The following is a 72,089-nucleotide window of genomic DNA, read 5'->3' as shown; positions in this document are numbered from 1 at the left end:
CGGAGCCCTCATCAAAGCAGGGGAGATGTCTGATGATGGACTGTGTCCGTCATTGGACATTAAGGGGTTAAGCTTGTGTTTACAAAGAATGTCAGATGAGATTATGGCCCTCTTATTGCACAATACAAAAGAATTCATCAGTTTTTGCAATCTCTGTAACGTTTGGAAAGGGATGTTGATGGGAAGTGTCCTAAAGACAAACAGCAATTTAGGTAAGATAAATGTTTTGATCGTCATCACTCTGCCAAACAGAGATAAATCAAATTTGGAGAAATAAGCAAGATCTGATTCTATTGTTTTTGAAATTTTGTCCAGATTAGTTCTGACGATTTTGTGTAGATATGGTTCAATGATTATACCAAGGTATTCAATACAGTTGTCTTCAAAACTAAATTTGGATATTTGCTTCAATTTGGAGATTTCTGTCTCATTCATATTAATTGCCATGAATTTTAATTTTTCAGGGTTTATTTTGAAATAGGATATTTCGTAGAATCTGTCTAATTCTCCTATTAATGTTTTGAATGAATTTTGGGGATCGGTTAGAGTAAATATCAGATCATCCGCATATAGGCCTACTTTATGTTCAGCACTTTGAGATGCTATACCTCTAATTTCTACATTTTTCCTGATACTTTCTGCAAAAGGCTCCATAGCCAAAACAAAGAGTATAGGGGACAGGGGGCACCCCTGTCTGGTACCATTGGTAATGCCGAAGGTGTCCAACAGAGTGTTGTTAGCTAAAATTCTTGCGGTGGGATTTGAGTAGAGTGTGAAAATGGAAGAGATGGATTTTTTGTCGAAACCAAATTTAGTCAGAGTGGCCTGTAGGTAAGGCCAACTGACTCTGTCAAAGGCCTTTTCGGCATCCAATGTTAAAAAAGTTGTTTGAAGTTTCATTTTTTGGCTTAAATGAATTAAATTTAGCACCCTCCTCGTGCCATCGGATGCCTGTCGGCCTTCGGTGAATCCTATCTGATCAGTTGATAAAAGATTGGGAATAATTTTTTTGATTCGATCTGCCAATATTTTGGCATAGATTTTGGTATCGCTATTAATTAGGAAAATGTGGCGATAATTATGGGTTTTCCCTGGGTCTCCTTTAGCTTTGGGAATCATTGTGATAACCGCTTCTTGCATTTCTTTGGGGAAGGAATTTAGTTGGGCGGCCGAATTGAATACAGAAACTAGATGAGGTGACAGGACCTTGGAAAATTGTTTGTAGTAATCATTGGATAGTCCATCAGGGCCAGGGGCTTAATGATTTTTTAATTTGTCAATGGTACTAGTTACTTCCAATTCAGACAATGGCGTATTTATTAATTCTAAGTCTGATGAATTAACCTTGGGGAGATTGATTTTGTCCATGAACGTGTTTATCATTGAAATGTCAATTTTGGGAGAATCAGATCTTTCATTTAGGTTGTACAAATTACACTAAAATTCTGCAAAGGTCTTGACAATGTCTTTGGGGTGAACGACTTTTTGACCAGAGTGGGATATGAGATAATTTTCTTTTTTATGCGCTCTTTTTTTTTAGCTTTAGCATCATGTATTTGGTGGGTTTGTTGATGGATGTATACATTTTAGCCCTAGAGGCTCTGATTATTGCATCTTCCTCCTGTAGAATTTCCGCACCCAGCCTGCGTCTAAGGTCCAAGATTTCCGAATGAATATCATTCGAGGGAACTCGTAATTCATTTTGTTCTTTCTCCTTTAAATATGTTTGTTTTTGTAAATTCTGAATTTGCTCTCTATTTTTCCTCCTGAACCTAGACGCAAGCTGAATGAGGACTCCCCTAACAACCGCCTTGTGGGCACTCCAAAGAGTAAAATTGTTTACCTCTTCCTTTGTGTTTTCAGCAAAGTAATTATTTAGGGTTTTATCTAATTCTTTTTTATGCTCTTGGAATTTAAATAACGTGGGGTTACATTTCCAGAGTGGATTGGAGTTAATTGGAGAATTCAGTGCTATCTCAACCAGGACTGGACAGTGATCAGAGACAGATTTATGTAGGATTTCAATTTTTTTTGCTTTACTCAAAGTAAAGATATTGGAGAGTCTGAGATCTATTCTTGACGAAGTCAAATGTGCGTTAGAATAGTGTGAGTATTCGATTGAGGAGGTGTTGAGACACCTGAAGATATCGAAGTATTCATTGTTTATTAGCCAGTTTTTTAGGTTTTATGGCGGACCGAAGATGACGACTCCATCTGAGGGTCTGGCACTATGTTGAAGTCTCCTGCCAAAATCAAATCACCAGACCCAATTTTTTTGTTCAGTTTATTTAGAAACGCGATAGGATTCTTATTGGGTGCGTAAAGATTGACCAGGGTAAACACTCTATTATTTATGCTACCTTTGAGGATATGGAATCTGCCCAATTCATCTGCAACCTCCTCCGTGAGTTTAAATGGGATGTCGCCACTCACCATTGTTAGTACTCCTGCCTTCCTAGAGGAGTGGAGGGATTTGAATACGTGTGGATATTTATTGTGTTGAAACACTGGATGCTTCTCCTTAGCCAATTTCACCTCCTGCAAACAAACTATATCATGTTTTAGACGGTTTATCTCTCTCCAAATATATGATCTCTTGTTTGGACTATTCAGTCCATTTACATTATAAGTAAGAACGCTCATGAGTATCCTATAAAACAGTCAAAACAAAGGTTAACAGAAAACAATACAAATAGAAACCAGTCAAACTTATACTTTTTTAGTTATAAATAAACTACCAGTTTTGTTGGAGGACTTTGTGCAAGGCAAAGTCTCACCTAGGTCAGGGTACCAAATAAGTTTATGGCATAGGACCAGAGAAAAGGCTTCAGGGTTTTTGAGACCAAAGGTTGTTGTCTCATCAGTCTTGGTCTTGAAATTCTGGTTCATTATCCAGAAATCTTTGGAATCTGAGACCCTCCTGCGGGGTGCAGATTAGATTGTCTTTACCTTTGAATCTGACGATTAGTTTGGTTGGAAATTCCCATTTATAGATTATGCGTCGTTCTCTTAATTTAGATGTAACGTCCTTAAATTCTTTCCTGGAGTCCATCGTGGCCCTTGAAAAATCTGCAAAGATTTTTACATTTCCATATTGATCAGGCAAGGAGCTCTTCTCTCTAGCTGCTCTGAGGACTTTCTCCTTTGTTCCGAAGAAATGGACCTTCATTATTGTGTCCCTAGGTTTCTCTGGGGCCACTCCTTTTGGTTTATGAAGTCTGTGAATTCTATCTAATTTAAGGTCCATCAAATCTTGAACCAGTTTCTTGAATAAATCTTTTGTGAATTTAGGGAGTTCTTCCTGTGTCACAGATTCAGGAATTCCTCTAATTTTGAGGTTACTTCTTCTGCTTCTGTCATCCAGGTCAGTGATTTTATTTTTCAACATCAGTATCTTGGCCTGGAGACAAGAGCTCTGCTTGGAGGAGAAAGAGTTGTCTTTTTCAACCTTATAAAGCCTGTCTTCTATTTTTCCCATTCTTTGGTTTATAGCCGCACAGGTTTCTTACAGAGTTCTATCATGTTTTTCGAATCCAATTCTTAACGACTCTTTGAAAGTCAAAAACAAGCTAGCAAGGAAACCTTCAGTGATCACTGTATTAGATGTGAGGTGGGATTTCAAGTCTGGGGATGAAAAAGAGCCAAAATTTTCTTGAGTTGGCTCTCCATGGTGTTTTTTTGCTGCCTGTTTCTTGGGGGTTTGATTAGGAGAGTAATCTTCCGAGAACTCATCAGAGTCACTAATATGAGGGGTTTGTGCATCTTTCTCTTTTCCTTTTTCCATTTCGGATCTTTTGAGAGACTTTGTAGTATCCATGTCATCTCCATTGGTTGGTTTTTGTATTTCTCTATTATTTCCCTTTAGGGTGGGTGCAAAGGTCAGAATTTTTGAGGGTGAAACAGTTTTCTTAGGCCCCTCTTTACCCCCTTTATTGTATTGTGGGCATTGGTTGGTCCACTTACGTTCTTGTTCGTCTGGTCTCAGTGGTGACCTACATCTAACTGGACTCTGCAAATTAGAAAGGTCTTCTATGGATTTTGAATGTCTGTATTGGTAGGACTTAGTATTAGTTTTCCTGTTAGGTGTGCTCATTTTGTTATTGTGCAGGTTATCTTAGCTTAGGCAATTTCAACAACGTCTCATTTGCGGTGTGAAACACTCCTGAGATCCAACAGCGTCTTAGTTGCGTTTGGATTATGCCGGGAAGTCACAGAACCCTCCCAGAGGCAAATAAAGGGGTTGCTATACCTTATAATCAGCAACTACTTTGTCTTGCTCCTCTTGATAGGTCGAAAGGGTTGTGAAGATTGATTTTAGGTTCCTCTTGGGGCTAGTTTCTTTATGCGGAATCCCACTTCCTGTATGTACTTTCACTTTCACTAGGCCCAGATTCTGATGTGAGGAAACTTCAGATTTCTTCTGTTTATAAGTCCTAAAATCGACTGAAAAGGTGCCCAAAGTGGTCACAAAGCATTCCTGTGGTCATCAGGAGCAAAAGATTGGCCTCTTGTAGCTTTAAAGTTGCTTTTGGTGAAGTCCTCACTGGAGCTATAAACTCCTGCTGCTTACATGGCAGAAGTTCAGGCCACGCCCCCTGGCATAGTGGTTACTTGTGACCCCGTATCCACCAGGCATCGGACGGCTCGGCCCTCCACTTCTGCCCAAACCACCGGACATTTTGCTACCAAATCTTCGGGACTTCCACCACCCCTAGTTGTGGTTATCGGCTCCGAGCGGCGTCCCCCCAGCCCGGAGCCCTTTAGCTTAATGGCCGCCGGGGTGGGTATCTCTTACGCCACGGACACTCTCGGGCGAAGTGACCTGGTTCTCCACACTCATAACACTGGGCCTGTGCAGACTGACCACCCCACGGGGAGCGTGATCCCCAGGGGCCAGGGTTAAAGCTAGGTCTTCCAGTCCCGGTCTCGGTTCTTCTCTTTACTTCGGCCAACTCACCCTTAATATTCTTCAACTCTTGTTTCATCTCCTCCACCCACTGAGGCTCCTCAACTGCGTTCCTTGAGACCTCCACACCTCTGACCTTCCCCACGGGGACCGCCATCCCCTGCTCTTGCTCTCGAGCCCAGGCCTGACTTCCCACCTCTGAAAAGTCTATTCAGGGATTCATTCTGATCTGCTCCCGTAATGCCTGTTTTATTAATGGATCTCGCAGACCAGTCACCAGTAGGTCGCGTAAGGTAACGTCAACAGGTCCTACCCCTACCCCGTCCTTTCTTTCAGTGGCTGTATGCAATTCTTGGAGGACATTCATATACTGAGTGATTGTCTCCCCCTCTCCCTGCATCCGACTAAACAAATGGGTCCTTAGCTCCCCCACATTAGTTGGGTCCCCATGGGTCTGTTCTACTATCTGTAAAACTTTTTCAAAAGTGTTGCGGTGCCCCGGGGGTTTCAACATCACTGACCTCCGCACCTCCCCGTCTAGTGCCATGAGAGCCACTTCGGCTTCCAGCTCAGGGGTCATTGGGTGCATTCGAAAGAGACCCTGCATCTGCTCTGTCCAGCTCCATAGCATAGTATTGGAGCCGGAAAATCAAGGTAGGTTGTTCAGCATAGCCCCCAATGAAATGCTGGAACGGGGACCCTCATTATGTGTGGAGTTCACAGCCCTGTCCTGGTCTGGGGCACCACTGTCCGTGCTCGGAGACTGCATCCTGCCGACTACGCCAAGTGTAGGGTACAGCAGGTTCTGAGGATGCAGTGACGAGACACGAGACAGAGTATGATTTGTGGAATCAACGTTTATAAACTGGAGCCGCTGGGGCTGTGCTGAGCAAACAAAGGGGATTACAGGAATCTGTCCACGCAGGGACTCAAAAACATTAACAAGACTTTTCTTATCGTAAATGCGACTAATCCGGCTAGTCCGGGTGTCATAGGCCACGTACGGCCAAACTATGGGTCCTTATTTCCTATAGTCAACTTATCCTTCCAGGCGTCTTTCAGGATCACAGGCGTGGCCGCTTATGGATCGCTGGTGCGGCTGCTCTGGCGCCCTGATATCCAGGGACAATTGGACTCGACAGGCCCTGAAGGATCTGTGCCGTTGGGGCGCAACAGGCCCTGAAGGATCTGTGCTGTTGGGGCTCAACAGGCCCTGAAGGATCTGTGCCGCTGGGGCTCAACAGGCCCTGAAGGATCTGTGCTGTTGGGGCTCAACAAGCCCTGAAGGATCTGTCTTGGCTCCCGCCCCCGGAGCGCAGATATGACGCAGTTCCTAATGTCATGGTTGGCCGGTCTAGGCCCAGGGTCCCTCTGCAGACGAGAAGCAGGCCTCTTCTGCCACTTTTGGCGAGTTGGCGTCCACTGAAGTTGGTGATGGAAGGCCGCAGCCGCGGGCGGAGGCGGGGGGCAGTGTACAGGTCGTTGTAGCGTGTCGGAACACAGCGACAGCAGCCGCTGGGGGTGGCGGACCAGCCGCGAGGGAGCGCGGAACAGTGGGCACGGCTGTGGCTGTACGTGGATGGCTGGCGGTTCCCGGTAGGGGCCGAGCACATGTAAATTCACGGTAAGTACGTTGCTTACCCCTCACAGACCCCTGTATGTCTCTCAACTCCTCCACGCCTGCTATCTCGTCTCTCCCTAGATCACACGGACTCTCCTCTCCTGTCAGCCTCTCTGCTAACTGACTCCTGAGCGCGCCCCCTGCTCCTTTTATCCTTGCCCCGCCCCCAGTTGCCCGGCAACCTTCAGTAGTCTCCTTCCCTTCGTTGCCCCCCCGGTGTTGTTCCTTCAGGAACCCTGATGGCGGTCCCCTTGGTTCCAGCCCAGTCACTCTATGGGAGTCCTCCTCCCCACACTGTAATCTCGCCAGTCCTCGGGCGAGGGTCTCAGTCTATTGGGTTTGGTCTGTGGGGTATCAATGTTCGTTGCCATACGAACTAGTCCTGTTCATATCGTTCGGAGGGTTTGCCGGCTGTTGACCGCTCAGAGCGTCTCAGTTCGACTGGGGTGGGGTCTTTTGGGGTGGTGGACGGTGGTGGGCTGATTGGTGCAGGCGGGCCAATTGTGTCAGCTGGCTCATTACAGAATGGAGGGCCTGGGGGTTCTGGAGGAAAATCTTAGTCGTCGTCCGGGTCCCAAAACATGGGCGACGGTTCAGAGGTTGAAGGAGCAGGCTCCGGTTGTTTCGGGTATGTGGAAATACATGGGAGTAACATATTACGATGCACAATGCGAGTGTGCAGTGTTTCATCCTCTTCGGACCGTATTTCATACACAGTTTCTTCCGGGTCGATACGGCGTAGAACCCGATAAGAAAGAGCTTTTTGATAAAGAACACAGTGTGGGTGTTCGAAAAGGCGTAATAGAGACATTCATGTGAACTCTGTCTTACTTTTCACTCAATAAATGGATCTTTTAGCAGCTGGGATTTTTTTCTTCATTCTGGACTCTCCTCTCCTGTCAGCCTTTCTGCTAACTGACTCCTGAGCGCGCCCCCTGCTCCTTTTATCCTTGCCCCACCCCCAGTTGCCCGGCAACCTTCAGTAGTCTCCTTCCCTTCGTTGCCCCCCTGGTGTTGTTCCTTCAGGAACCCTGATGGTGGTCCCCTTGTTTCCGGCCCAGTCACTCTATGGGAGTCCTCCTCCCCACATCCACCGCATAGAAGAGTATGGAAAGAGTGGGACTCTGGGCTGTCACAAAATGTCAGGGGAGCCCCCGCATTGCTGAACACATCGTTGTACCAGCCTAGAGCCTGCATCCATCAACCGACTCCTGCCTCTGCTGCTGTCAGAAGCAGCGACCCTGGGACCCCGCTCCACCGCAGCTACAATTTGGATTATAAGACACACCACCATTTTCCGGAGAAAAAAAAGTGAGTGTTATAATCCGAAAAAAATGGTAGGTATTTGACACACTGGCAATTTTGCAGCTCTCTCACCTACAAAGAATGAAGAAGTCTGTATTTTTTATTACTGAGAAAATCTTTAAAAAAAACAATACACCAAACAAAAAACATCACATTCTATATTTCATGCATTAAAATGCAAATTAATTAGTATTTGTTTCAATAGAAAAACAGAACTTAATACTTGGTACAGAAATCTTTGCAATTACAGAGGTCAGACGTTTCCTGTAGTTCTTGACCAAGTTTGCACACACATTGCAGCAGGGATTTTGGCCCACTCCTCCATACAGATCTTCTACAGATCTTTCAGGTCTCAGGGCTGTCAATAAGCAACATTGAATTACAGCTCCCTCCAAAGATTTTCTATTGGGTTAAGGTCTGGAGAATGGCTAGGCCACTCCAGGATCTTGAAATGCTACTTAGGTCTCATACTCACTTGCGAGAGACTCAAGCGATTCTCGTGCGAGTCTCTCGCATGAAAACCTGGCACTACCGCCGGCACTCGGACGGGAGCGTGTGGCTGCATGTATTTCTATGCAGCTGCACGCTCTGGTCCGAGTGCCGGCGGCAGTGCCAGGTTTTCATGCGAGAGACTCGCACGAGAATCGTGTGAGTCTCTCGCAAGGGAGTATGAGCTCTTATGGAGACACTCCTTAGTTACCCTGGCTGTGTGCTTTGGGTCATTGTCATGCTGAAAGACCAAGCCACGACCCATATTCAATGCTCTTACTGAGGGAAGGAGGTTGTTGGCTAAAATCTTGTGATACATGACCCCATCCATCCTCCTTTCAATACAGTGCAGTCGTCCAGTCTACTTTTAAGAAAAGTACCCCTAAAGCATGTTCCCCCCACCATGCTTCACGGCTGGGACTGTGTTCTTGGGGTTGTATTCATCCTTCTTCCTCCAAACACAGTGAGTGCAGTGGACACCAAAAAGTTCTATTTTTGTCTCATCTGACCACTTCTTCCATGCCTCCTCTGGATCATCCAGATGGTCATTGGCAAACTTCAAACGGGTCTGGACATGTGCTGGTGTGAGCAGGGGTACCTTGCCCGCCCTGCAAGATGTTAATCCATTACCGTTAGTAACACATTACGCCGTCATGTTTGAGACTGTGGTGCAAGCTCTCTTCTGGTCATTGACCAGGTCCTCCCGTGTACTTCTGGGGTGATTCCTGACCTTTTTCAGAATCATCCTTACCCCATGAGGCGAGATATTGCATGGAGCCCCAGACTGAGGAAGATTGCCTGCACTTGCCTGTTGTCCTCTAGCCTAACCCAGCCTTGCGCAGGTATACAATTTTGTCCCTGGTGTCCTTGGACAGCTCTTTAGTCTTGGCCATGGTGGAGAGAATGGAGTGCAAGTGTGTGGACAAAGTAATTTTTGAGTTCAAACAGGTGCAAGTAAAAGGTAATGAGTGCAGAGTAGGAAATGAACAGGTCTGTGAGAGCCAGTATTCTTGTAGGTTGGTAGGTGATCAAATACTGTATATATTCATGTATAAGCCGAGATTTTCAGCCCATTTTTTTGGGCTGAAAGTCCCCCTCTCGGCTTATACACGGGTCATATACCTGGGGGGGTCGGTGGAGCGGGGGTGTCAGAGATCATACCTGTCCTGCCGCGATATCTGCAGCATCGCTTCTCCACTGTCTCCCTTCCTGTCTTCAGCGGTCTTGTGGTACCGCTCATTACTCTCATGAATATGCGCATATTCATGAGTGTAATGAGCGGTACCACGTGACTGCTGAAGACAGGAAGGGAGACAGTGGAGAAGCGAGGCTGCAGAGACCGCGGCAGGATGGGTGAGTATAGCGATATTCACCTGTCCCCTGGTCCATCGCTGCTCACCGCTGTCTCTACTGCATCCTATGTCAGTGAGGTTTAGGCAGCAGGGGGCCGTGACGTGATTAGTGCGCGCCGCCCCCCCTGCTGGCTGAACAGTCACTGACACAAGAAGCGGCAGACAGCGGCGATGGACCCAGGAGAGGGGAGTATGGCTTTTTTTGCAGCCTATGGGGGCATATTCTATGGAGCAGCATATGGGGGCATAGTCTATGGAGCAGCATATGGGGCATATTCTATGGGGCAGTATATGGGGGCATAGTCTATGGGGCAGCATATGGGGGCATAGTCTATGGGGCAGCATATGGGGGAATAGTCTATTGAGCAGCATATGGGGGCATATTCTATGGAGCAGCATATGGGGGCATAAACTATGGAGCAGCATATGGGGGGCATAGTCTATGGATTACACCCTCGGCTTATACATAAGTCAATAAGTTTTCCCAGTTTTTTTGTGACAAAATTAGGGCGGTCGGCTTATACACGAGGACAAGGCAACTGTTAGGTGGATTCATAACTGGCTTAGTGATCGGACCCAAAGAGTGGTCGTAAATGGCTGCACATCCAGTTGGAAGAATGTCTCAAGTGGGGTACCACAGGGCTCTGTCCTGGGCCCTGTATTGTTCAACATCTTTATCAACGATTTAGATGAAGGAATTGAGGGTAAACTGATTAAATTTGCTGATGACACGAAGCTAGGAGGGATAGCTAATACTAGAGAAGAGAGAGAGGATTCAAAAAGATATAAATAAACTGGAGCAGTGGGCAGCAACTAACAGAATGTTTTTTAACAGGGAAAAATGCAAAGTCCTACATCTGGGCAATAAAAATTAAAAAAGCATATACAGAATGGGAGGAATAGGGCTAAGCAACAGCACATGTGAAAAAGACTAGGGTATACTAATAGATCACAGACTGAATATGAGTCAACAGTGTGATGCAGCAGCAAAAAAGGCAAATGCAATTCTAGGATGTATTAACAGAAGCATACAGTCTAGATCACGTGAAGTCATTATTTCCCTCTACTCCTCTTTGGTCAGACCTCATCTGGAATATTGTGTTCAGTTTTGGGTACCACATTTCAAAAAAATAACATCAACAAACTGGAGCAAGTTCAGAAAAGAGCGACCAGAATGGTGACCTGTCTGCAAACCCTGTCTTATGAGGAAAGGTTGCAGAATTTGGGAATGTTTAGTTTGCAAAAGAGAAGACTGAGAGGAGACTTAATAGCTGTCTACAAATATCTAAAGGGCTGTCACATTGTAGAAGGATCAACTTTATTCTCATTTGCACAAGGAAAGACTAGAAGCAATGGGATGAAACTGAATGGGAGGAGACACAGATTAGATATTAGAAAAAACTTTTTGACAGTTAGAGTGATCAATGAGTGGAACAGGCTGCCACGAGAAGTGGTGAGTTTTCCTTCAATGGAAGTCTTCAAACAGAGGCAGGACAGACATCTGACTGGGATAATTTAGCGAATCCTGCTTTGAGCAGGGGGTTGGACCAGATGGCCCAGGAGGTCCCTTCCAACTCTACGATTCTATGATTCTATGACTTTACGGTACTTATTTCACACAATATAATTATTTAAAAATCATATAATTTGATTTTCTGGGTTTTTTTAGATTTGAAGTGAAGTTGAAGTGTACTTACGATAAAAAATTACATACCACTCCATTCCTTGTAGGTGGGAAAACGTACACTCCCAATTTAGCATCAAATACTTATTTTCTCCACTGTGTGTGAAAACTTCAGGAACCGCAGACTGCATTATCCGGGCAGTTTTTATTGTGGGGGAGAAAACTGCCATGTTTAACAATTCTTTTAATTACATATCACTGCTGCAGCTTATTCCCACAAATTGCACAAAACACAAAGATCGCAAATATTGTAAATCAATGTATTTATTACAATAAAAAGGCACAGAATTTGTTCATCTTAAAAAAATACAAAAAATAAAATACAAAATGAATATAAAGCTTTAAAAAGTTTACATCGTTTGTGTACAATACTGTTCGAAAAGGAGGCACTTGATACAAAAACAAGAAAACTCAGCGCATGCTATAGATAAACTATGTGTAAGAATATATTTTTGCAATTTTTTTTTTCCAAGCATAGTTCATTCATTTTGACACTACAAGATTGATAAAGCCCCAAACGTTCATTCTAAGTTTATAAGGCTACATGTGAAAATAAATGGAATTTTTTTTTGCCTGGGATACAAAGTGAAATGGCACTTATATTTGGTGGTAAACATTTTCCATTAAAGAGCAGTTACTAGTGATGAGCGAGCGTGCTTGGATATAGAGCTATCCGAGCTTTCCCCGATGTTATCCGAGTATCGTGGGTGCTCACAAAATATGTTCAAGTCCCAGCGGCTGCTAGACATGACAACGCATGTGAGGATTGCCTAACAGTCAACAGTCGCGAATCATGCAGCTGCAGGGACTCAAACACATTACTCGAGCACCCACAATACTCAGGTAACACCCGAGCATGCTTGGTCACTCATTACTAGGAGCTTCTGATTGATATCAAGGCTTGACGTTTCAAACCAACAACAAATCAAGCCAGGATTAGGATGGACACATGAAGGGTTAAAAATTAACCCTGAACACCACATAAAAGATTAAATACATAAGTATCATGGAGGTGGAATTAGTGGTGTTAGATGCTTCATAGTTCTACAAAATATCTGATTAATAAGGCAAAATAATCTGACTTTTGTCAAGACTTTTCACTTCTCTACAATCGATTGTCATTTTGGACTTGAGTTGAAGGACAAATAGCCTGAGATAGTAACCAATCTAAGGATGAGCTGCCCGACCATCCCATACTAATGGCTGTAACTTTGGCAACAGTCAAGCCATGAGATTTACTTTCTCAGCCTGCTTTATTAATCAGATTTCTCTAAAATTACATTTAGTTGATGACCTCTTGAGAAAATAAAATGCAGTTCAAAGTTGCATTGTCAGATTTTTCTTTACTTTGATACCTCTTTTGTTCATGTTTTTCATGGCTAGAGCACAAATACACCCATTCTAATCTACGGGATGTTCAAATGTCCATCTCAGGCCGGTTTCACATTTGCGCTTTATAGCACAGCGACGGCCTGCGCACGGCCGCCGCTAAGCCCCGCCCCCTCCCGACTCCCTGCCCGCCCCATCCGGTCATCGCTGCCTTCTAGCGCAAATAGACGCTTGCGATCTGTGCACCCTATCTTTAGCATAGGGTGCGCAGATCGTGCGCTGGCCGTGCGCTAGCAGGATTTTGCCGTGCGCTGTGCAGTTTTGAAGGTGCGCCGTGCGCACCGAAATGCAACATGCTGCGTTCGGCGCATACGGGCGCACCTTCAAAAGTGCGCAGCGCACGGCAAAATCCTGATAGCGCACGGCCAGCGCACGATCTGCACACCCTATGCTAAAGATAGGGTGCGCAGATCGCAAGCGTCCATGTGCGCTAGTAGGCGGCAATGACCGGATGGGGTGGGCAGAGAGCCGGGAGGGGGCGGGGCTTAGCGGTGCCCGTGTGCAGGCCGTCGCTGCGCTATAAAGCGCAAATGTGAAACTGGCCTCATTTAACAGATTGCAACAACATAAAACAGATACAAGTTCATTTTTGTTCTGCATCACGTTTCGAAGCTCACCAATGCAAGTCTCTGTGTCCAAGAAAAACTTGAACAGTAAACTGATGACATTCTGGAAACCCCCGATTTTTTGTCATACCAGGAAAGCTGATGAAACTCTGATGGTAAAAACTCAAAGTCTGACCCAAAACACTGATGGAAAACTGCGAAACTGATCTTGCACAAATAAAAAGTTAGATCATTTTTCATCAGTGTGAAGGATCTTTGTCTCACCTTTTTGGTCCGTGTCTGCTTGGACCAGCAGTGTGGCATCCGCTTTTCTTGTATTTGGGTAACTGACAGTATGAGTGATGGAATGGAAGTACTAGAAAAAAAAAAGTACAAGACAAACTCGTATGTAAATTATGATGTAAATCGGATACTTATACCTAAGAAGCTCCGAGAAGACGTAAATTAGTTATGACTCAAAAACAAAAATGAAACTATTTTGTCTGTCAAACAGAAGTAGGAACTCTTGTGATCGCTAATATTTCAGTGAATGTCTTACTAAATCTTACTATTCTCTAATAATTATCTTCATTGACATACGTATATAAATGTATCATACATCTGATTGTTCCCAGAAAACAGATCCATCTCAAGTTGTAATGCAAAGCTTCCAAAACCACATTTCCTTTGGTTAAGATATGAAAATCCAATATGAAATACAAATGCGTAAAACAACATTTAGCATGGGTGATCATGACACCAGTGCACAAGGGCATTGATGGCGTTGTTGACCCACGGCACAGAGTATAAGAAAACATCTCATAATTTTGGATTAAATGGACCTAGGTTCACTTGGACTAAAGGCATGCTTATCCCATGTTCATATTAAAAGTTCCCATTGACACATTTCCCATTAATGTCTCTCCAATTGTCTCGGGTGGTATTGGAAATAATGGCGTCCCTTTCATTAGTCTCATTACCGCTGCAGTCAATGACTGGCCATGGCTGTCATAAGCCTGTGTGGAGGACTGATGGATCGGACATCACCACTTTGAGATACCAGAGGAGACGGCTGGGAGCGCTGGAAATAAAGGTGGTCGTCAAAGTCCTTTTTTTTACTTTTTGACATTCCCTACTCTATAACATAAATGTCACACAAACTCTTTCCAATGTGTTATTTACTTAAAAATAAAAGGCAGGGCCTAAATTTGTGTCACTAACAGAGGTCTACATTAAACTGACACCAAATTAATCCCGAAGGGCCAAAACCTAGGCAAGGAAATGAGTGCAGTACATTGGAGATTGTGGGGAAAAAAGCCAGGGTGGATAATCAAGGATGACATCCGCCTGAAATTACGTAACACTTCCACAATTTCAGTTCATTTAAAAAGAAAAAAACATGAAACCTTCATATTAAAATGTGATATAGTGAAGGAATGAAGCTGATCTTTGGCCTAAAACCATTTTTCAGTGGACTAGTTACAGCCTGTATGCATAGAGCTACCTGAAGACGTGGTCTTCTAATAAACTGTGATGAAAATAAAGTCTTACCGAATGCACAAGATCACCAACATAAAATATAAGATTGCAGGAGGTCAGATCAGCAATGGCTATTACTTTATCAAAATTACAGAGTTCTAGTTTTCCCGAAGAACTTCTGCAGATATCAGGGTTTTTGGAAGAAAACTGAAAGATAAGCCAGATGATCAAGGCAGATGCATAGAAGAGGATGGCAAGGAGTGCATAGGCACTGAGGAACTTCTCAAAAGCACAGGGCAGCCAGCTAGTGCACTCTCCAACACACAAAATAATAACCAGAATAGAAAGGATGAAGCAGAAACAGTATACGGACATACACCAATGCAGCGCATCATGGCTTTCATACAGAGGTGGATCTGAAATAAAGACAAAAATGACGCAGGGAATGTAGCTTTCTATGGCTTTCCGGAGTCCAGGCACAGTGGCCATGTATCCGATAACTTCTCCTGGCTGAGCTCTGGTTAAAGACACTTCAATGATGTAGGCCAAGGTGGTAAGGCACGAGAACACAGTGGCCACGATTTCGTAGGTACGTTTACTGCTGCCATAGCTTCTGTCTTCCAGGAAGTACAGTGGATAAATGATGGAGGCAGAAAGACACATCAGGACAGCAAACATGGCAAAAGTAAATGGGAAGTTCTTCCAGGACACTGGCATCTGCTTTTGCACTCCGGCAAACTCTACCAAGAGGATAACTACAGTGACTACGAAAGAAAAGCACCAGGAAAACATGCACAAATCTCCGACTCGGCCACTCCATCTTCCACTGTGGGCGACCAAGCTGAAGGTGACACAGGCGAAGATGGCTGCAAGAATCTGCACAATTTCGACTGAAGACTTTAAGGTGTGGACATTGCCCACCACCACGGTCCTCTTTTGGACTGGCATGGTTTATGTACCTGCCAAAAGAAAATACAATTACAATACAATAGAGCAGCGACAGTAAATCATCATAATTTTATAGGAGTTTGGTAATGAGAACAAACTCTCAACAATCAAGAAGTTGTACGACCCCCCAACAAGTGAAGTTCATTCTGTTCCAAGATGTTTTCACGACTTTAGGATATGAATATCACAACAGCACCATACTGGGAGCAGCAGCTTTCCAGCAAGCTTAGAGAGGACCACTCACTTGCCACTGACATGTCATTTTATTGTACCTGGTATAAATGGCGCCGCTCTCCTGAGGCTGGGGACGTTTTTCTTTTGTTTCTACACCTCTCTATTCTGGAGATATGCCCCCCATTATCCTGTATGTTCATCTATTGTTAGCCATGTGGGTGTGAACTAGATGAATATGTCCACAGAAAAGAATTGAAAACACCCAACTGGCTTCCCAATCCCACCAAGGACAACATCAGCAAGTAGTTTGTATGTTCTCCCTGTGTTTGCGTGGGTTTCCTCCGGATTCTTCCCGCATTATAAAGACACAGGTTTGGAATGTAGATTGTGATCCCCAATGGGGACAGTGATGATATTGTCTGCAAAAAGCTGTCGAATTAATGGTGCTATATAAATGAGGAAGATATTATAAAATATATATATCGCCCTTTTTCATTTTTGAGTTTCATATTTTTGCTCCCCTTCTTCCCAGAGCCATAACTTTTTATTTTTCTGTCAATATGGCCATGTTACTGCTTGTTTTTTTGCAGGACAAGTTGTACTTTTGAACACATTGGTTTTACGATATCGTGTATTCAAAAAAAAGGGGAAAAAATTTCAAGTGCGGTGAAATTGAAAAAAAAAGTACAATTCCACAATTTTTTTTAATTTTTTTTACCATGTTCACCAAATGCTAAAACTGACTTGCCATTATGATTCTCCAGGTCATTACAGGTTCATGGACTCCAAACAGGTCTACGTTCTTTTTTATTTAACTGGTGAAAAAAAAAATCTAAAGTTTGTACAAGAAAAAAAAAAATTGCGCCATTTTCTGAGACTCATAGCGTTTCCATTTTTGGTGATCTCAAGTTGGGTGAGGGCTTATTTTTTGTGTGCCGAGCTGACATTTCTATTCATGCCATTTTGATGCAGATACACTCTTTTGATTGCCCGTTATTACATTTTAATGCAATGTCGCAGCGACCAAACAAAACGTAATTCTTGCATTTTGATTTTTTGCTCGCTATGCCGTTTAGCAATCAGGTTAATTTTTTTTTATTGATCGGGCGATTCTGAACGCGGTGAAACCAAATATGCGTAGGCTTGATTTTTTTTTTATTTTATTTTGAATGAGGCGAAAAGGGGGGGGATTTGAACTTTTGTATATTTATATTTTATTTTAAAAAACTTTTTTTTAACATTTGGCATGCTGCAATAGTTTCCATGGGAGACTAGAAGCAGCACTTGTCCAATCGGCTCACCTACATACAGGTGATCTTATCGCCTATATGTATCCAGACCTCTGGTTGTCATGCCAACCCATCGGTGACCCGCAGTCACGTGACGGGGGTCACCGATGGGCGAATTTCCGTCCAGATAGCCGGAAGCACGCATTAAATGCCACTGTCAGAGTTTGACAGCGGCATTTAACGGGTTAATAGCCGCAGGTGGCTCGAGATTCCACCCACGGCTGTTCCATGCACATGTCAGCTGTTCAAAACAGCTGACGTGCCGGGAAAGATGTGAGCTCAGCGCCGAAGTCAACATCAAAGGAAGAGAAGCGGTCTGATTTACTGTGCCTGCGTGAATTCTACGTAGGCGCAGTGAATAATTCGGCTGATCCCAGTGGCAGATGAGTGATGTGTCTACAGGCAGAGGAAGCCGGTTACATCAAGGGTGTGTGCACACGTAAACTTTTTTTCACATTTTTTAAGCGTTTTACTGGCAAAAACGCTTAAAAGCATCCCATTTATTTGAATGAATTCTGCACTTTTTGTGCATATTGATGCGTTTTTTCCACGAAAAAATGCATTGTGGTAAAAAACGTAGCATGCTTATTAATTTCGCGGAAAAATCCGCATTTCTATCTATTTTCTATGAGACTGGGGATGCTCCAGAAAAAAATTGCGGCAAAACGTGCAAAAATCGCGCAGAAAAAACACGCGTTTTCTGGGAAGGAGTCCGTTTTTTTCTCAGGAATTTTCTGCATACGTGGGTACATAGCCTAAAGGGGTTTTCCCACGAATGAAAGTTCATTTAAAAAATTTTCTGTGTCTGACCACATCTCCTGGGCATGGGAGGAAGCAAAAGACAATACTGACGGGGGGGGAGATTCTCAACACTGCAAAGCCTGCCCCCATCGTGACATTACCACCCCCAGTATCGGGCCTCCATCTAGTATAATGAAAATAAAATTGAAATCGAACTGGTCTCTGAGTGGTCATTGTTGAAACATGGGCTTTGTCATGAGCTACTCAATAGGTGGTAAAATATAGAAAAAGGAAATAAAAAAATTAGAGCGCAAAGACAAAAAAGAAATATTTCCATGCAATTTTTTTTCCTTGTAACAAGTTGTATTCCGGTCATATGATATCAGAGATCTGTTTCACTATGCACCTTTATTTCAGTTACATGTATATTATACCAGCACTACAAACGCTGAGATTTTTATTAGATCATGGAGACGCCCACATACTTCCTTTTGGTTAGCTTTTGTGGGGGGCTGTCATGGGATGTGCTAGGTCTTTTAGAATTTTGAGATCTCCAACTTTTAGGATCTTTGCCCCTGGAGGTCCTAGGTGGGAGATATTGTGTTCATGTATCCTATCACAATTTTACCTTTCTAATGATATGAAACATGGCAAGGAGGGCATCATCGATATTAAGCTGAAGCTGTTTGACTGGTCTTACGGTGAGGTGAGTGAATGCATTATGTTCGTTACTTTTCTACAACGCCGGAAATACTGTATATCTCCCATAAATATCGGATTGATGCAAACTCCAATATTCATCACTGACCACTGGCTCCAGCAAGTCTGAGAATTTCTTTGAAGCCCCTGTGCTTCCCCGCCTCTGAGAATACGAATCTTAGACTTGTTGGCTGGTTCTCAGAGATCCCTTGTTGTAATTACCTGTCTAAGGTAGGAGGTCTTACTTCAATGGAGGTTGAAATGTCAGCGCGCTCTCTCTCATTTCCCAGTTAAAACAAATCCCATATGTTCAATGTGAGTGTGATCTACTCTCTCTGGAGAGGTCTTTATGGATTTTTGATCCCAGACCAGGAGAGTCATGGGGTTTCAACCTGATAAAGATTCTAGCCCAAGATCAAAAAAGTTTTTGTGAGCACATTTTTTAAGTCTTTAAAATAGTTTTCTAATACATCCTGCAATCAGAGAATAAATTCCAACTAAGAAACAGATCCAACGCAGATCCATTTTTTAACATTTCTACTTAGCATCGCAACGGTCACCAGATGTGATCTGAATAAGAGCCAGGTGCCTCCTTATTACTGTACTTGCACAAAATTGTATTTTACTGAAATAACCAACTCTACAAAACAAATACTACTACTGAAAAGGACAGCATGCTTTCCCCATTTTTTTTTATCCTGTATATGGCTCGATTATTGTCTTTTTCAGACAGATTCAGAAGCAGGGTACAAAGTCAAAATTGGGATACATACCCAGGTTGTAGGATTGCTGCTGGTGGAGGCAAGAGATGCTGAGGACTCCAGGCTGACTTTACAGGGTGTTCGGCGGCAGCAGGAGTTAAGCATTGGCTTGGTGCCACAGGCTGATACGAGGTGTTCAGTAGAGTGGAGGATCCTCCGACAGTTTGTGACAGCCTGCCTCTGGCGCCATTTTCCTGGAGTCCACCGCACAGAAGAGTATGGAAAGAGTGGGTCTTCGGGCTGTCACAAGATGTCAGAGGAGCCCCCACATTGCTGCACACCTTGTTGTATCAACCTGGAGCCCGCATCCATTAACTGACTCCTGCCTCCGCAGCTGCCAGCAGCAACCTTGGGACCCTGCTCCACCGCAGTTACAATTTGGATTATAAGACACACCACCATTTTCCGCTCAAATTTGGGGGAAAAAAGTGAGTCTTATAATCGAAAAAAAGGTAGGTATTTGATAGCTGCAAAATTGCCAGTGTTTCTCGCCTACAAAGAATGGAGAAGTCTGTAAATTTTTTTTTTTTTATTACTGAGAAAATCTTTAAAAGCACCAAAAAACAAAACATCACATTGTATGATTTTACATATTTAATTTGCATTTTATTGCATGAAATAAGTATTTGATTCAATAGAAAAACAGAACTTAATACTTGTTACAGAAATCTTTGCAATTACAGAGGTCAGACATTTCCTGTAGTTCTTGACCAAGTTTGCACACACATTGCAGTAGGGATTTTGGCCCACTCCTCCATACAGATCTTCTCCAGATCTTTTAGGTTTCAGGGCTGTCAGTGGGAAACATTGAATTTCAGCTCCCTCCAAAGATTTTCCATTGCACTCAGGTCTGGAGACTGGCTAGGCCACTCAAGGATCTTGAAATACTTCTTATGGAGACACTCCTTACAGTCATGGCCAAAAGTTTTGAGAATGACACAAATATTATATTTTCACATGATCTGCTGCCCTCTGGTTTTTATGTGTGTTTGTCAGATGCTTTTATCACATACAGAAATATAATTGCAACAATATTATGAGTAACAAAAGGTTATATTGACAGTTAGAATGAGTTAATGCAGCAAGTCAATATTTGCAGTGTTGACCCTTCTTCTTCAGGACCTCTGCAATTTTCCCTGGCATGCTCTCAATCAACTTCTGGATCAAATCCTGACTGATAGCAGTCCATTCTTGCAAAATCAATGCTTTTATTTTGTCTGAATTTGAAGGTTTTTGTTTGTCCACCCGTCTCTTGATGATTGACCACAAGTTCTCAATGGGATTAAGATCTGGGGAGTTTCCAGGCCATGGTCCCAAAATCTCTATGTTTTGTTCCCTGAGCCATTTAGTTATCACCTTTGCTTTATGGCAAGGTGCTCCATCATGTTGAAAAAGGCATTGTTGATCGCCAAACTGCTCTTGGACGGTTGGGAGAAGTTGCTCTCGGAGGACATTCTGGTACCATTCTTTATTCATGGCTGTGTTTTTAGGCAAGACTGAGAGAGAGCCCATTTCCTTGGCTGAGAAGCAACCCCACACATGAATGGTTTCAGGATGCTTGATAGTTGGCATGAGACAAGACTGGTGGTAGCACTCACCTGGTCTTCTCCAAATAAGCCGTTTTCCAGATGTCCCAAACAATCGAAAAGGGGATTCATCAGAGAAAATGACTTTACCCCAGTCCTCAGCAGTCCACTCCCTGTACCTCTTGCAGAATATCAGTCTGTCCATGATGTTTTTTCTGGAGAGAAGTGGCTTCTTTGCTGCCCTCCTTGAGACCAGGCCTTGCTCCAAGAGTCTCCGCCTCACAGTGCGTGCAGATGCACTCACACCTGCCTGCTGCCATTCCTGAGCAAGCTCTGCACTGCTGGTAGCCTGATCCCGCAGCTGAAACACTTTTAAGAGACGATCCTGGCGCTTGCTGGTCTTTCTTGGGCACCCTGGAGCCTTTTTGGCAACAAGGGAACCTCTCTCCTTGAAGTTCTTGATGATGCGATAGATTGTTGACTGAGGTGCAATCTTTCTAGCTGCGATACTCTTCCCTGTTAGGCCATTTTTGTGCAGTGCAATGATGACTGCACGTGTTTCTTTAGAGATAACCATGGTTAACAGAAGAGAAACAATGATGCCAAGCACCAGCCTCCTTTTAAAGTGTCCAGTGGTGTCATTCTTACTTAATCATGACAGATTGATCTCCAGCCCTGTTCTCATCAACACCCACACCTGTGTTAATGGAGCAATCACTGAAACTATGTTAGCTGGTCCTTTTAAGGGTATGTGCACACGCTGCGGATTCTGCTGCGTTTCTGCGTTTTTGGCTCTGCAGAAACGCAGCAGATTTTGCTGCGTTGTACAGTACCTTTATTTCCTATGGAAATAAAAAAAAGCTGTGCACATGCTGCGTTTTTTTCCACGCGGTTTTGCTGCGGTTTACAATCCGCAGCATGTCAATTGTTTGGTGCAGAAACGCTGCGGTTTTACACCTCATCCATTATGAGGTGTAAAACCGCAGGGCAAAACCGCAGAAAAAACGCAGATAATCCGCAGATAAACCGCAGAAAAACCGCAGCACTTTGTCCTGCGGATTTCCTGCGGTTTTCTCTACAAAATCCGCAGAGACTAAAAACTACGTGTGCACATACCCTAAGGCAGGGCTGCAATGATGTTGAAATGTGTTTTAGGGGATAAAGTTCATTTTCTAGGCAAATATTGACTTTGCAAGTAATTGCTGTTAAGCTGATCACTCTTTATAACATTCTGGAGTATATACAAATTGCCATTAGAAAAAATGAAGCAGTAGACTTTGTAAAAATTAATATTTGTGTCATTCTCAAAACTTTTGGCCATGACTGTAGTTACTCTGGCTGTGTTTTGGGTAATTGTCATGCTGAAAGACTAAGCCACGATCCATCTTCAATGCTCTTACTGAGGGAAGGAGGTTGTTGGCCATAATCTTGTGATATATAACCCCATCCATCCACCCTTCAATACAGTGCAGTTGTCCAGTCTACTTTTAAGAAAAACACCCCTAAAGCATGTTCCCCCCACAGCTAGGACTGTGGTCTTGGGGTTCATCCTTCTTCCTCCAAACACAGCAAATGGAGTGGACACCAAAAAGTTCTATTTTGGTCTGTCTCATCGGACGACAAGACGACCTCTCATGCCTCCTCTGGCTCATCCAGATGGTCATTGGCAAACTTCACACGGGTCTGGACATGTGCTGGTATGAGCAGGGGTACCTTGCGTGCCCCGCAAGATGTTAATACATTACCGTTAGTAACACATTATGCCGTCATGTTTGAGACTGTGGTGCAAGCTATCTTCAGGTCATTGACCAGATCCTCCCGTGTACTTCTGGGGTGACTCATGACCTTTTACAGAATCATCCTTACGCCACAAGGCGAGATATTGCATGAAGCCCCAGACTGAGGAAGATTGCATGCACTTGCCTGTTTTCCTGTAGTCCAACCAAGCCTTGTGCAGGTATACAATTTTGTTCCTGGTGTCCTTAGACAGCTCTTTGGTCTTGGCCATGGTAGAGAGGTTGGAGTGCGATTGTGTGGACAAGTAATTTTTATATACGTAATGAGTTCAAACAGGTGCAAGTAATACAGGTAATGAGTGCAGGGTAGGAAATCAACAGGTCTGTGAGAGCCAGTACTCTTGCAGGTTGGTTGGTGATCAATTACTTATTTCACGCAATCTATTTAAAAATCATGTGTTTTTCTGTATTTTTTTTTTTTTAGGGACCACATTACATTTGAAGTCACTTTGAGGGGTCTATATGATAGAAAATACCCAAAAGTGACACCATACTAAAAACTGTCCCTCAAAACCAGATTCAAGAAGTTTATTAACCCTTCAGGTGCTTCACAGGAATTTTTTGAATGTTTAAAAAAAATAAATAAATAAAAAATGAACATTAACTTTTCACAAAAAAATTACTTCAGGTCCAATTTTTTTTTTTATTTTACCAAGGGTAACAGTAGAAATTTGACTGCAAAAGTTATTGTGCAATTTGTCTTGAGTACGCCATTACCTGATATGTGGGGGGGGGGGGATCACTGTTTCGGTGCATGGCAGAGCTCAGAAGGGAAGAAGCATCGTTTGACTTTTTCACTGCAAAATTGGCTGGAGTTCAGATCGGACGCCATGTCACGTTTGGCGAGAACGGGATGTGCCTAAACAGTGGAAACCTCCCACAAGTGACCCCATTTTGGAAACTAGACCCTCCAAGGAACTTATCTAGATATGTGGTGAGAACTTTGAACCCACAAGGGCTTCACAGAAGTTTGTAATGTACAGCCGTACAATTAAAAAAATCTTTTATTCCACAAAAATGATCTTTTCACCCACAATTTTTATTTCCCCAAGGGTAACAGGACCCCAAAAGTTATTGTGCAATTTGTCCTGAGTACGCCGATACCCCATATGTAGGGGTAAACGACTATTTGGGTGTATGGCAGAGCTCAGAAGGGAAGCAGCCCCATTTGACTTTTTTGGCTGGAATTGAGATCGGACAACATGGCGCGTTTGGAAAGCCCCCGATGTGCCTAAACAGTGGAAACCCCCATAAATGACACCATTTTGGAAACTAGACACCCCCCCCCCCCCCCAAGGAGCTTAGCTAGATGTGTGGTGAGCACTTTGAACCCCCAAGGGCGTCACAGAAGTTTATATCGCCCAGGCGTGAAAATGAAAAAAATATCTTTTCTATAAACATGACCTTAGTCCCCAATTTTTTTATTTTCCCAAGAATATCAGGAGAAATTGGACCACAAAAGTTGTTGTCCAATTTGTCCTGAGTACGCCAATACCCCATATGTGGGAGAAAACTACTGTATGGGCACATGTCGGGGCTTGTAAGGGAAGTAGTGATGTTTTCGAATGCAGACTTTGATAGAATGGTCTGCGGGTGTCATGTCGCGTTTGGAGAGCCTCTGATGTGCTAAACTGTTGAAACCCCCCACAAATGACCCCATTTTGGAAACTAGACCCCCCAAGGAACTTATCGAGATGTGGGGTGAGCACTTTGAGCCCCCAATATAACGTAGAGCCATAAAAAATAGAATCTTTTTTTTTCCACAAAAATGATTTTTTTTGGCCCCAGTTTTTTTATTTTCTTAAGGGTAACAGGAAAAATTGGACCCCAAAAGATGTTGTGCAATTTGTCCTGAGTAGGCCGATACCCCATATGTAGGGGTAAAACACTGGGCGCATGGCAGGGCTTGGAAGGGAAGGAGAACCATTTGACTTTTTCAACGCAGAATTGGCTGGATTTGAGATCAGATGCCATGTTGCATTTAGAGAGCACCTGATGTGCCCAAACAGTGGAAACCCCTCCAATTATAACTCCAACCCAAACCCCAACACACCCCTAACCCTAATCTCAGCCCTAACCCTAGCCGGAAAATGGAAATACATTTTTTATTTTATTTTTCCCCTAACTAAGGGGGTGATAAAGGTGTGTGTGGGGGGAGTTTGATTTACTATTTATGGAGGGTTTTTATGTTTGGCAGCTGTCACACGCTAAAGACGCTTTTTATTGTAAAAATAGTTTTTGCATCACCACATTTTGAGAGCTATAATTTTTCCATATTTTGACACACCGAGTCATGTGAGGTGCTTTTATGCAATGAAAAATTTTATATAAAAAAAATTATTTTTGCATCGCTTTATTCTGCGAGCTATAACTTTGTTTCCCTGATGACGCTGTATGGTGGCTCGTTTTTTTGCTGGACAAGATGACGTTTTCAGTGGTACCATGGTTATTTACATCCATCTTTTTTGATCGCGTAATATTGCACTTTTTGTTCGGCGGTAAGATAAAGCATTGTTTTTTGCTTTTTTTTTTATTTTTTAAGGGGTTCACTAAAGGGATTAACTAATGGGACAGTTTTACAGGGCGGGTCGGTATGGACGTGGCGATACTAAGTGTGTACTTGTTTTTTTATTTCCAAAAAATGAATTAGGGATATTTTTATCAAGTAATTTTACACTTTTTTTTAAACTTTATTACATTGTCCCAGGGGGACATCACTAATATGTCAGATCACTGATCTGACAGTTTGGACAGCACTCTGTCAGATCAGCGATCTGACAGGCTCTCAGTGCCTGCTCTCTGCAGTCACAGTTGAAGCCGCCTCCCTGCAGCCATATTGGATCCGGGGGCCTGCAGGGAAGGAGGCCCCCCAGAGCAGCGCTGCACATCACGCTGCTCGGGGGGTCTCAGGGAAGCACGGAGGGAGCCTCCTCCCTGCCAGTGCTTCCCAAATCCCCAAGTACACTGCAATCATATTCGATCGCAGTGGGCCAGGGGGTTAATGTGCCGGGGGCGGGTGCTGACTGATAATCAGGTGACACCCGGCCACGATCAGCGGCATCCCCCCCCCCCCCCCGGGAGCGCCGATGATCGCTATGATGTACTATCCCGTCCTTGGGAAATAAGTCCCAGGTCACAGACGGAATAGTACGTCCAATGGCAGAAAGGGGTTAACAATTAATTGCATATCACTGCTGCAGCTTATTCCCACAAACTGTACAAAACACACAGCTCGCAAATATTGTACATCAATGTATTTATTACAATAAAAAGGCACAGAATTTGTTCAACTTCAAAAAAATACAAAATATAAAATCATACAAAATATAAAGCTTTAAAAAGTTTACATCGGTTGTGTACAATACTGTTCGAAAAGGAGGCACTTAATACAAAAACAAGAAAACTCAGCGCATGCTATAGATAAACTATGTGTAAGAATATATTTTTGCAATTTTTTTTTCCAAGCATAGTTCATTCATTTTGACGCTACAAGATTGATAAAGCCCCAAACCTTCATTCTACCAAGTCTATAAGGCTACATGTGAAAATAAAAGGAATTTTTTGTTTTTACCTGGGCTACAAAGTGAAATGGCACTTATATTTGGTGGTAAACATTTTCCATTAAAGAGCAGTTACTAGTGATGTGATATAGAGCTATCCGAGCTTTCTCCGATGTTATCCGAGTATCGTGGGTTCTCATGAAATATGTTCAAGTCCCAGCGGCTGCTAGACATGACAACACATGTGAGGATTGCCTAACAGTCAACAGTCGCGAATCATGCAGCTGCAGGGACTCAAACACATTACTCGAGCACCCACGATACTCAGGTAACACCCGAGCATGCTCGGTCATCACTAGGAGCTACTGATTGATATCAAGGCTTGACGTTTCAAACCAACAACAAATCAAGCCAGGATTAGGATGGACATATGAAGGGTTAAAAATCAACACTGAACACCACATAAAAGATTAAGTAGTACCTAAGTATCATGGAGGTGGAATTAGTGGTGTTAGATGCTTCATAGCTCTACAAAATATCTGATTAATAAGGCAAAATAATCTGACTTTTTTCAAGACTTTTCACTTCTCTACACTCGATTGTCATTTTGGACTTGAGTTGAAGGACAGATAGCCTGAGATAGTAACCAATCTAAAGGGGGTTTTACACTAAGTGATATCGCTAGCAATATCGCTAAAACGTCACTGGTTTTGTGACGTTATAGCGATATTGCTAGTGATATCGCTATGTGTGATACTTACCAACGACCGGCTCCCCCGCTGTCCATCGCTGATCGCGCGAGAATGTCCGGCTCCATTTCTCGTCGGGCGCTTCCTGCTGCGACGTCCAGCGACGCGTGGAGGCGGGCGGGAGGACGCAGGATCGCTGTGTGTGAATGGTAAGTATCGTGCGCTGCGTCGCTGCTGCATCGCTGTGAGATCTTTCTGTATGAAAGCTCACTAGCGATCATTTAGCGATGCAACAGCGATCCTGACCGGGTCGGATCGCTGGTGCATCGCTAAATGTAAAAGGGCCTTAAGGATGAGCTGCCCGACCATCCCATACTAATGGCTGTAACTTTGGCAACAGTCAAGCCATGAGATTTACTTTCTCGGCCTGCTTTATAAATCAGATTTCTCTAAAATTACATTTAGTTGATGACCTCTTGAGAATATAAAACGCTGGAGTTCAAAGTTGCAGTGTCAGATTTTTCTTTACTTTGATACCTCTTTTGTTCATGTTTTTTTATGGCTAGAGCACAAATACACCCATTCTAATCTACGGGATGTTCAAATGTCCGTCTCATTTAGCAGATTGCAACAAAATAAAACAGATACAAGTTCATCACGTTTCAAAGCTCACCAATGCAAGTCTCTGTGTCAAAGAAAAACTTGAACAGTAAACTGATGACATTCTGGAAACCCCCAATTTTTTGTCATACCAGAAAAGCTGATGAAACTCTGATGGTAAAAGCTCAAAGTCTGACCCAAAACACTGATCGAAACTGCTCTTGCACAAATAAAAAGTTAGATCATTTTTCATAAGTGTGAAGGATCTTAGTCTCATCTTTTTGGTCCTTGTCTGCTTTGACCAGCAGTGTGGCATCCGCTTTTCTTGTATTTGGGTAACTGACAGGTTACCCTGGCAGGCGGGGGCCTACTGAAGGCTGCGACGGCTGCCATCTGCTTACTCCTGTGTAGCTCAACCACAGGCTGGGCTTCATAAGAGATTGGTAACAGACTGCAATGCATTGGGTGTTGCTGTATATGCTATGAGTGATGGAACGGAAGTACTCGGGAAAAAAAAACAAAAAAACACAAGAGAAACTTGTATGTAAATTGGATATTTATACCAAAGGAGCTCTGAGAGTACGTAAGATATGTTATCACTCAAAAACAAAAATGAAACTATTTTGTCTGTCAATCAGACGTGGGAACTCAATCTAATTTTTTCAGTGAATGTCTTACTAAATCTTACTATAATAATTATCTTCATTAACATACATATATAAATGTATCACACATCTGTTTGTTCCCAGAAAACAGATCCATCTCAAGTTGTAATGCAAAGCTTCCAAAACCACATTTCCATTGGTTAAGATATGAAAATCCAACATAAAACACAAAGGCGTAAAACAACAACATTCAGAATGAGTGATCATGACACCAGTGCACAAGGGCATGGATGGCGTTGTAACCCATGGCAGAGTATAAGAAAACATCTCACAATTTTGGATTACATGGTCCTAGGTCCACTTGGGCTAAAGGCATGCTTATCCCATGTTCATATTTAAAGTTCCCATTTACACATTTCCCATTAATGCCTCTCCAATTGTCTCGGGTGGTATTGGAAACGATGGCGTCCATTTCATTATAGTTTGATTACCGCTGAAGTCAATGACAGGCTGTCATAAGCCAGTGTGGAAGGTTGATGGACTAGACACCACCACTGAGATACCAGAGGAGATGGCTGGGAGTTCGGGAGATAAAGGTGGTCAGTTTTTTTTTTTTTACTTTTTGACATTCCCTACTCTATAACAAAATATCACACAAACTCTTTCCAATGGTAAAAGATAATGGCATTAAACATAAACTACTGTATATGCCGACTTACAGTAAATGCATGCAAATAAATGTGCTATTTACTTAAAAATAAAAGGCAGGGCCTAAATTTGTATCACTAACAGAGGTCTACATTAAACTGGAACCAAGTCAACACCAAAGAGACAAAAACTAGGCATGAAAAACAAGTGCAGTTCATTGGAGTTTGTGGGAAAAGAGCCAGGGTGGACAATCAGGATGACATCAGCCTGAAATTATGTAACACTTCCACATTATCTGTTCATTTAAAAAGAAAAACAAAAAACAAACATGAAACCTTCATATCGATAAATATATTAAAATATGATATAGTGAAGGAATGAAGCTGATCTTTGGCCTAAAATCATTTTTCAGTGGAGTAGTTACAGCCTGTATGCATAGAGCCGTGGTCTCCTAATAAACCGTGATGAAAATAAGTCTTGCCGAATGCACAAGATCACCAACATAAACTAAAAGATTGAAGGCGGTCAGAACAGCAATGGCTACTGCTTTATCATAATTACAGAGTCCTAGTTTTCCCGAAGAGCTTCTGCAGATATCAGGCCTTCGGGTGTAGCCACCATGTTTGGAATCAAACTGAAAGATGGGCCAGATGATCAAGGCAGATGCATAGAAGAGGACGGCAAGGAGGGCGTAGGCACTGAGGAACTTCTCAAAAGCACAGGGCAGCCAGCTAGTGCACTCTCCAACACACAAAATAATAACCAGAATAGAAAGGATGAAGCAGATACAGTATACGGACAAACACCATTTCAGCGCATCATGGCTTTCATACAGAGGTGGATCTGAAATAAAGACAAAAATGACACAGGCAATATAACTTTCTATGACTTTCAGGAGTCCAGGCACAGTGGCCATGTATCCGGTAACTTCTCCTGGCTGAGCTCTGGTTAAGGACACTTCGATGATGTAGGTCAAGGTGGTAAGGCACGAGAACACAGTGGCCACGATTTCGTAGGTACGTTTACTGCTGCCATAGCTTCTGTCTTCCAGGAAGTACAGTGGATAAATGATGGAGGCAGAAAGACACATCAGGACAGCAAACATGGCAAAAGTGATTGGGAAGTTCTTCCAGGACACTGGCATTCGGTTTTGCACTCCGGCAAACTCCACCACGAGGACAATTACAGTGACTACGAAGCAAAAGCACCAGGAAAACATGCACAAATCTCCGACTCGGCCACTCCATCTTCCACTGTGGGCGACCAAGCTGAAGGTGACACAGGCGAAGATGGCCGCAAGAATCCGCACAATTCCGACTGGAGACTTTAAGGTGTGGGCATTGCCCACCACCACGGTCCTCTTTTGGACTGGCATGGTTTATGTACCTGCCAAAAGAAAATACAATTACAATACAATAGAGCAGCGACAGTAAATCATCATAATTTTATAGGAGTTTGGTAATGAGAACAAACTCTCAACAATCAAGAAGTCGTACGACCCCTCAACAAGTGAAGTTCATTCTGTTCCAAGATGTTTTCACGACTTTAGGATATGAATATCACAACAGCACCATACTAGGAGCAGCAGCTTTCCAGCAAGCTTAGAGAGGACCACTCACTTGCCACTGACATGTCATTTTATTGTACCTGGTATAAATGTCGCCGCTCTCCTGAGGCTGGGGACGTTTTTCTTTTGTTTCTACACCTCTCTATTCTGGAGATATGCCCCCCATTATCCTGTATGTTCATCTATTGTTAGCCAAGTGGGTGTGAACTAGATGAATATGTCCACAGAGAAGAACTGAAAACACCCAACTGGCTTCCCAATCCCACCAAGGACAACATCAGCAAAGAGTTTGTATGTTCTCCCCGTGTTTGCGTGGCTTTCCTCCCGCACTCCAAAGACACCGGTAGGGAATGTAGATTGTGATCCCCAATGGGGACAGTGATGATACTGTCTGCAAAAAGCTGTCAAATTAATGGTGCTATATAAATGAGTAAATTATAGTTTTATAATGCCCTTTTTCATTTTTGAGTTCCTTATTTTTGCTCCCCTTCTTCCCAGAGCCATAACTTTTTATATTTCTGTCAATATGGCCATGTTACTGCTTGTTTTTTGTGGGACAAGTTGTACTTTTTTGAACGCATTGGTTTTACCATATCGTGCACTCAAAAAAGGGAAAAAAAATTGCAAGTGCGGTGAAACTGCAAAAGAAGTGCAATTCCACAATGTTTTTTGGGATTTTTTTTACCATGTTCATCAAATGCTAAAACTGACCTGCCATTATGATTCTCCAGGTCATTACAGGTTCATGGACACCAAACATGTCAAGGTTCTTTTTTACTTAACTGGTGAAAAAATTTGCACCATTTTCTGAGACTTATAGTGTTTCCACTTTGTGATCTCAGGTTGGTTGAGGGCTTATTTTTTGTGTGCTGAGCAGATATTTTTATTCAGGCCATTTTGATGCAGATATGATTTTTTGATTGCCAGTTATTGCATTTTAATGCAACGTCGCAGCGACCAAACAAAACGTAATTCTTGTGTTTTGACTTTTTGCTCGCTATGCCGTTTAGCAAACAGGTTAATCTTTATGGATAGATCAGGCGATTCTGAACGCGGTGATACCAAATATGTGTAGGTTTGATTTTTTTATTGTTTTATTTTGAATGGGGCGAAAGGGGGGGGGGTGATTTTAACTTTTATATATTTATTTTAATATTTTTTTAAAAAAACTTTGGCATGCTTCAATAATTTCCATGGGAGACTAGAAGCTGCACTTGTCCAATCGACTCTGCTACATACAAGTGATCTGATCGCCTGTATGTAGCAGAATTCTTCACTTGCTTGTGAGGGCCGACCATTGGGCAGCGCTCAAAGCAATCCGGCAGTGACAAACAGAGGTCTCCAGGAGATCTCTGGTTGTCATGCCAACCAATCGGTGACCAGCAATCACGTGACTGATAGCCGGAAGCACGAGTTAAATGCCGCTGTCAGTTTGACAGCGGCATTTAACGGGTTAATAGCCCCAGGTGGCTCAGGATTCCACTCACGGCTGTTCCATGCACATGTCAGCTGTTCAAAACAGCTGACACGTGCCAGGAAAGATGCAAGCCCAGCGCCGGAGTCAACATCAAAGGGAGAGAAGCGACCAGCGTTGTACATGTACGGTGCAGGTCACAAAAGGGGTTAATAATTGTCAACTCCATATTCAGTACACCGTTGGCATTTACACAAGATAAAAAATAATTCTTTATGGCAAGTAACGGGTCCCCAATAAGATGAAGTCCACTAGTTTATTGTACTAGAAAACCAGGTTGGATGTGAGCGTCACTAGCAGTGACAGCAGAACTATAAGCAGCCTATATATACACTGTAAATCACATGAAATATACTACAGCACAGTGAACCCCAACCTTTACCTCGAGAGTCACATTCGGCTCTGAAAGATTTGCGACCCCCTCCCAAGCAGGGACATCCAGCTCTGCCTCTCCCACATTAATGACACCCAGTGCCGCCCCCATTATTGCTATAGTGTCAGTCAAAGCTTCCCCACAGAAATCACATTGCGGCAGTATACTTGCACCCATGGGTTCCCACCTTACCGTCATTACGTATTCTTGCATCCAGCACTCCCACCACGCTATCGCATCCAGCTTCAAGCCCCCCCTATCCACCCATATCATGCCATCTCCAGCTTAGCACTTCATTCCTTTCTCCACCACAATGCCAGTATATGTGCATCCAGATCAGCTCTGCTACCCACAAGAGTCCTGTTCTTCATAGCAGTTTGATAAACCTGGTGCTAATGCACCAAACTGTCAGACAGCCACGAGCCACACATCATGGGCCCGCCAGCCACACGTCTCCCGAGCCACAGGTTGGAGATGCCGGCTATAGCATTAGTGCATAAATCTGTATACAAGCTTTACAATCCATAGGCTTCATACAAAAGTTGTCTGTTGTAAAATTTTTAATATTCCCTCTGTCCACATTATATCAAGGTCCTAATCTTCCTATCAAATGACCCACAGGACATCATTTTACCTGTATGGAGGAGGTATGGCTTTGCTTTAGCTGCATAGTAAACTCTTCTTTGTAAATGAATATACTTAAAATTAAAAAAAGTATATATATTTACATGCAGCCATAGTGGTATTCGGCAAGAAAATACAGTTTTGAACATGTTCGGCTGCCTACCTGGAAGTGCGGCTGCAGGGAAAAACACCCCAAAAATTTAAATATATTCTTCCTGCAGCTGCTTGCCTTCAGTCATCAGGGAGGTGTGAGCATGCTGTGTTTGCTTCTTCTGCACCCTGTGACAGCAAACAATGCCCACGCTGCAGAGGAGGATATTAGTCAAGCAATGGCGGGTGTGCTCAGTGTGTAGTCAGTGCTGAATGTTTATGCCCTGGCACAGCCCCAATGACTGGTCACCAGTTGAATTGTCAAAAATCCAACAATTTTTCAAATTAAACATGTAAAATTGTAAAGACAATAGCATCAAGCATGAGCCTCATAGCAAGAACTCTAAAAGGACATTCAGACTGATAGAAAATTGTAAAGCATGCTCCGTCTGCCAAACGTCTAATTAGGAAGGAAGTCCACCAAATTAGTGTAAATGTACTCAGCAGCCCTGGTTACATAGTGATGGAGAGCGTGCAGTGTGTGGCGCCCGGCCAGGCCTCGCAGGGAGGGGGCCTTATAAGGAAGCAGCCTTCTCCCTGTGATCATTTTTTCTCCATTAGTAAAGGATTCCTTGCGCACGGATTGTCACAACGACCTCTCTACAACTATGAGAAAAGAAAAAAAAAAAAAAAAAAAGAAGCAGGAAACGTCTCCAACAAGTCCATTAGGTTCCAAGAATGTAAATCAAAGATAACAGCCAGGATGGCAGCCACTTTATATATTATGTTTGGCTTCCTGAGAAAGAAGGAGCTGATCTTTAGGGTTCGCGCACACTGTCAAGTAGCCAGCGTATAATTCGGACGAGTGCTATCAGATGTTTCATTGGATAGCACTCTCTCCAATGTTGTACTAGGTTTCTTTTTGCAGAGTTGGCATGAGGAAAAAGACAAAAAAAAAAAAAAAAACACCACAACAAATGAACACATCCATGTGTCTATGGGTTGTGCAAAATATCGGAGTGCACTCGGATGTCAACCGACTAAAGTCGACTAACAGAAAGATTGAGAAATTAAGTTTTCCATACCCGTGACTCGATTCTCACATGCGAGAGGATCACACTCGCAGCAGAGTCTCAGCTGACGGTCATATCCATATACGATCCGATTCTCTCACTTGAGCGAATCATAGGATGCTATACACTAGTGTGAGCGAGCCCTTTGTGATCTGTAGGGTAGGCCTGTTCTAAAGGTCAAAAAGGTGAAGCCCCTCCTAGTCAGCTTCTTTCTGCTGTCCGCACTTGTGGCCTAATGTACAGTGTACAGTGGCAAGTACGTTACTGGTATTGTGAACAGTTAAGCAAGTTGAAGATGAATGATTTATAAAAAAACCTAAAGATGACAATTCCTATGTATTTTAGGAAATAATATACCGTATTTTTCGGACTATAAGACGCACCGGACCATAAGACGCACCCTTATTTTCAGAAGGAAAATAGGGAAAAAAAAAAATGTGTCAAATGGGGGTCCGCCTTACAGTCCGAATTCAGCTTACCTGGGAAGGGATCCGGCACAGGTGGAGAAGTAGTCACAGGGGTCATTCAGTGGTCCAGGCTCGTGCAGTGGCGGCGGCTCTGTGCTGGGGCAGCTGCGGTGGGGCAGGTGGGCTCTGCGGTGGTGGCAGCGGGCGGCGCTCTGCGGTGCGGTGGTGGCAGCGGGCTGTGCTCCGGTGCAGAGGCGGCGGCTCCGCCGGCATTTCTTCGCAGCCCGGAGGCCCCCGCACACCCCTTGCTGGGCGCCGTCATGTTGTGGTGGCCTCCGGGAGCCCCTGACGAAGCTACTTTGGTAGCGACACGCGTCGGGCACTCTCCACAGGCTCCCCCTAACTTTGGTATGGTACGGCTGCTACATACTCACATGCACGTCATGTACTATTTTTGAGCATGGCTTCGTGGCTCTGTTTATCACTTTTTCCAGGGCCTAGATGCATTTTGGGATATTTTTCTTGTTTTTAGATTGTGTCCTTCTTTTACAATTTAGGGCAGTCAGATTTATGATATATAGTATATAGCGGTCTGCTATTGGTTATGTATTGTGTCCATGATATGCAAGCTTCTCCATGTATGTTTTGTATCACAATTACATGGTTGAAATTATTGTTCTTATGAACTAACTATTTGTCTTCATTATATCTGTACCATTGGCGATAGGGGTACCTGTATAGGTTATATTATTAACCTTCTCTTGGGTGTACCGTCATTTCATGACTTTTAGATGTTTTTAACTATGTTTTGGTCTGTTTGACACTTAATAAAATATTTGACATTTTTTGTGACTTATTGTGGTGATCCCAGTTTTTGGTCAATAGCTTTCTCGCTCATGATTATTTGGTTCTTTATATTGACCATTGGTGTATCCCCTATCTATTTTTGGTGGTGCCCTCCCTATCTCCAGTGTTGCAGGACGCCGGCAAGATGGCCGCCGATCCGGGGACGGCGCATGCGCAGCTTCAGATCTCGTGCCGATATATCGGGGGACGAGATTCAAATCTCGGCAACGGGACGAGATCTGAAGCTGCGCATGCGCCGTCCCCGGACCGGCGGCCATCTTGCCGACATCCATGCTCCCGGAGGCCACCGCAACATGGCGGCGCCCAGCAAGGGGTGTGCGGGGGCCTCCGGGCTGCGAAGAAACGTCGGCGGAGCCGCCGCCCCTGCACCGGAGCACAGCCCGCTGCCACCACCGCACCGCAGAGCCTCTCCCGCTGCCACCAGCGCACCAGGTACCATGCATTGCGACCATAAGACTCACCCCCCACTTTCCCCAAAAATTTTTTGGGAAAAAAGTGCGTTTTATGGTCCGAAAAATACGGTACATAGTCATCTTTAACGTCAAAAATTGCAAAAAGGAAAGGGTACCAATGCAAAAGTTTGGGCACTCTGCATGGTTAGTACCTACTTGCACCCCCATTTGCAAGCATAGCTTGTAAATGCTTTTTGTAACCAACCAAGAGTGTTTCCATTCTTGTGTGAGGTATTTTCATCCATCCTTCCTTGGAAAATACTTCCAGTTCTGCATAATTCCTGGGTCGTCTTGCATAGTCTGCTATTTGAGGTCTAGCCACAGATTTTCTATGATGTTCAGATCAGGAGATTGAGGGCCATTGTAAAAACTTTCAGCTTGCGCCATTGGAGTCTTCATCCCATCTCTAACACACCTCTTCAACCTTTCACTTACAAATGGTGTCTTTCCCTCATCCTTCAAACATGCCTCAATCACACCCATCCTCAAAAAGCCCTCCCTTGAACCATCCTCTGTGTCTAACTATCGCCCGATATCTCTTCTCCCTTACGCCTCAAAACTACTTGAGCAGCATGTATATCTTGAACTGTCCTCCCACCTCTCCTCCTGTTCCCTCTTTGACCGGTTACAATCTGGCTTCCGACCACATCACTCAACTGAAATTGCCCTAACTGAAGTCACTAACGACTTACTAACCGCCAAGAGCGACACTACTCTGTCCTCCTTCTCCTGGACCTGTCCTCTTCCTTCGACACCGTAGACCATTCCCTCCTGCTACAGACTCATCTCTTGGCATCACAGACTTGGCCCTATCCTGGATCTCATCATACCTAACAGACCGAACATTTAGTGTCTCCCTCTCTCACATCACCTCACCCCCTGTCTGTTAGTGTTCCTCAAAGCTCTGTCCTAGGACCCCTACTATTCTCCATCTACACCTTTGGCTTGGGACAGCTCATAGAATCCCACGGTTTGCAGTATCACCTCTATGCCAATGACACGCAGATCTACCTATCTGGACCCAACCTCGCCTCCTTACTGACTTAAATCCCACAATGTCTGTCTGCTATCTCAGCCACCTTCTCTGCTCGCTTTCTCAAACTGAACATGGACAACAGAATTCATCATCTTTCCACATCTCACTCCATCCCTCCACCAGACCTATCCATCAATGTCAATGGCTGCTCTCTTTCTCCAGTCCCGCACGCTCGGTGCCTTGGGGTGATCCTCGACTCTGCGCTCGCTTTCAAACCACCTATCCAAGCCCTCGCCTCCTCCTGCTGCCTTAAACTCAAAAATATTTCCCGGATCCGCTCATTCCTCAACCACGAAACCATAAGAACACTAGTGCATGCTCTTATCTCCCGCCTCGACTACTGCAACCTCCTACTCTCTGGCCTCCCCTCTAGCACTCTGGCTCCACTCCAGTCCATCCTACACTCTGCTGCCTGACTAATCCACCCGTTTCCCCAGCCTACCCCCTATGCCAGGCCCTTCACTGACTTCCTATTGCCCAGAGGCTCCAATTCAAAACCCAAACCATGACATACAAAGCCATTCACAACCTGTCTCCTCCATACATCTGTGACATGGTCTCTAGGTACCTACCCACACGCAACCTTCGATCATCTCAAGATCTCCTTCTCTACTCTCCCCTTATCGCTTCTTCCCACAACCGCATACAAGACTTCTCCCGTGCTTTCCCCATACTCTGGAACTCTCTGCCGCAACACATCAGACTCTCACCATCAACGGAAACCTTCAAGAAGAACCTGAAGACCCACCTGTTCCGACAAGCCTACAGCCTGCAATGATCCTCGGTCTACTGAACCACCGCACGGGGAGAGTTTACCAGCATCTAACCTCACTAAATTTGTCCTGTTTTTCAGTGGCCAGCAGCAGGTAAAAAAAAAAACAAAAAAAAACACCTATATCTAATCTTCTATTATGAACGCTTTATAGAATGTCCGTTCTGCTGTGCCAAAATCTTTCCTTTGGGAAATAATTATAAAAACAAGTATATATATCCAGGACAGAGGATTTAACTATTGAATTACATCTCCCTGGGTGTTTTCCTCTATAGCTTTTTCCTCCCCCCCCCCCCCCACCCTTTTTTTCTCCACACATACCTTTTGATCATTGTGGCCAAAGACTTCTGTTTTATCATCATCGGTTCACAGGACTTGTTTGCAAAATGCATCAGGATTGGTTAGAAGTTCTTTTGCATACTTCTGATGCTGAATTTTAATGGTGAGGATGCAGTAGGTTTTCTTCTGATGATTCTTCCATGAAAGCCATATTTTTGCAGATGAGAAAATGGAAAACGGTCTTAGGAGCGCAGGAAGAGACTCAAACAGGAGATGGGTTTAAACCACAACACGTTTCGACGGAGGATCCATCTTCATCAGGTTGAAGTATTTTTGCAGATGTCTCTGAACAGTAGAACAATGTACCACAACTCGATAGTCTGCTAAATCTTTCTGATGTAAAAACATGCAAAACACAAGCCGCGGAGACACCATCACATGTTTCTCAACGCAAGCAACGACTAGCCAGGTCTTTCCCCGGGAAGGAACAATCACGGGAAGGGCAGTCTCCAATGAAGGAAACCACCTATGCCAAAACATGGTATCCATCCACAGACCGCTGTTTCGGGGTATTGCCCCTCATCAGTGTGGAGTAGGAAACTTGCCAGTAGGAGCAATGCCTAGTAGAAGACTGAAAAATGAGGATGAATGAACTCATGGAGATCAACATCCAACACTGCAGAGACACCATCACTTGTTTCTCAACGCAGTTTCTTCCCGGGGAAAGACCTGGCTAGTCGTTGCTTGCGTTGAGAAACGTGATGGTGTCTCCGCGGCTTGTGTTTTGCATGTTTTTACATATTTCCCATAAGGGATGGGGGCATTGCTCTAGAATCACTGCGTGATGGTGTCTCCACAGTGTTGGATGTTGATCTCCATGAGTTCATTCATCCTCATTTTTCAAAATCTTTCTGATGGTCTTTTGTAGTCAAGTGGGGGTTCCAATTTGCCCCTCAAGCAATCCTACAAGCATCTCTCACAGGAATTTTGCTTTGTCTTCCAGATTTTATCTTGACCTCCACTGTTCCTGATAACTGCCATTTCAAACTGAGGAAAGGGCAACTTGAAAATGCTTTGCTATCTTCTTGTAGCCTTCTCCTGCTTTGTGAGCCTGCACCATTTTCAGAGTGCTAGGCAGCTGCTTAGAACCACCCATGGCTGCTGTTCTTGCCACAAGGTTGGTTAGAGGAGGCTGGGTTTTTATAAAGCTGGGAAATGTGCATCACCTGGCCTTTCCTAAATATGATAGTGAAAAAGCTATAACCCTAATAGGCAAAGCAAGGTCTGAAACCTTTGTCAATGTTATCTGGGCACACAAATGTCGAAGGATGCCCAAACTTTTGCATTAGCCCATTTTCCTTTTTGGAATTTTTAAAATGTAAAAGTTGAAAATAATAAAAATACAAATTTGTGTGTGTGTAAAATACAAAGGATATGTGCTTATTTAACTTTAGGCCTTTTAGAGATCATTTCACATTCAACTTGTTTAACGTGACCGATTATAAGTCACTGTTCTGATTGTACCAGAAAATAGGCTGGATTAGTGAGCGGAGATGGATAGATGCCCCTCTTCTTCATACACTTCACTAGCACACAGAGCAGGGAGGAAGCATTCTGCCACTGAATCCTATGTTAGATCATAATTACTGCAAATTCAATGACCATACAACTTTTTCTGTCATCTAACAACTCCGTAAAACTATTGTCCAATACCAAAAAACTTGTTTTTTTTCGAATCCAAAGTCGGGTACTCTGGACATTCTTTCAGAGTCCAGGCAGACCTTCGTAGCGGCCATGGGAAGGCGAGTGGAGAGTAAGCCTCAGTTTGTATTTTCAAAAAATAACTGACAAAAAAAATAACAAAACAAAAAAAACAAAAAAAAAAAAAACAAACACACAACGTCTTCAAAGACAGTACACCCCAGGAGGTGCTGTACTATGTGCCCTTACTGCATACCATTAGCCGCCCATCAGTACCATGTTGTCTGGATTGACTGTATACCTCAGTCAGTGTCATACTATTTAGGAATAGCAGTATTAAAATGACTAAAGAAAGGGAGAGAGGCGCCTGTCTGAAATAATGCACCCCCCATAGAGAAAGCCAGTTATAAATTTCCCAATTGCGGAAAACTTAGCGTACTGTGGTAGATTGGCTCACTCGGCTGCACACGGAGATAGTCAGTGAACACTCCACCTTCAAGGATGCACTTGGTTTATTAGTACCACATAAACCAAGGTGTGGTAAAGAAAATACAGCCCTCTGGGCAAAACAGGATAACAAAACGGTAGCACTTTGTGCAGTGCTTGCACTAGTGGGGGTCAGCCCACTCAGGGTTATTAATGTCCTTGCACAAGCACTATGTGCACAAACACTCTTCTGGAGTCTTCCTCTCCACGACCTCAACAGCCCAGACTAACCCTGAAGTTAAGCTATTTAAAGCCAGATCATGTGACTGAACACATGATCCTGATATCACACAGGTCCTGTCAGGACTCTGCATGTGGAGACAAGGTGGATATTTTCCCTCCCACTCTATGAAGGTCCACTAAAACCATCCCATAATACATCATTCAATAAACCAACCCAACACAGTGCCCTGGAAAAAGCTATTCTGGTTTTACATTACTGACGCCATTATACGCGGCGACACGCATCTCCCTTCCATCACTTCACCAGTGACTGTCACAGTACCTAGAACAGCAATACCACTCACTCTTGCTGGAATAGTTTTGGTGACCACATGAACCAACAAAGGATCCCAGATTAGCTCTATAATCATATTTCACTAATTATTTTGATAGAAGTAAATCTACCGAGAAAATGTCCTACACGTTTGCACGATTTTAACCCCTTACCTACAATTGACGTAATATTCCGTCCATGTGACCATGGACCTAATTACCATGGACGGAATATTACGTCACCATGATCAGCGGCGCCCACGTGGTGAGCGCCGCTGATCGCGGCCGGGTGTCAGCTAATTATCATAGCTGACACCCGGCACAATGTGTCAGGGGCGGTCACGGACCGCCCCCGACACTTTAACCCCTTGCACACCGCGATCAAACGCGATCGCAGTGTACCGGGGGTTAAAGGGAAGCATCGACAGGGAGGGGGCTCCCTCCGTGCTTCCCTGAGCCCCCCACAGCAGCGCATTGTGCAGCGCTGCTGCGGGGGTCTCCTTTCCTCCAGGCCCCCGAATCCAAGATGGCGACGGGGGCCTTCGGGGGCCTGAGGAAGCTGGCTTCCTCAGTGCCTGCAAAGCGCAGGCATGAGGAAGTCTGCAGCAGTGCCTGTGTCAGATCGCTGATCTGTCACAGTGATCTGTGATGTGACAGATCAGCGATCTGTCACAGGACAGTGATGTCCCACCTGGGACAAGGTAATAAAGTAAAAAAAAAAAAAAAAAAAGTGTTAAAAATAATTTAAAAAAAAAAAAAAAAAAAAAAAAAAAAAAAAAAAAAAAATCGCTAAATAAATTAGTAAAAAAAAAAAAAATATAAAAAATATTCCCCAATAAATCCATTTTTTCAAAATAAAAAAAAACCAAAAACAATAAAAGTACACATATTTGGTATCGCCGCGTCCGTAATGACCTGCCCTATAAAACTGTCCCATTAGTTAACCCCTTTAGCGAACCCCTTAAAAAATAAAAATAAAAAAACGAAGCAAAAAATAATGATTATCATACCACCGAACAAAAAGTGCAATAACGCGCGATCAAAAAGACACATATAAATATCCATGGTACCGCTGAAAACGTCATCTTGTCCCGCAAAAAACGAGCCGCCATACAGCGTCATCCGCAAAAAGATAAAAAAGTTATAGCTCGCAGAATAAAGCGATACAAAAATAATTATTTTTTATATAAAATTGTTTTCATTGCAAAAAACAGACAAAACATAAAAAAACGACCTAAATGAGGTATCGCTGTAACCGTACTGACCCGAAGAATAAAACCGCTTTATCAATTTTACCGCACGCGGAACGGTGTAAACGCACTCCCCCAAAAGAAATTCATGAAACGCTGGTTTTTGTTCATTCTGCGTCCCAAAAATCGGAATAAAAAGCGATCAAAAAATGTCACGTGCCCGAAAATGGTACCAATAAAAACGTCAACTCGTCCCGCAAAAAATAAGACCTCACATGACTCGGTGGGTCAAAATACGGAAAAATTATAGCTCTCAATATGTGGTGATGCAAAAACTACTTTTACAATAAAAAGCGTCTTTTAGCGTATGACAGCCGACAAACATAAAAACCGCCATAAATAGTAAATCAAACCCCCAGTTATCACCCCCTTAGTTAGGGAAAAATAATAAAACTAAAAGAAAATGTATTTATTTCCATTTTCCCGCTAGGGTTAGGGTAGGGTTAGGGTTAGGGCTAGGGCTCAGATTAGGGTTAGGGGTGTGTTGAGGTTAGGGTTGGAGATATAATTGGGGGGTTTCCACTGTTTGGGCACATCAGGTGCTCTCCAAAGGCAACATGGCGTCTGATCTCAGTTCCAGCCAATTCTGCGTTGAAAAAGTCAGATGGTGCTCCTTCCCTTCCAAGCTCTGCCATGCGCCCAAACAGTGTTTTACCCCCACATGTAGGGTATCAGCCTACTCAGGACAAATTACAAAACAACTTTTGGGGTCCAATTTCTCCTGTTACCCTTAGGAAAATAAAAAATTGGGGGCAAAAATATAATTTTTCGGAAAAAAAATGTTTTTTTTTATTTTCACGCCCAGGCGTTATAAACTTCTGTGAAGCACTTGTGGGTTCAAAGTGCTCTCCACACATCTAGATAAGCTCCGTGGGGGGTCTAGTTTCCAAAATGGGGTCACTTGTGGGGAGTTTCCACTGTTTAGGTACATCAGGGGCTCTCCAAACAACATGACACCCGCAGACCATGCCATCAAAGTCTGCATTCCAAAACGTCACTACTTCCCTTCCGAGCCCTGATGTGTGCCCATACAGTAGTTTTCTCCCACATATGAGGTATCAGCGTACTCAGGACAAATTGGACAACAAATTTTGGGGTCCAATTTCTCCTGTTACCCTTGGGAAAATAAAAAAATTGGGGACTAATTGATCATGTTTGTGGAAAAAATACGATTTTTTTATTTTCATGCCTGGGCATTATAAACTTCTGTGAAGCCCTTGGGGGTTCAAAGTGCTCACCACACATCTAGATAAGTTCCTCAGGGGGTCTAGTTTCCAAAATGGGATCATTTGTGGGGGGTTTTCACTGTTTAGGTACATTAGGGGCTCTCCAAAGGCAACATGACACCCACAGACCATTCCATCAAAGTCTGCATTCCAAAACGTCACTACTTCCCTTCCAAGCCCTGACGTGTGTCCATACAGTAGTTTTCTCCCACATATGGGGTGTCAGCGTACTCAGGACAAATTGGACAACAACTTTTGGGGTCCAATTTCTCCTGTTACCCTTGGGAAAATAAAAAAATGGGGACTAGAAGATGATGTTTGTGGAAAAAATACGATTTTTTTATTTTCACGCCCGGACGTTATAAACTTCAGTGAAGCACTGGGGGGTTCAAAGTGCTCACCACACATCTAGATAAGTTCCTTGGGGGGTCTAGTTTCCAAAATGGTGTCATTTGTGGGGGGTTTCTAGTGTTTTGGTACATCAGGGGTTTTCCAATCGCGACATGGTGTCCGATCTCAATTCTAGCCAAAAACGTCAAATGGCGCTGCTTCCCTTCCGAGCTCTGCTATGCGCCCAAATAGTCATTTACACCCACATATGGGGTATCAGCGTACTCAGGACAAATTGCACAATAACTTTTAAGGTCCTGTTACCCTTGGAAAAATAAAAATTGGGGGTGAAAAGATCATTTTTGTGGAAAAAATATGATTTTTTAATTGTACCGCTGTACGTTATAAACTTCTGTGAAGCCCTTGTGGGTTCAAAGTTCTCACCACATATCTAGATAAGTTCCTTGGGGGGTCTAGTTTCCAAAATGGGGTCACTTGGGGGGTTTCCACTGTTTAGGTACATCAGGGGCTCTCCAAACGCGGCATGGCGTCCGATCTGAATTCCAGCCAATTTTGCATTGAAAAAGTCAAACGGCGCTCCTTCCCTACTGAGGTCTGCCATGCGCCGAAACAGTGGTTCCCCCCCACATATCAGGTATCAGCGTACTCAGGACAAATTGCACAATAACTTTTGCAGTCCAATTTCTCCTGTTACCCTTGGTAAAATAAAGAAAATTGAACCTGAAGTATTTTTTTTGTGAAAAAAAGTTAAATGTTCATTTTTTTTTTTAATATTCAAAAAATTCCTGTGACGCACCTAAAGGGTTAATAAACTTCTTGAATGTGGTTTTAAGCACCTTAAGGGGTGCATTTTTTAGAATGGTGTCACTTTTGGGTATTTTCTATCATATAGACCCCTCAAAGTGGCTTCAAATGTGAAGTGGTCCCTAAAAATAAAATGGTGTTGCAAAAATGAGAAATCGCTGGTCAATTTTTAACCCTTATAACTTCCTAACAAAAAAAAATTTTGGTTCCAAAATTGTGCTCATGTAAAGTAAACATGTGGGAAATGTTAGTTATCAAGTTTTTTGTGTGCCGTATCACTGTGATTTAAGGGCATAAAAATTCAAAGTTGGAAAATTGCGAAATTTTCAAAATTTTCGCCAAATTTCCGTTTTTTTCACAAATAAACGCAAGTTATTTGAATGCAATTTTACCACTAACATGAAGTACAATATGTCACGAGAAAACAATGTCAGAATCACCGGGATCCATGGAAGCGTTCCAGAGTTATGACCTCATAAAGGGACAGTGGTCAGAATTGTAAAAATTGGCCCGGTAGTTAACGTGCAAACCACCCTTGGTAGTGAAGGGGTTAAAGGGAAGGTGACATCCCAAAAAATTTTTTACAGCAATTGAAAAAAAATGTAAAGAATTAATGTTTACATTTTCTTAAAAAAGATTATCATTTGTTTTTAATTTTGTAAAATATGAAAAATAATTTTAAAAAGTTTGGCATTTCCACTTGTTAACACTAGGGGGAGCAGCTACTGAAGTTTGGCACAAAAACCTAGTGTACAACTAGCTCACATTACTGCACTGGAGTAAATATGGGCGGAGTCTGCTGACATGGGTGTGGTGTCACTCCTCTCCTCCCCTTCTGGGTGTTTGCTAAGGGAAAAGAGAGGATGACATTTAGGAACACAGTGAGCAGCCATTTTGATGGGGCCTGCAAAATTACTGACTGTCTTTGCATGTAAAGTATGGATCAGAACAGGCCATCAATCAGCAGACATGTTTCCTGGATTTCTGTGGAGCAGACAAGCAGACGGTACATCCATGTGTATAAAACACAGCGCTCTATGTACAATCCCTGGCACCGAACAAGGTGCCCCCCATAGACCAGCACACTGCTCTCCTGAAATACTCTGTGTTGCTGTCACCCTGCTCCTTCCACCATATATCAGGCCCCTGTCGCCTCGCTTTCACACATCGCCAGGACAGGATCTGAGGAGAGGAATGGGGTCTTCGGTCACTGAGGATGGCAGGCAGCAAGGATTCGGGGAGCAGGGCGACAGCAGCACAGAGTATTTCAGGAGAGCAGTGTGCTGGTCTATGGGGGGGCACAGAGGGAGATATATGGGGGAGGAGCAGGGTGACAGCAGCACAGAGTATTTCAGGAGAGCAGTATCACACGGGATAGGATTAGATACACGGCTCAGCAGCCAGTATCACACAGGATAGGATTAGATACACGGCTCAGCAGTCAGTAGAACACAGGATAGGATTAGATACATGGCTCAGCAGTCAGTATCACACAGGAGAGGATTAGATACACAGCTCAGCAGTCAGTATTACATAGGAGAGGATTAGATGTCCAGCAGATTGCCAAGTGTTTTGAAACAGCAGGGAGCAGCTCCTCCTATGTTTTGCAAGAGCAGGGGCAGCAGCTGGCCGTGTGTTTTGGAAAGAGCAGCTTGGTGTCCAGCAGCTCGTCCTGGTTCCTCTCCTACAGCTGGTATGTGCAGAGGGAACAAGCCGTTATGCTGGAACAGTACAGCATCCAGGGCTTGCAATGGAGTGTAAATGGAGCTAAAAGGAACGCACTGAGCTCTAATAAGATGGCGCCTGGCCACACCTACAGCTGTGAATTGAGCTGCCCACAGAGGCGTGGCCAGTTCACTCCTGATGCAGCTGCAATGAAAGAGATAGGGTCGGCAGCCAACTATTGTCTCTTATGCCCAGGGACTGCCGTAAATGAGCATGGAAAGTGTCGTTCAGCAGCCAGAAAGGTAAGATGTCAGCCCCCAGTGGCTGCATTACTACAGAAAAAAAAAAAAATCCATACACACCACTGAGTCAAGCTTAAGGGACAATATCTTTTTATACTATTTTCTTTTTTACATTAAATTATGAAAAAACACAGCACCTTCCCTTTAAGACTACCGTACCAGGTGTATCCCAGTTAGAACAGGTTATCGACTATCTACAGAATAAGTGAAAACTTTTAGATCAATGGGGGGTCTGATACCATGAACTCCATCGATTGCCAGACCAAGGCACTTTTATCCCTGTTAGAAGAGCTTTCTGATCTATGGTTATGAGGGTTGATGGTATCACTTATGCGCTCAGCACCTGTATGATGGAATGGTTATGAGGCCAATCATAAAATGCTCCCGAAGCAGTCTATCCGGGTGAGGTACGTCAGCACAACCCTCTGGCTCCACAGACTCTCCCCCTGCTTTTGCGCTCTATTATGAAACTCTGTGTGTAGGTCTGTTGGTGTAGGTCTGTTGCGGTGTCCCCACATAACAAAACCATCTCTGTATAGCAGCTTCTATGGTTCACCATAACTTCGATGATAATGTGTGAAAACTGTACAGCGCTGCGGAATATGTTAGCAGCGTTATATAAAAATAAAGATCATTTTTATTATTTTGATTATTACTTTGCTGCATCACAATAACTCATATCTCATTCCAAGTCCCTCTTGGACCTGACACAACCAGGTCACACCTTGTAGATGTTTGATCCAGCCTGTTACCAGCAAGTTTTTACAGACAAGCTAGAGGGCGTTGGCCATTGCTACCCCTGTAAGAGTGACACACGCTTGTTGATCAGACATAATGATGAGTGCAAGTGCTCGTTACATAATTTTGCCGAGGGTACTCGGGTATGCAGAGTATTGCGGGTGCTCGAGTGACATGTTTGAGTCCTCATAGCCGCATGTGCAGCTGTTAGTCAGGCACAAAACATGCGATATATCAGGCAATCCATGTGTTTTGTGGCTGACAGCTGCGAAACATGCAGCAGGGAGGACTCCAAGCAACATGTTTAGCACCCACAAGACTCGGTGCATACCTCAGCACCCTGGGCAAACTGGAGCACTTGCGCTCATCACTAATCAGAAGCTCTATTGTCGCTTTTGGTGTCCATATTTGTGTCTGGGTCTTAAGGTACTGTCACACACAGCGATATCGCTAGCAGTATCGCTATAACTTGTGACATTATAGCGATATTGCTAGCGATATCGCTGTGTGTGTGATACTTACCTACAACCCGCTCCCCCGCTGGTTATCGCTGATCGCGCGAGAACGTCCTGGACTGTTTCTCGTCGTCAGCTTCCTGCGCCGCTTCCTGTGGAGAGACGAGTGTGGAGCCAGGCGGGAGGACGCAGGATCGCCTAGTGTGACAGGTAAGTAGCGACCCCCGTCCCCTGCGATGTCGCTGGTGAGATCTGCCTGTGTGGCAGCTCACTAGCGACCACTTAGCGATGTACCAGTGATCCTGACCGCGTCATATCGCTGGTCGGGATCGCTGGTACATCGCCAAGTGTGACACTACCTTTATCCTTGCAACTACACCTTATGCAAGCAGGGCCTGATGTGGAGATTATAGGGACGGATAAGATAGCTTCAACTTGTTTTATGTAAACGCACCTACGGTCAATTGAGGAAGTGGTATACACTGGAGCCTATGGATATCGAACTCAAAGATGTCCCACCTGAATCTAGGTCTTGTGTGAGCAAGGATTCAGGTTCCTCACACTACAAGAAGGTAAACACAACAAATGTCACTCACGGATTCACCCGTCACTGCGCTGCCAGCAGCTCCTTATTAATGCAAAATGGCTGCTCACCAACTGTCGACTGCGCAAAGCTCCTCCAACTAGACAGGACACACCACGGGGGAGCAAACACATTGAAAACAGATGGGGCCACACCAGACAGCAAACACACCGGGGCATGACTCCCATGTATCAGCACAGAGTCACTGGACCGTTATCCCCTGCATATGTTTCCACATTATCTGCAACTTTTTTTTTTAGTTAAGTCCTCCCTGAGAAATAGATGAATCCTTTCCACTCCTCTCTGATCTGCGCACAACCCCATCCCTGCCTCTTATTTCTAACACCAAGAGAAAGGCAGGAGAGGTGTCAATGCTGGGAGCAGGGCGCTGATGGATTTGGCCAGTGTGGCCAGCTAAGTGAAGGGCTTGTACACACTCTACAATCAGAGTTCTACCATTCTGTTGCTGCAGAGTACAAATGCTTCTCATTAAATTAGAATATCAAAAAGTTAATTTATGTCAATTCTTCAATACAAAAAAATGAAACTCATTATATAGAGTCATTACAAACAGAATGATCTATTTTGCATTTTTATTACTGTTAATGTTGATTATGGCTTACAGCCAATGAAAACCCAAAACAATATCTCAGTAAATTAGAATACTTTGTAAAACACCAGCTTGAAAAAGTGATTTTAAAATCCGAAATGTTGGCCTATTGAAATGTATGTTCAGTAAATGCACTCGATACTTGGTCGGGGCTCCTTTTGCATCAATTACTGCATTAATGTGGCATGGCGGCGATCAGCCTGTGGCACTGCCAAGGTGTTATGGAAGCCCAGGATTCTTTGATAGCAGCCTTCAGCTCGTCTGCATTGTTGGGTCTGTATCATCTTCTTCTTGACAATACCCCCCATAGATTCTCTATAGGGTGAAGGTCAGACGAGTTTGCTGGCCAATCAAGCACAGGGATACTGTTATTACACCATGTCTTGGTACTTTTGGCATTGTGGACAGGTGCCAAGTCCTGCTGGAAAATGAAAATTCCATCTCCAAAAAGCTTGTCGGCAGAGGGAAGCATGAAGTGCTCCAAAATTTCCTGGTAGACGGCTGCGCTGACTTTTGTCTTGATTAAACACAGTGGACCTACACCAGCAGATGACATGGCTCCCGAAACCATCACTGATTGTGGAAACTTCACTCTAGACCTCAAGCAGCTTGGATTGTGTGCCTCTCCACTCATCCTCCAGACTCCATGACCTTGATTTCCAAATGACATGTTTTCAGATGAAAGTAAATTTTACAACACCTTGAACCACTGAGCAACAGTCTAGTTCATTTTCTCCCTGGCTCAGGTAAGACGCTTCAGGCATTGTCTATTGGTCAAGAGTGGCTTGACACAGGGAATGTGACACTTGTAGCCCATGTCCTGGATACGTCTGTATGGTGACTCTTGAAGCAACGACTTCAGCAGCAGCCCACTCCTTGTGAATCCCCCCTAAATTTTTAAATTACCTTTTTGTAACAATTCTTTCAAGGCTGAGATTATTCTGGTTGCTTGTGCACCTTTTTCTACCACACTTTTTCCTTACACTTAACTTTCCATTAATAAGCTTGGATACAGCACTCTGAACAGCTAGCTTCTTTAGCAATGACCTTTTGTGTTTTACCCTCCTTGTGGATTGTGTCAATGACTACATTCTGGACATTTGTCAAGTCAGCAGTCTTCCCCATGATTGTGGAGCCTACTGAAACAGACTAAGGCTAGTTTCACACTAGCGTTACCAAGCGCAGGGCCGCCGCTAAGCTCCGGCCACACCCCCACGGTCAGCTCCTCCTATGGTTGCATGACTATGCATGCGATCAGGGTACCCTATATTTAGTGTTGGGTACGCTGGCCGTGCGCTGGTATAATTTTGACGGCGCATCCGCCCTTTTTGCGCTGCGCCGAGCGCACAAAAATTCAACAGAGTGCGTTTGGCGCACGTCGGCGTAGCACAAAAATGGCACATGTGCCAGCAAAACCATACCAGCGCACGGCCAGCGTACCCAACGCTAAATATAGGGTATGCTGATCGCATGCATTGTCACGCGACCATAGGAGGAGCTGACCGGAGCCTAGCGGCGGCTCTGTGCTTGATAACGCTAGTGTGAAACTAGCCTAAGAGACCTTTTTAAACACTTCGGAAGCTATTGCAGGCATTTTTATTCTAATTTACTGTGATAACGACTTTTGGGTTTTCATTGGCTGTAAGCCATATTGATCAACATTAACAGAAATAAAACACTTTAAATACCGTACATCGCTGTTTGTATTGACTCTACAATATAGGAGTTTCACTTTTTGTATGGAAGAACTGAAATAAATTAACTTTTTGATGATAGCCTAATTTAGTGAGATGCACCTGTAAATAGAAATACTATTCCCCAAACTTAACATGGTGCTTAGCTGCAGGTAGAAAATGCTGTTGCATCCTCCCTGCAGCCGCTAGCCTTGAGTCATCTGGGTGGCACCTGCATCTAGTGACTATGCAGAGTATGATGTCACTTATGGAGCGCAATTACAATGCTCTGTTCAGCAATGACTGCTCACTGTCACCAATCAGATAATTGGAAGTGAGCAGCTGAAGGGAGGATGTGACTATATTTCTCCCTGCAGCTAAACATCACATTAGACCGCTGCATGTGTGCACACTATATTGCTGGTCTGCAAATTAAAAAAAAAAAATGCTTTCATGTGACAGCCATAGACTATAATAGGCAAATGTTCCATCCATGAAAAACACGGTAGCAGTCGTTCATGACTCTGAATAGGGCCTAAATAAGCATAGAAATTCAATGGGAGATTTCTACAAAATAAAAAAAAAAAAAAATTTGGTAAAGCACTTATGAACCGTCATAGTCCTCTCATGGATGTAAGCTGCCCCTAACATGGACCTTGGTCAGTCTGTGCTGCGAATTAGAAGTAAAGTAGATTCTGCAAGTTCTTTACACACAATAACTTCTCTATTTACCTAGAGATAAAAACAGGTCACAAATCTCATCTGTGCTTTTGGAATCACAACTTTAGTTTTCAGTTGCCTGTCCTAGTTTTTTTCAGAACAAGGTGTCCGGCGCCTGCTCTTTTGGAATAACACCATTGGTGCCCATGTGACTTATCCTGCATTCTCACCCGTTTTCCTCTCTGCACGCGCTCTCTGTAATTTGAAGTCCTCCGCTTCTTGTGATGGGATGAGCCGTGGCGATTTCTCCCCTAGACCGCTCAGCACACGAGGGGGACCGCCTGCTTGTCAGTCACTTTTTAGCTCACGGAGACAAGCTGCAGCGACTGAGGACATTACACAGCAGAGCCGAGTGTGTATCCGAGTCCGCGGGGAAGGAAGCCGATTTCTCTGATAAGATCTATTACAAAGTCTTCCATTATACCCAGTACTATTGATTTATGAGAAGTTTGTTGAAAGGACAGTTCCATTTTAAGGTAAAAAGGAAGATATTTCAGCAGCTCGGGTGCATGAGTCACAGACATTTCCTGTTACTATAGAGTATGAGGTAATCTGTAATAAAAGTACAACTGCAGCATTAACAAGAGCAGCCAAATAAAGATGGGGCGTCTCCCGCTACCAGTCTGCTCCGAACGGGCGAGGCATATAGGGATGGTGAGCTGCTCTGCGAGACAAGCAGGATGCTGGTGGTTGTAGTGCACTCCCATTTCAGGCCGGTTAATGGAACAAGCTCCGATCCCGCCTAGCTAAAAGCTGCAATATGCACAAGAATTTGGCAAAGCAACCAACTTTGTGACTAGACATTCTCCCTCTATTTTCCGCTCGGCTCAGTGTCAGGGGAAGAGGAACAAGCCAAACATCACTCGCACACCCGAATCTACCAGCTTAGTACTGAAATCTAGCCTGCATCATCACTACAGGGCGACACGAAGGCTGTGTTCACACGCAGCAGTCACACTGTAGGCTTTCCTTTATTTTTCTGCACATCTTCCTTTAAGGCTAACAGCTGCTTCACCGACAAGACATCTAGCCACATCATGACTGCCGCCTGTCTACAGCCAAAAGGAAATCCATACTTTGGACAATTCTAACTTGTCCAGGGGCAGAGGGTAACCGGTCATTGTGCAGGTCTGGTGACTGTCCCCCACCCACGTAAACATGCATATGCACATTAGAAACAATGTACGTGACTACCAGCTTGTTTTCAGCCCAGAAAACCCCTTTAAGATCTTATCAGTAAATATGATGCACTACCTGGTTACCCTAGCAGCGCTGAAATTTCAGGGAGGAGTGTGTCTGAAGACAGTTATGGAGAGTCTGGTCATAAAAGGACTGAGTATGTGATACTACAAACATTCCTAATCCCCATGACACTGAGCAGAGGTCTTTTTTTTTTTTTTTTTACTCCTCAAACAAATTTTAGTTTCCCAAGACACATATGACTCATTGTCTAGGAGGGTATGCACCAAGCTCTATTTCCAGGCAAAGATTTTTGCATCGTGGTCATAAGGAGACTGACATTTTAGAAGAGGGAGAGACAGGATGTTATTTTTTCTAACTTTTAATACAGAATGTCTTACTTTAACTGCTCTTCCACTCCCTTCTCCAAGTTTCACATGAAAGTGTTTGTAAACAGATCTCCAGTGTGGAGAGCGTGGAAAGCATCAACAGTCTCAGGGTGGGTAGAAAAAGAGGAAAGCACATGAAGAGGCAATAAGTGCAGTTCTGGAGATAGACACAAAGCTCATATCCAGCCTACATTATTGGGAGTCACCTCCACAAGAGAAAAAAAAACCTTGGATCTGGCTGCAAACTGCATATCATGGGCATCTGAAAATGAATGAAGATTGAGGACTGAAATTTTAAAAGTTAGCCAGTAACATGTAAAAAAAAACAAAACAAAAAAAAACCAAAACATTCAAACGTGCCCGTAGCTTTTATATCACAGCACTGACTGCGTGACATAAAATATAGTTTATTTTATGTCAGCTTCTAGATCATGGGACGTCTGCATTTTAGGCTGCTTTGAAGATCTGTTGCTGTTAATGTGATGTCAGGCAACTTCCTCCTCGGGGTTAGTGCAGGGGTGACATAGGTCAGATTACATTAGTGCAATCTATACGATAAAAAGCAGAAAAATATACCTATTCCAATACTCTTTCCAGGATGACCCACAGTCATGTCTGACACATTTTGCAGGCAAATTTGGTGTCCTGCCTACATCGAAATGAGCCTGTAAGTGGTGGTATTGTCCGTGATGATCTTGGTCGGGGGCTGGGGTCCCTTGTGTGCAGCATTACTGATAAAGATATCATGTTATTCAGCTTCCCATGACATACATGCCCATATGGACAGCTTTTAGGAGAGTCAATCCTACTGACAGACTCCCTTTAAGGTTTAGATTGTTCTACTCTGTGTAGGCATTGCCCAAATATTCTCTAACGAGCCACATTTCCATGCAGAAAACATTCTGCAAGTTCTCATCAGAGCACACAGTGTATGTAATAAAGCGGCTGCTGCACAATCACAAGTGCTGGCAAGAAATGAAGGATATTAAAACCAGGCTGCTAGCTGGGAGCTGCTCATAGACGTACTAATTATACTAGAAAACATTTATCTGGGACATCTTATCTAGACATCAGCTTCCATCCTCAAACAGGAAACTCCATCAGATCATGCATATTTCAGTGCACCAGATTAAAGACCCTTATCAACATATTGGGTTCATATGCTTGGCTAAAAATAATTTTTTCACCAGGCGATGTGCTGCTGAGAACAATGATTTTTGTTCCGGAATATACAGTCTAATCACTCGATGATTAGGCAGCATTTTGCTTGTTTAATATAATGCACTCCCCGTATAATGCAGTCTCTTAGAGTTAAAAAAAAAAAAAAAAAAAAAAAAAAAAAACCACCTCTCCTCCTCATTCCCCCACAGTTCTAGTCTTTGCAGAGTGTCTCGGCAGCTCCACTGCCCTGCACAGCATGGTGAATGATGAAGTGACGTCATCACGCACCCGCTGCATCATAGGCAAATGATGGGGAAAGGAGCATAATCTGACAGTCTCTCCCCCATCATTGCTTTCAACTGTATCGGCATCTATGAAGAAGATACAGCTGAATGCAGGGGTGGGGTGGGTTACTGAATAGCGCCGTTACCCCCTGACTCACGGGCCCCATAGCGGGCGTGTGGTGTGCCACTATAAGCAGCATGCCACTGACTAGGGTCCCCTAGGCAGCTGCCTTGTCTGCCTGCCCCCAAAGCTGGCTCTGACAATTGTTAAGCAAATATACCATAAACCTGCAATGGTTTATTTCATATACGTCATCAGTCCATACTGCGGAGTATAGAGAGCGGGTAGCTTCTAAGTGGAAGACATCCGAAAAGTGAACAAATCACTTCTTTTAAAGGGAACCTGTCAGGTCCACCCCAGCCCTCAGGACCACCAGCAGGTGTCTCCATATGTCAGATCTTTAGGTCCACCATTTATTACATGTAAATGAGACATTTGACTAGTGGGCGTGATAATATACAAGTGTCAGGCCACTGCCGGCGTCATCTTAAGCATTATACATACCTTGCGCAAGCGCACAGCTTCTTCCCCTCTCATCATAGATCCTATGAGTGTACAAATCCTGGCTTCACTGAGGCATACTGCACATAATCAGAAGTGCACCTCTCTGAAGATGGGACGCGTGGTAACATGCTAAGTGGGCCGACTACTCTGGAGACTCCTTTAACTTCTTCAGGATTTCAGAACTCTCAAGTGGTTAAAAGAAATTACACTAAAAGGAACATGTACAGTAATGTCATTTTGCCATTGCTCTGCTATATTTTCATTTAATTGGCGTTTTTTTGGCAGTCTCCGTGCGGAATCCTCCTTAGGCTAGTTTCACACTAGCGTTTTTGAGCGCAGCGACGGCCTGCGCACGGCCGCCGCTAAGCCCCGCCCCCGCCGGTAGCTCCGCCTACCAGCGCATGACGCTGCATGCGCCCTGCGTCCCCTATCTTTATCACTGGGGGGCGCAGGCCGTGCGCAGTATGCGTTTGGCGGCGCATGTGCCTTTTTGACGGTGCTCCGGCGCAACCAAACTGCAGCAGGTTGCGTTTGGCGCAGGTCGGCGCACCGTCAAAAGGACGCATGCGCCGCCAAACGCATACTGCGCCCCCAGTGATAAAGATAGGGGACGCAGGGCGCATGCAGCGTCATGCGCCGGTAGGCGGAGCTACCGACGGAGGCGCGGCAGGGGGCGGGGCTTAGCGGCGGCCGTGCGCAGGCTGTCGCTGCGCTCAAAAACGCTAGTGTGAAACTAGCCTTAAAAAGGCTTCATGTACACAAAGCCTTATAGTGCAGTCCAGGAGAAAAAGTCACTTCATTTGTGACTTGTGGTTTTTTGCCGACTTGTTTTGTGCCCAATTAATCAAAATGATGCACAGGATTCATGCATTTTGTGCAGAAATAAAAAAAAAAAAAAAAAAAAAAGTCTGTCCAACTTGTTTTGTGACTTTTAGGCTATGTGCACACACTGCGGATTGGTCTGCGGATTCTTATCTGCGGAACCGCAAGTAAAACTGCAGGTAAAATGACCTGCGGTTTTTCCTGCGGATTGGCCTGCGGTTTTGCCCTGCGGTTTGCCACCTGGACAATGGAATAGGTGGCAAACCGCAGCAGAATCCGCAGAAACAATTGACATGTCAATTGTTTTGAATCCGCAGAAAGAATTGACATGTCAATTCTTTCTGCGGATTCAAAACCGCAGCTTTTCTGCAGTTAAAAATCCGCAGCATGTGCACAGCAGATTGTTAATCCCATAGGATAAGGTCTGTTTCACACTTCCGTTTTTGTGTCCGCCAAACGGATCCGTTTCCGTTTTTTTGATGGAAACGGATGCAAACGGATCCGTTTTAAAAAAAACGGATCCGTTTGACGGATCCGCGGTAACCGCTATGGGACAAAAACGGATCCTGCAAAAAAAATGGCGGATCCGTTTTTTTACGGAAACCAACGGATTTTGTCGGATTTGAAAAAACGGAAGTGTGAAACAGGCCTAACATGCTACTGTACACTGTCTGCAGAACTGCTGCAGTTCTGCTGCGGCCAAAACCGAGGCGGAACCGCAGCAAAAACCGCAGCGTGTGCACATAGCCTTAAGCAAGAAAGTTGCACGTTTCGCAAAATATGTGTTAAAATAACTGGAGTATGGAGAAAAAACAAAAGACACTTTCACACCACTGGCAGAAATCATTTCATGAATTTGTCAGTAATTGAGAGGTATTTGGATCAAAGCATGTTAGAAATACATCAAAAGTGTGAAAACATGCCACCAAAAGCTGTATGTAGCGCATTTCATGTTTACGTACTGACTCGACCTCCAACATCTAGGCCACAGTGCAGCATGGTAAAAGTAAAGAAATGACAGTTCCTTACCGGTAACGGGATTTCTCAGAGCCAATGACAGCACCATGGAGCGAGGGGATCCGCCCTTCAGGGACAGGAAACCTACAGATAAAAGGGCGGTATATCTCCCTCGCATCAGTTTACAGCGCATAGGAGGACCTCCAGGTCATTGACAATAGTTAAATTATATTACTTATCAGAAACACACCTTGTTTATACATAAATCACACTACAAACAGTGAAAGCGTGATCACCCACACGTGACTGACGGGAGGGAATAAACGGGAGCTGTCATGGGCTCTGAGAAATCCCGTTATCAGTAAGTAACTATGTCTTTCTCCTTCCCCCATGACAACACAACAGAGAGAATTACAGAGAATTGTATTTTATGGAGGGACCACAGCCTGTAGAACCCTTCTCCCAAAGGTTAGGTCAGAAGAGGTGGCTAGGTCCAGCTGATAGTGCCTGAAAAAGGTAGGTGGTCATGACCAGGTTGCAGCCTTACAGATCTGCTCTATTGATACCCAAAACCTTTCTGCCCAGGAGGTTGCCACTACTCTTTTGGAATGAGCTTTCAGACCCTCCGGGGCGACATTCCTAGTAGACGAGTAGGCCAACGATATTGCATCTCTTATCCATCTCACCAAGGTACTTTCGGAGGCTTTGAGTCCCTCTCTAGGCCCCTTAAAAACATGCAGAGATCCATCCTTCCTTCTTACACCCCTGGGTGGACTCTAGGTACTGAACCAAACACCTTTATAACTAAGGCCTCTTTCACACATCAGTTTTTTTGCCATCAGTCACCATCCGTCAGCTCGACGGATCCGTCGCAGATTGTGAAAAACTGATACGACGGATCCGTTTTTTCGACGGATCTGACTGACACACACACAGACAGATAGAATACATAGATATAGCCATGGCTATATAGCAATATATATTTTAAAAAAATGGCGTGGGCTCCCATGCAATTTTCTGCACCAGAGGGGAATAGCTCACGGCCGGGGGCGGCCATTGTCCATGGCCCCTTCCCAGGCTATAAATATCAGCCCGCAGCTGTCTTCACAGCCTTTACTGATTAAAATAGGGGGACCCCCCCCCCCAAAAAAAAAAAAAAAAAAAAATTATGACTTGAGGTCCCCCTATATTTTTATTACTTTCCCACGCTATCTAGTTCACTTCAGGTCAGCCAGGAACTCCGCGCAGTCTCACTGACGTCAGCGGTAGTCACTGAGGCTGTGCAGACTCCCCGCCTGACTGGCGGTGAACTGACAGCGTGGGAAATTTTCCCACGTTAATTAGTTCATCCCCGACCAGCCAGGGCACCTGCGCAGAGATGAATTCATTCTGCAGTGGTTTACAGAGGGGCCAGTAGCATTAGCACCGGTCCCCGTTGTAAACTAGTTAACCCCTTGTGATGGACTGCAGCGGGGGACCTGCCTGAACTGCGGAGAGGTATGTATATTGTTATTTTTTTATTTTATTTTTTTTTACAGAACATTTTTTTTTGGATAAGCAGATTAATAAATGTTGTCAAAAACTTGGTGTGATTATTTAATTAAAAGAGGTTTTAATTAATGTGTGTGTTTTTCTTACTGACACCTCTCCATTATTGATCCGGCTTAATGTCACCTTTCAATTGCAAGGTGACATTAACCCCTTATTACCCCACTTGCCACCACTACAGGGCAAGTGGGAAGAGCCGGGCAAAGCGCCAGAATTGGCGCATGTAATAGATGCGCCTTTTCTGGGCAGCTGCAGGCAGCTATTTTTAGGCAGTGGGGGGCCAAGTCCAATGGCCCCTTACCAGCCTGAGAATATCAGCCCCCAGTGGTCTGCTTTAGCAAGGCTGGTTGTCAAAAATGGGGGGGACCCCACGCCATTTTTTTTTTATATATTTAAATTTAGAAAAAAAAAAAAAGTGTGGAAACCCCTCTATTCTTGATAACTAGCCTTGCTGAAGCTGACAGCTGAGGGTTGCAGCCGCCAGCAGTGAGTTTCGTCTGACTGTTTATCAAAAATAGGGGGATACCCACGCCGTTTATTTATTTTTTTTATTTATATTCAGCGCAGGTGCGGCAGATGAATACTCCCATCCGCCGTTCCTGCTTTCACTGCAATTAGTCGTAGTAGGTGTCGGATGATGGGATCAGTTGTCCCATCAGCTAACACCAGTGATCAGAGGTAAACTAAGCATGCTCACTTAAAAAAAACGGAATCCGTCAACGGACTAACGGATCCGTCTATTCTAGCAGATGACAGACGGCGACGAATCAGTCGCTGTTCGACTTTTCGACGGAGATAAAAAAACGTTTCTTTGTGCGTCGGCTCCGGCCGACAGACAAAGATTTTCCTACGGATCCGTCGGACCACAGAGGAAACGTGCGGCCATCCATCACATTCCGTCGCTAATACAAGTCAATGAGAAAAAGACGGATCAAGCAGCATCAGTCACTGGATCCGGTTTTCAAAATTCGACGGATTGTGACTGATGGCAAAAGGTGTGGAATTTTTCTTCCTCCCTATTTTCGGGGTTAAAACTAAAGGAAAGAAAGACTACCTCTTGAGACCTGTGGAATCGAGATGCTATCTTAGGCAAGTAAGCAGGGTCAGGTTTTAAAATAACCCTATCTTCTAAGATCTCAGTAAAGTACTGATGTTAGAACCAATAGAAGGACGGTTTTAAGGGACATGACCTTGAGAGGAATCGAATCCAGAGGTTCAAAGGGAGGACCTGTTAGGGCTGATTTGACTAAATTTAGATCCCATGGCAATAATTTCTGGCTGATAATGGGCCTAGATCTTGCAGAGGGTCTAATAAATCATGCTGCCCAGAGTTTGCCTGCAATTTCCTGATTATATAAGGCCTCCAGAAGCTGCTACCTGAACTTTTAAAGGCACGGGTTTCTAAGCCTCGTTCCAACTCTTTCTGCAGAAATTCAAGGATTGCCATAATAGGTACTCCATCCTGGACTTTCACCCCCCAAGGAGGATAAGAATTTTCTCCAGGTTTTACTGTAGGCTCTAGTGGTGACAATTTTCCTACTCTTGAGCAGGGTGGACACCAAATTAGGTGAAAATCCTCCATCCTGCAACAGCGTCCTCTCAAATTCCATGCTGTCAAATGCAGTTCTCTGAGAAAGAAGGTGCAGTATTTCTGGTAGAACCCAAAGATCAGTGATAATCATCATCCTCAGCCAGGAGAACTAAGTTCTTCGTGGCCAAAAGGGAGCCATCAGTATTACTCTTGCCCTGTCCTCCCTGATCTTTCTTAGGACCGCTGGTATGAGGACGACCGGGGCAAAGGTACATGCCAGGCTCTGATTCCATGAAGGAGTCTAGAGCCTGAGAATTCCCTCTGGGCTCTAGGGAGCAAAAGAAGTCTACCTTCGCGTTGTCGATATTGGCGAAGAGAACCATGACCAGGAGAACCCACATTTTTACAATCTGATTGAAAACAGACTCCTTCAGCAGCTTAACTGAGTGCGGCTCAATAAGTCTGCCTTGTGAGCCTCTATCCCCCAAATGTGTAGTGCCGAAAGGGATAGGAGATTGCTTTCCGCCAACCTGAAGACCTGAGACGTGTTCATCAGGGCTTGTGACCTGGTTCCCCCATGATGGTTTAGATAGACCACCACCTGATTGTCTGAAAATATTCATACATGATGACCTCGCAGGGCATCCAGAAAATCAATCAGGGCATAATTCACCACCAGTAGCTCTTTTTGGTTTGAGGACCCCTCAAACTCATGCCCCCTCCAGATCCCGAGTAACCTTGTTGCCCAGGTGAGCCCCCACACCCAAGAGGGGCTTGCACCCGTGGTTACTACTCGGGACACTTTAGTTACCCAAGGGACACCTTTGGTGAGACTGCTCATATTTCCCCACCAACTCAGGGAACGAATAGTAGCAGCCAAAGACAGTGTCATGCACCCTTCCAAATGACCTTTTAGAGAGATGTGTTTTTTAAAATCTCCCACTGGAGATCTCGTGTGTATCTGGGCCCACTCGTCTGCCAGCAAAGAGGTTAGGGAACCCAGCAGGGACATGGCCCTTCTCAAAGTCATGGATGGGTTTTGGAAGGCTCTTGATACTTGATCTATAATCTTCCCCCTTTTTTCTACTGGGAGGCGACACTTGCTTCTGTGAGTCCAATATCAGTCCTAGAAACTCTTGTATAATCTTTTGGTCAAGCCTTGATTTAAGTTTAAAAGCCAACCCAGGTCTAAGGTAGTCTTTACTCTGTCTAGTTGTTCCTTGCACAGTTGAGCCCAGCCGCCTATTACCAGAAAATCGTCTAAACTAGGGTACGATCGAAGTGTCATGTTCCCTCAGGTACGCCATAACCTCTGCCACTAACTTGGTGAATACCTGAGGGGCCATTGATAACCCGAAGGGAAGGGTCTTGTACTGGAGAGAGAAATAAGGTCCCTCGATCATTCCCCGGTACCTCTGGTGTCCATGCAACCCCCTGTGACGTCACTCGGGCTGCCGGCATCTTCTTCCAGGAGAAAATGGCGGGCGCACTGCAAGATCTGCTGGCCGGCACCAATGGGAAATTTTTCATATTGGTTCATTTTGATCACTGTGATAGACCCCATCAGTGATCAAAATACAAAAAATAGTAAGTCAAACCAATCTTTATCACCCCCTTAGTTAGGCAAAATTAATAAAAAAAAAAAAAAAAAAAAAAAAAAGTTTTTGTTTCCATTTCTCCATTAGGGTTAGGCTTGGGCTAAAGTTAGGGTTAGGAGTGTGTTGAGGTTAGAGTTAGAATTGGTGGTGGTGTTATGCCGCCCACCATTGATTCCAGCCAATTTTGTGTTCAAAGAGTCAAATGGAGCTCCCTCCCTTCTGAGCCCTGCTGTGGGGAGGTTGAGCTGGGTACGGTTCTGTCTGTCATAGGAGACAGAGAGTTTGACAGCAGGTGTCATGTGGCAGTCTGCCCATCAGAGGTCACTGGAGAGCGCCGATGGCAGCGATTATGTAACTGTCATTTGAGTATTACATGACTGCCAGAGGTCAAGGTGACTGATTGGGCAGAGGTGACTGTCAGTTGACAGAGGGTGGGGCTACCTGGTCTGTTTGAATAAATACTGAGGTAAGCCTCCAGAAGCTTCAGTCAGCCAGGGGAGCTCACAGGTTAGGAGAGTCTGTCACACAAAGGAGACCCCTCAGAGACTTTGGACAGTGGAAACGGTCATGGGGGGTGACCCTATAGGACATTGGTCAAAGGCAGAGACGGCCTGTGAGGACCTGGATTATTGGTGGACTTTGTAAGGTGAAACGCCGTGGTGGATTGGCCTAGGGCAGCCACGGCGGATAGAGCCACGAAGTACGCCTGACAGAGAAAGTGTACAAGTGAAGGTACCCGGGCCTGTCTGCAGGAGGATAACAGTGTGAAACATCTGTCATGTTTTGTTCTGGTCGTCGTGAGGGCTGCTAATAAAAGCAAACCTGTTGAATACAATTCCTGCCTCTGTCTCGTGCCTGTCGACGTCAAGAAGTGGGTCACCCCCCCCATTCCTGTGAGTACAGCACACCTCCGCCACCTACCAGCCACACCACCTAAATACCACAGCATGCTACCCTCCGCCCCAGCCTGCCACCGGTCTCTACATTTGGCGTAGTCGGCAGGATCCATCGCCGCCAATACAACATTTTCAGCAGCAGGCCTGCCACCAAGGAGCAAAGGCCCCAAGCTGTGTGGGGTGAAGTACTGCTTTGTCTTGTTCCCTGTGGATTACAATTTGGAGAACTGGACTGTGGATTGCTGACTGTTAAAAAATTGACTGTGGTGATTTGGGGCCCAAAGCAACAGGCACAGACACTGCTGTTTGTTCTGGATGGCTCGTGGCTTTATAGCATCCGCCCCTGGAGGGAGTGGTGTTCGTTGGAAGAGAACTGCACCCTCATGTTCCAAAATTTGGAAACCTGCCCAGGGAGTTTCCCTGTGGAGCTGTCGGGCCTGGAGGCCGGCCCTGCCGGACGGCGGGGTGAAGACTCATGGCTAAGAATGGAGCGATGGGAAAGTCTGCAGGGAGCAGCGGCGGCTGTAAAGGTGAGCGTGCCACGGTCCCACCTGCAGCATTCCACCCCAGCCTGATTTCTACGCTCCCAGTATCGGACAGACCACGGGGTCCCGACACTGGCCCTCAGCCTCCCCGCCTGACGCCTTGTGCGGTGATGCCGGCTGTTCCGGATGACGGTGTGTCCCCTGCCAGACTGACGGCCGCTGTATCAGCCACGCTCCCGGCCCCAACTGAAACCGGACTTACGGTTGCAATGTCTGCAATACCAGAGAGCGCGGCCGCTGCCTCATCTGTGGCCCCGCCCGTGGAGACCTTGGTTCCAACTGCGGCCTCCCCTGCGGCCGCGCCGACGTCGCTGCCAAAGCCGGCTGCGGCCTATACGACACCAGAGCCTGTGGCCGCTTCTGCCTCGCCCATGACCTCGACTGCGGCCCGCCCACCGGACTCTGCGGCTTACGCCGGACCCTCCACTTGGTTGGCGGAGATAATTGCAAAGAAAAAGGCCAGAGAGCGGGAGGTATGGGCACTGCTACATAAGGAAGGAGAGGCCGCCATGACTACCCCTCAATCATATGGGCGGCTTGTACATGCTAAGATCGCTAAAGGCTACGGGTTCATCTGGGACCTCGCCACCAGCCACAAAGACTACCTCAATGTGACCCCCATAGGACATGGACGGGCTCTGTGGGAGGGAGACCCGGTCTCCTATTACAACGAATACTGCCCCTGCGGCAGCTATACGGTAGCGGTCATCACCTACCCCTGAGGGGTATGAGCCTCCATAGAAAGAGACAAGGACTCCTGGGTCTTGGGCATCAGGGACACTCGAGGCCCAGAGGTATTTTTAGCATCCCAGGGACTTCACGGCTGTGGAGTTCCCTGCTAATTGGCGAAACATCGGCCGCCAGGAGGTGGCCCAGAGTATCCTGCTAAATGAACTGCCGGGGACTCTCATGCGCCGTTGCACGACCTGGGGACAGTTCGAAGTCCTCAATTGTGTAATAAGTGCGCCCACTCTTGGTGTAGCGGGGATGCATACGGGGGAGTGCTCTCCTCAAAGAAAGGGGGAACACTAGTGTCCTTGTTTGTTAAAAATTTAAAGATGTTATGCTTTATTTAAAAAAAAAATGCTTTGCATAATGATACTGGTAGATATAGGTAACAAAACTAGTGAGTAATTTAAGCATAGTATGGTACGTAATGTAGAATGCTGCAAAGAAGAGGGTAAATATTGTACCCATCAAAAAGTAATGTATGTCGAAGCTATGTGTAATATGTATAGTGAGTTAGAAATGTTATTTGAAAAATGAAAATGTGTATTCAGCAGGTCCCGGGTACGTGGAATATGCCGACCCTGACGATGTTAAGCTAAAAGGACGACGGGACAGAGAGAAGGCAAAATGGACCGGGTGCCTGAGTAAGAGAAGTCTGTGTGACACAGGAGTTTGTGTGACACAGAGAGGTCTGTGCGACCGGGAGACTGTGTGATGCAGGGAAGACTGTGTGACAAGAGGGTCTGTGTGACGGAAAGTATGTGCGACTCAGGTGACGACCATGTCAGGTATTGACACCACGTTCATCCTCAGGACGCAAATTGTCGAGGACGACAATGGGCAAAGGAAGGGAGAATGTGGGGAGGTTGAGCTGGGTACGGTTCTGTCTGTGATAGGAGACAGAGTTTGACAGCATGTGTCATGTGGCAGTCTGCCCATCAGAGGTCACTGGAGAGCGCCGATGGCAGTGATTATGTAACTGTCATTTGAGTGTTACATGACTGCCAGAGGTCAAGGTGACTCTGATTGGGCAGAGGTGACTGTCAGGTGACAGAGGGTGGGGCTACCTGGTCTGCCTGAATAAATACTGAGGTAAGCCTCCAGAAGCTTCAGTCAGCCAGGGGAGCTCACAGGTTAGGAGAGTCTGTCACACAAAGGAGACCCCTCAGAGACTTTGGACAGTGGAAACGGTCACGGGGGGGTGACCACATAGGACATTGGTCAAAGGCAGAGACGGCCTGTGAGGACCTGGATTATTGGTGGACTTTGTAAGGTGAAATGCCGTGGTGGATTGGCCTAGGGCAGCCACGGCGGATAGCCACGAAGTACGCCTGACAGAGAAAGTGTACAAGTGAAGGTACCCGGGCCTGTCTACAGGAGGATAACAGTGTGAAACATCTGTCGTGTTTTGTTCTGGTCGTCGTGAGGGCGGCCAATAAAAGTAAACCTGTTGAATACAATTCCTGCCTCTGTCTCGTGCCTGTCGACGTCAAGAAGCGGGTCACCCCCATTTCTGTGAGTACAGCACACCTCCGCCACCTACCAGCCACACCACCTCTGTACCACAGCACGCTACCCTCCGCCCCAGCCTGCCACCAGTCTCTACACTGCCATGCACCCAAACAGTGGCTTTTCCGCACATGTGGGGTATCAGCGTACTTTTAGTTCTCGAACCAATTGAAGGGTTAATAAACTTCTTGAATGTGGTTTTGCGCACCTTGAGGGGAACCATTTTTAGAATGGTGTCACTTTTGGGTATTTTCTGTTATACTGACCCCCCAAACAAAAAAAAAAAAAAAAAAAAGATGTTTTAGGGATGGTACAGTGGAGGATGTGCTCTAAGCTGGATGTGACAGTGGGTTGGGAGAATATTGACAGAGGATTTTGTGGGAACCTCTGGATCTCAGTGTACTGCTTTGGAGTGCTTTCTGTGGAAAAGCTTTGGTCATTATACATGTAATGGGGGCTTTGGTTGACACTACTTTGAAGGGGGTGGGAGCTGGATGTGGTTCGCAACCCTCTCTATAAGCTTAATGTGGCTCTCAAGGTCAGAAAGGCTGGGGACCACTGTTGTATAGTGACAGTTGTTGGTCAGTGGTGTGGGTGAGGATGGACCAGGAGACATGACACTGAAATAGTGAGGATTGCCTGCTGATAAAACACTGATTCTAATCTAACAGCGACTGCTGGAATCAGGGTCTCTGTCCCTACATTATGCTGCGCTCAATTACATAGCAAAAATCTGCTGACATATTCCCTTTAAAGCATGACATAAGAGAAAAAAAACCACAGTACAAATAATCGTAAAAAAAACACATGCAAAAAAAATGCAGTCTAAAACGCAGGTAACCTTATTTACATAATTGGTGCAGAAATACTGCCACGCAAAAAACTCATGTCAACGTAGCTAGCCGAAAATCTTCTAAATGACAGTATATAAAAACAAGAAGCACAGTGGCTACAGTAGTTGAGGTTCGTGACTAGTCCATAGTGTGGTGGGCATGTCCCCTTGGCCTGTGTAGCTGTAGGATGCATCCCTGTACTGATGCAAGGTTTCAACTTATCTTATCTGGAATGAATAGGATTTCAGCATAAAAATAAACAGAGAACATTCCCAGCTACCCATCACATGATATACCACCAGTATAGGGAGCGTTACCTCCCTACCCAGGACAGTACCGTGCACACCACTCATACCTGACTGTAGTATCCCCAGTACTGAACATGCTATGGACAGCTGCTATTATAAGGCTGCTTTTACACTTGCCGTGTTTTTTGAGGGCCGCAAAAAACCTTCTCGGATCGCCGTTTTTCCGTTATAACAAATAGAAGGGGAAAAAACGGCGATCCGCAAATACGGAGTACTGCAAAAACAACTTAACTTTGTTTTGGCAGTACCATTGACATGCATTGCGGCCGTGTCCGTAAGCCGTGAAAAATATCGCGCTTGCTCGATATTTTTTCACGGCCGCAAATACGGCCCTCACGACCATCCTACTAATTTTTGTGGCCCCATAGAAATGCATTGGGGCCGCAAAGATACGGCAAGTGTAAAAGAATCCTTAGGAGCGTGCATTACCGCCCTACACAGGACAGTACCTGACTGTAGTATCCCCAGTACAGGACACACTATGGACGGCTGCCAGCATAAGGAACATGCATTATCTTCTTACACAGGGCTGTACTGTCCAAATCACTCCTACATGACTAGTACAGGACATGCTATGGACGACTGCCAGGAACACAGCACATTACTTGTCCACTTAAGGGCATAATGGTATCCAGACACAGTGATGCTAAATCCCGGCGGACGTGTGCGATGATGAGGACGGAGTCTTGTGAAGGAACGTTTCCATCCTGCTCCTCCATGAAGAGCTTATGACGTTTATTGCTGGACAATATCATAATGTGATATGCCCTCTACCACTACAGACATACCGTATACTAAAGCATCACACCTGTAGATTGGCCTTTCATAGCTCAGCTGTGGTAAAACGACATCACCTCAAGAAACAAGTTGCGTTTTTGAGCCAATGATGTAAAAACGATCAGTAACCATTAGTCCGTGGCTGCAACTAAATCTTTACCAACATAGCTTATACTGAATCTAATTCCGTACAAGGGTCAGCTCTGCCTCTCCCAGTGAGGTCGTAGGAAAACAAATCATCCAGAAAAAGAGAAAATGGCTATGTGCACACGTAGTTTTAGGTGCTGCGGATTTTTCCGCGCAGATTTTGGAAAAATCCGCAGGTAAATTCTCAGGTCAAAAGACCTGCGGATTAGCTTGAAGTTTAGCCCTGCGGTTTCACACCTCTACATTGGAGGTGGCGTGAAACCGCATCGGAATCCTCACAAAGAATTGACATGCTGTGGATTTGAACCCGCAGCATGTGCACAGCGGTTTTCAGTTTACCATTGAAAACAATGGAACTGTATAACGCAGCTAAATCTGCTGCGGACCCGCAGAGCCTGAAACGCTGCGCATTCACAGCAGAATCCGCAACATGTGCACATGGCCTAAATTTTTCATCTGTATTCTCATCCGCAGTGAAGATAATTGACAAGACCAGTTACAGTGTCCTCTACTAATAACCGGATGCTATACAGGTGACATGTGGACATTCGATCTAGAAAAATACAGTCATCTGCACAGCTCTACTGAATAAAAGTAACAATGCCCAATCACACAGCGTATGCTGACTTGGAAAGAACAGTACAGACACAAAAGAAGCCGATAACGGTGCAACAAAGCTGTGCCGTCTCTATCTGCAAATAGCACCATTTATAAGGCCAATTCTCGACACATTTATACAATTGCTTCTCTGCTCTGTGGCCTCCCCTCTAATACCCCTCCAATCTCTTCTAAACTGTGCTGCCCGACTAATCCACCTGTCCCCCCCCCACTATTCCCCGGCCTCTCCCCTCTGTCAATCCCTGCACTGGCTCCCCATTACCCAAAGACACCAGTTCAAAATCCTAACCATGACATACAAAAGCAATCCACAACCTCAGTCCTCCGTACATCTGTGACCTAGTCTCCCGGTACTTACCTGCACGCAACCTCTGATCCTCACAAGATCTCCTTCTCTACTCCCCTCTTCCCAGAATCGCATACAAGATTTCTCCTATGCATGCCCCTACTCTGGAACGCTCTACCACAACATATCAGACTCTCGCCTACCATGGAAACCTTCAAAAAGAACCTGAAGACCTACCTCTTCCGACATGACTACAACTTGCAGTAACCACCGATCCACCAAACCGCTGCACGACCAGCTCTACCCTCGCCTACTGTATCCTCACCCATTCCCTGTAGATTGTGAGCCCTCGCGGGCAGGGTCCTCTCTCATCCTGTACCAGTCGTGACTTGTATTGTTTAAGATTACTGCACTTGTATGTACTATGTATACCCCTCCTCACATGTAAAGCGCCGTGGAATAAATGGCGCTATAATAATAAATAATAATTGTTTCATCAAGAGGAATAATCCAGGCTCTTCAGTAACAGGAGGTGATCAGTGCGCTCAGTGTATGCGGGATCATGCACACAGTTGTATTACGGCTTGTGCACACACATGCAGTATATATAGAGCCAAGGATGGAATGAGGACATTGGCATTACAGATCCATCACTAAGGGTGTGTGCACACGCTGCAGATTCTGCTGCGGGTCTGCAGCAGTTTTTGCTGCGATGTACAGTACCATTATTCCCTATGGGAATAAAAAACCGCAGTGCAGACGGTGCGGATTTTATGCGGTTTTGAAACCGCAGAAAGAATTGACATGTCAATTCTTTCTGCGTATTCCGCTGCAGTTTGCCATCTCCTCCATTGTGGAGATGAAAAACCGCAGGGCAAAACCGCAGAGCAATCTTTTGACCTGCAGATTTACCTGCGGATTTTACAAAATCCGCGCACTACAATCCGCAGCGTGTGCACATACCCTTATCCAAAGGTGATGAATGCCTGAACCTTGGAGCCCCACAATCACAAGAAGTGGGGGTTCCCAGCTCCCTATTGTCCTTTACTGCATTACCACAGTAAGCTTGAGGCTATGTGCCCACGTAACGTTTTATTCCGGACACTAAAAACCGGACTCCCAGAAATCGCGCGGTTTTTTCCGCGCGATTTCACCGCGATTATTTTCGCTTGCGATATTCAAGCACTTTCCAAGCGATCTGAAGCATCGCTTGGAAAGTGATTGACAGGTTGGTCACACTCGTCAAACATAGTGTTTGACAAGTGTGAGCAGCTTTTTACTATTGAGGCGGCCTATGCGGCATCAATAGTAAAAGATAAAATGTTAAAATGCTAAAAAAAATAATAAAAAAAAAAAATCGGGGTATATTTACCTTCCGGCGTCACGCGCTGCATTCTCGGGCCTCAGCGTTCCCAGTAATGCCTTGCGAGACCTGTGATAACGTTGGTCTCACGTTACTATAGCGATCTTGCGAGACCGCTAGAGTCACGCGAGACTACGTCATCACTGGAAACGCTGAGGCCCGGGAATGCAGCGCGGGATGCCGGAAGGTAAATATACCCCGATTTTTTATTCTTTTTTTTACAGGGGTATGGTACCCAGGGCCTGGAGGACAGTCTCCTCTCCTCCACACCGTGGGTGCCAACCACACATGAGACGCTTAACTTCCTGCATGGTGGGCATAGCCACATGAGGGAAGTCAGCGATTCTCATGCATTCCTATGGGTGCGGAATCGCGGCAATTCTTTGCGATTCTACACTAAAGAATGATCATGCTGCGATTTTTTCCGCGATGCGATTCCGCTGCAGAAAGAAGTGCAGCATTAGCACAGCATGTGTGCAATGCCATAGGAATGCATGGGGGGCGTTCTGTACACGATTTTTAAACGTTTTTGCGCCGAGAATCGCGGCAAAAACGCTTAAAAATCGTTACGTGGGCACACAGCCTGAATGTAGAAATAGTCACCAGCGTCTGCCTCTCCACTTTATGACTATCGGGCCAAAGCCACCACATACATGGTTGATGATGGCTGCACCACTGATAAATAAGGGGGGCACGCTATTGTGTGGGGGGTACATGCCAACTGTTCGTCAGATATGTGGTTGATTTGGCTTGTTTAATTGCAGACAGACTGCTCTGGTCTCCCAGAGATAGGCCGGTGGCAAAGATGTCTGGCAGCGGATCTCAGGAAGAGACCACTGACGTGTTTGTCGGCCAAAGTGGCCATCAGCCCGACTATTTGCCAAAGTGTCTCTCAGAAGGGAGCCATCTCCTGTGTATGGGGGGCGTTAGGAGAAACAGCGGAGCGCTACACCCAGGGGTGAGGGGAGTCCTTCAAGTTTCCGTATAGCCCCAGCTGAATGGAAGCCACTTCCACCATTTTTCTTTTTGTAACCAGAAACATCCCCCCCTTTTTCCTAAAGAGTTTTGAAGTGTTTGGCATGTATTCTCATCCTAAAACGTTCTCTGCATCCTTCAGCTTGAGCAGTGCCTTGTTTGGAGCATCAAGATCCTCCCAAAAAAAACCCACTCCATATAGTGTTAGGCTACGAGCCCACGAAATAGCAGCGTTTTGGATGCAGCGTAGGGGAGATGCACCCAAAACGCTGCTCTTCCGAATCGTGGGCATGTACCCCCAGGGTAGGAGTACCTTTGCACAGTGGAAACTGAGTGAAAAAAAAAAGAAAAAAAAAAAAACCACACACACCTCTCGAAATCTGAAAACTTGGAGCTACTGCGCCGAAAACTCTGCAAGAAGCCTCCTCGTGAGAACACGGCCAACTATCGAAAACCAACACTGTGACCGGTGGATTGGTTTTGGGTTTTTGACCTAAGAGAAAAATCACTGATATTGAATATTTCATAGGGGTATACTTATAAAACACGAATCACCAATCCAGTAGATAAAAATAAAAAAATATGAAAAAAAAAAATGACAGAACCCCACCAATAAAATGAAAACTCCTTAGGGTAAGTTCGCAGCACTTTTTTTAAAAATGTGTAAACGCATGAAAACTGCAGTGTTGGAAGGAGAAACTCCGCATGCATTCTGCACTTTGTTCCTGCGTTACAAACATTGTGTGACATAAGGGGAAAAGTGGGGGGAAATAAAGCCAAATAAAAACGCTAAACCAGGAGAAAGAGGATGAGCCCGGTAATGTCCAGCAGCTGGGAACATCTGTGCCGCCATCTCACCTGCACACCCTCCCGCACCCTGCTCTGCACTTACCTGGGGAGCCCCGACAATGTGCAGCTCTCCGACCGAGGACAAGAAGGCAATGAGAGCAGCAGAGCCTGGTGCTGGGCGGGTGCGGCCAGAAGACACATACACAAGGCTGAGGGAGCGGAGACAAGTGCGCGTCACACACACGGCGGAGCCCAGCTGCGGCTGCACCATCGCTCTCTGCGAGTGTACATTTCCTCTCTGTCCCTACACGTCTCCTTCCTTCAGGAGGCTGCTATGTGGGGAGCTGAGGTAACTGCTGCTGCTGTGGTACAGCCTCCCTTGTGCTGCTCCAGACGGCATGCTGGGACTTATAGTTCTCAACATTAGAGATGAGCGTATTTGTATTTGTTTTTGCAATATTCGGAGAACACAGCTGGACGTCATTAGAGCCAATGAGAGTAGAAATTACCGAATATGTTCGGAACCAGTCATAAGACATACATTCGGTTCAAATATGGCCTGAGCATGTCAAAATCGGGGACAATATTCGCTCATCTCTACGCAGCATACTAAATGTAAAACTCACCTTTTAGGGTGAAAGACTTAGGCTATGTGCACACGTAGTTTTAGGTGCTGGGGATTTGTCCCCGCGGATTTGGGAAAATGCGCAGGTCAAAATACCTGCGGTCTAGCCCTGCGGTTTCACACCTCACAATGGAGAAGATGTGAAACCGCAGCGGAATCCGCACAAAGAATTGACATGCTGCAGATTGTAATCCGCGCGGAAATTTTCCGCAGCATGTGCACAGCGTTTTTGGTTTTACCATTGCAAAGAATGGTACTGTACAACGCAGCAGAAACTGCTGCGGACCCGCAGGGCCAAAAACTGCGGCTCTGCAGCAGAATCCGCACCGTGTGCACATAGCCCAAGGCTAGCTCCACATTTGCGTCTATGTGCACAGCGTATCATCCGCAAGCGCACGCTAACGCAGAGGATTTTTTATCAGCATACGCGTGACGGCAAAAAACGCAGCATTTGCATGTGTTGTTGCATGCGTTTGCGCTTTTTTTGCGCATGCGTTCAATAGGAAAATGCTTTTCCAGGAGAATTTCCCTGACACAAGCCACGGCCAATGGGTGTCTCATGGGATTTCTGTATATAGACCCTTGTACAGATGAAATCCTCAGATTTTGCTCCTGTATCCGGCATCAAGATGGATCTTCGCATGGAGAGATTCTATCGGAATCTGGATTTGGATGTCAACTTGTTTCTTGCCTTTGCATTTGCTTGTGAGCAAGAATGGAAAAGAGAAAGACGGAGAAGACGGCGTCGGCGTTTTTGGCAATACCCCATTGTTGAACTCAGAGAGAGCCTACCACTCCTTATTCAGTGAGCTCCGTGAAAACCTGGATAAATATTT

The 72,089-nt window shown here is 44.8% G+C and overlaps 2 protein-coding genes across 3 annotated transcripts; both read right to left on the bottom strand.

The window, feature by feature from the left end:
- Positions 1-13,246: 13,246 nt before the first annotated feature.
- On the bottom strand, positions 13,247-20,912 carry LOC141085630 (myeloid-associated differentiation marker homolog). Its single transcript, XM_073571164.1, has one exon. It carries the CDS (start codon positions 15,716-15,718, stop codon positions 14,792-14,794), a length of 927 nt encoding a protein of 308 aa, XP_073427265.1. The 5' UTR covers positions 15,719-20,912; the 3' UTR covers positions 13,247-14,791.
- Positions 20,913-25,945: 5,033 nt separating this feature from the next.
- MYADM (myeloid associated differentiation marker) lies at positions 25,946-70,993 on the bottom strand. Of its 2 annotated transcripts, XM_073571162.1 has the most exons (3): positions 70,732-70,993; positions 70,210-70,332; positions 25,946-30,132 (listed from the first exon to the last, which is right to left on the bottom strand). In XM_073571162.1, exon 3 carries the CDS (start codon positions 30,119-30,121, stop codon positions 29,198-29,200), a length of 924 nt encoding a protein of 307 aa, XP_073427263.1. In that variant the 5' UTR covers positions 30,122-30,132; positions 70,210-70,332; positions 70,732-70,993; the 3' UTR covers positions 25,946-29,197. The 2 variants fall into 2 exon arrangements, with proteins under 2 accessions (XP_073427263.1, XP_073427262.1); XM_073571161.1 differs by lacking the exon at positions 70,210-70,332 and having other exon boundaries at positions 70,732-70,992.
- Positions 70,994-72,089: the final 1,096 nt, after the last annotated feature.

Source organism: Dendrobates tinctorius, unplaced genomic scaffold, assembly GCF_039654945.1.
Source record: "Dendrobates tinctorius isolate UK_male_01 unplaced genomic scaffold, ASM3965494v1 ptg000028l, whole genome shotgun sequence".
In the NCBI taxonomy this organism is placed as follows: Eukaryota; Metazoa; Chordata; class Amphibia; order Anura; family Dendrobatidae; genus Dendrobates; species Dendrobates tinctorius.
This window is presented reverse-complemented; position numbering and strand designations above follow the sequence as displayed.

Bases quoted from the DNA above. Each gene is read 5' to 3' on its own strand.
- MYADM (XM_073571162.1), bottom strand. From the start codon at position 30,121: ATGCCAGTCCAAAAGAGGACCGTGGTGGTGGGCAATGCCCACACCTTA.
- LOC141085630 (XM_073571164.1), bottom strand. From the start codon at position 15,718: ATGCCAGTCCAAAAGAGGACCGTGGTGGTGGGCAATGTCCACACCTTA.